General features: G+C 37.7%; 4 protein-coding genes and 1 pseudogene across 5 annotated transcripts in view; 1 reads left to right on the top strand and 4 right to left on the bottom strand.

Annotated features, from left to right (window-relative positions):
* Window positions 1-10,568, bottom strand: part of LOC143616266 (alpha-aminoadipic semialdehyde synthase-like) — a 10,818-nt gene extending 250 nt beyond the window's left edge. Inside the window, exons 1-23 of the mRNA XM_077089143.1 lie at window positions 10,253-10,568; window positions 9,511-9,597; window positions 9,297-9,426; window positions 8,618-8,791; window positions 8,212-8,294; window positions 8,008-8,103; window positions 7,794-7,869; window positions 7,500-7,671; window positions 6,932-7,028; window positions 6,655-6,815; window positions 5,928-5,985; window positions 5,697-5,837; window positions 4,660-5,001; window positions 4,406-4,486; window positions 3,892-3,957; window positions 2,106-2,223; window positions 1,742-1,871; window positions 1,583-1,662; window positions 935-1,093; window positions 585-819; window positions 398-506; window positions 155-304; window positions 15-84 (exon numbers count right to left, since the gene is read on the bottom strand). Coding sequence (XP_076945258.1) covers window positions 15-84; window positions 155-304; window positions 398-506; window positions 585-819; window positions 935-1,093; window positions 1,583-1,662; window positions 1,742-1,871; window positions 2,106-2,223; window positions 3,892-3,957; window positions 4,406-4,486; window positions 4,660-5,001; window positions 5,697-5,837; window positions 5,928-5,985; window positions 6,655-6,815; window positions 6,932-7,028; window positions 7,500-7,671; window positions 7,794-7,869; window positions 8,008-8,103; window positions 8,212-8,294; window positions 8,618-8,791; window positions 9,297-9,426; window positions 9,511-9,597; window positions 10,253-10,504 — 3,067 coding nt within the window. The 5' untranslated portion in view covers window positions 10,505-10,568. The remainder of the gene's footprint in view (window positions 1-14; window positions 85-154; window positions 305-397; window positions 507-584; window positions 820-934; window positions 1,094-1,582; window positions 1,663-1,741; window positions 1,872-2,105; window positions 2,224-3,891; window positions 3,958-4,405; window positions 4,487-4,659; window positions 5,002-5,696; window positions 5,838-5,927; window positions 5,986-6,654; window positions 6,816-6,931; window positions 7,029-7,499; window positions 7,672-7,793; window positions 7,870-8,007; window positions 8,104-8,211; window positions 8,295-8,617; window positions 8,792-9,296; window positions 9,427-9,510; window positions 9,598-10,252) is intronic.
* Window positions 10,569-13,493: 2,925 nt separating this feature from the next.
* Window positions 13,494-18,585, bottom strand: LOC143616270 (DNA replication licensing factor MCM4-like; annotated as a pseudogene). Its single transcript, XR_013150635.1, has 15 exons — window positions 18,464-18,585; window positions 17,821-18,384; window positions 17,619-17,747; window positions 16,779-16,860; window positions 16,565-16,697; window positions 16,370-16,441; window positions 15,971-16,282; window positions 15,681-15,893; window positions 15,112-15,210; window positions 14,774-15,031; window positions 14,533-14,694; window positions 14,290-14,449; window positions 14,041-14,177; window positions 13,897-13,950; window positions 13,494-13,825 (listed from the first exon to the last, which is right to left on the bottom strand). The product of XR_013150635.1 is annotated as a DNA replication licensing factor MCM4-like (transcript).
* A 28,779-nt stretch (window positions 18,586-47,364) lies between these two features.
* LOC143616275 (nuclear transcription factor Y subunit A-3-like) lies at window positions 47,365-49,543 on the top strand. Its single transcript, XM_077089149.1, has 4 exons — window positions 47,365-47,535; window positions 47,773-47,936; window positions 48,065-48,232; window positions 49,131-49,543. Exons 1-4 carry the CDS (start codon window positions 47,391-47,393, stop codon window positions 49,353-49,355), a joined length of 702 nt encoding a protein of 233 aa, XP_076945264.1. The 5' UTR covers window positions 47,365-47,390; the 3' UTR covers window positions 49,356-49,543.
* A 53-nt stretch (window positions 49,544-49,596) lies between these two features.
* On the bottom strand, window positions 49,597-54,055 carry LOC143616274 (protein PLASTID MOVEMENT IMPAIRED 1-RELATED 1-like). The gene is made up of 3 exons (XM_077089148.1): window positions 53,953-54,055; window positions 51,018-53,017; window positions 49,597-50,838 (listed from the first exon to the last, which is right to left on the bottom strand). Exons 2-3 carry the CDS (start codon window positions 53,003-53,005, stop codon window positions 49,743-49,745), a joined length of 3,084 nt encoding a protein of 1,027 aa, XP_076945263.1. The 5' UTR covers window positions 53,006-53,017; window positions 53,953-54,055; the 3' UTR covers window positions 49,597-49,742.
* A 1,768-nt stretch (window positions 54,056-55,823) lies between these two features.
* On the bottom strand, window positions 55,824-67,576 carry LOC143616272 (myosin-17-like). The gene is made up of 38 exons (XM_077089146.1): window positions 67,388-67,576; window positions 65,876-66,004; window positions 65,219-65,362; window positions 64,992-65,137; window positions 64,766-64,922; window positions 64,619-64,677; window positions 64,362-64,521; window positions 64,099-64,248; window positions 63,886-64,022; window positions 63,655-63,801; window positions 63,464-63,565; window positions 63,328-63,385; window positions 63,154-63,255; window positions 63,028-63,065; window positions 62,796-62,922; window positions 62,545-62,715; window positions 62,324-62,455; window positions 62,126-62,235; window positions 61,973-62,033; window positions 61,434-61,611; window positions 60,501-60,706; window positions 60,294-60,413; window positions 59,636-59,734; window positions 59,325-59,546; window positions 59,071-59,210; window positions 58,805-58,916; window positions 58,651-58,707; window positions 58,501-58,572; window positions 58,237-58,407; window positions 58,003-58,158; window positions 57,705-57,914; window positions 57,431-57,568; window positions 57,265-57,335; window positions 57,030-57,129; window positions 56,840-56,953; window positions 56,668-56,748; window positions 56,426-56,508; window positions 55,824-56,340 (listed from the first exon to the last, which is right to left on the bottom strand). Exons 1-38 carry the CDS (start codon window positions 67,388-67,390, stop codon window positions 56,217-56,219), a joined length of 4,587 nt encoding a protein of 1,528 aa, XP_076945261.1. The 5' UTR covers window positions 67,391-67,576; the 3' UTR covers window positions 55,824-56,216.
* Window positions 67,577-71,901: the final 4,325 nt, after the last annotated feature.

Here is a 71,901-nt window from a genome sequence, read left to right as displayed (position 1 = left end):
TAAACTAACAATACCTGGCTCATAAACTTCTGGTACGATAGGCCTTAAGATACCAGTACTTGTAATTTTCTTGGCAAGTAAAAGCTGTACATTCAAAGCACCACAGTGAGTCTTTCTTGATAAAAATGAGAATACAAGAAAATTAATTGCATACCAGAGTTCCAATGGCTACAGGAATCCCGACGGTGGATGCCATGGCACTTGTCTCACCCTTTCCAAATTCCAATAAGGTAGCCTGTTGGCGCTCCGTAGGGCGCCCATTTGAGAACTCTACCACTATTTCATGATGCAAAAGAACCATGTCCTGACAATTTTTTTATTATTAACTTTCTTCACATACCATTTTACCTGATAACATCTCAAATCTTATTTATATGATAAGTTACTAGTCAACTACCTGTTCCATGCTGGTATAGGCTAATCTTTCTTCCATGCGGAGGCATGTCACATCAAATGCAGTTTGGCATGACGAGGGTATCTCTGTTTGCTCGTAAAATCCCAAAAATCTAATGCAAGAGCAACCACTTGTCAGTAGTCGTTATGAATATACAAATACACTCTGCAACAAAACCATTTGTGCTTACATAATTGCTTTAGCTGTCCTGACTGCAGCTTCATCCTCTTTGCAGATTCCACGTGCTAGCAGCCTTTCTGTTATTACCTTCTCTGCCTTGACTGATTCATCGGAGTTGTTGACCTCCAAAAGCTCAAATAGGAATGTTCTATATGTAGCAGGTCTATCTTTATTTGTAAGAATCGGATGAACTTCACTGTTGAAGAAACCAATTCTTGCCAGTGAACCCATTATTTCACCGAACCCTGTGCATAAGAACCAACAAGACAAACTAACTTATATATGTTTCCAACATAAGAGGAAAGGGACACCCAAAACAGGTTTAAGCAATGTGGCTAAACCAGAAACACATAGTAGTACCTTCATATCGCAGCGTCCCACGAAAGATTGTCAATGCTTCTTTTGCTACACCATACAAATCTCCATAAATCAAAGAGTCTCGATTGGGTAGGACCTCCAGTGCAAAAGCTGGAATATCATGTAGCCGGAATTTTGTGGCTGACTTGTAGATATCACCCCCTAAATGTTCATTCCAAAAATAAAAAAAAATTTATAACATCACAAGTGTCGAAAATGCACAATGTAGTCCTCAGACCATGCCGAACAAATGTTCGTATTTCATAACCACTAAGATGATCAACTTGCTGTTAGTAAACATATCTAAAAACAGTTGCACTGATATCAAGTTCATGCATCTTATACACACACGGCCTATACCATATATATTTGGAAAAAATATATATATATAACCTTCAAACTTACTGTTAGTATGCATATCAAAAGACAAATATCAAGTTAATGCACCCAACAGGTTGCAGCAAACAATGAATAACATACAAGTTAATCATCATAAGTAGTAACAGTTTTAAAACCATCAGGTGATGCATACACGCTATAACTACCCATACAACAATGTAGAAGTCACAAGTATACAAAAAAATATGCACTTTATATACTGTACCGGATGGTGAAAATATGAGCCTAATATGAAGTTGTTCAGTGGCATACCATCAACATGCACAGTTTGTCCATCAAGTCTGTAGGTGGCAGGATTGCGCCCAGCTCGTATAGCCCCCGCTGGATTCCAGCTGAAAGAGTTTTGTAACAATAAATAACATTTAGCATCTACTTTCCATGCGGTAAACAATACAACTTGTTAAAAAGTACCTGAACTTGTAAGCTAGTGGGTTATTTGCTGCTGCCGGAGATGGAATACCCCCACAGTTGGATACAAAAGACTTGATTTTCCCACCTTGAGCATGTGCTTGGTTGATCATCTTCATTGCCATCATATGATCTGAACCATAAAAACTTATGTATTCATAAAACACGCCTACACAATTCCTTACAAACTAGTGCTCCAAACAATGAGTTCCAACTATGAGAGGAAGGTGAAACCAGCTTGAAGAGTAGAAAAGAAAATCAAATGAACGCATTTTACAAAGGCTGGTGAAACTTTTTCAAAAATCAATGCATCCGTTTTTCGCAATGCTAGCTGAACTAAAGAACATATGCTCGAAAGAATAACTACCTATTCCTGGATCCAAGCCCATTTCACCAAGAATTGTAATGCCACAATCTTTGGCTGCATCATGTAGCTTGAACATTGAATCATTAATGTAGCTAGCAGTGACAAGATGTTTTTTAAGCTGCATTAAGAACATAAAAACTTTAATAAAACAAGCGACCAGTGAAGCACACCAACTCAAATTGTTATTGGTCTTGAACTACTGATGTCTTTTTTCGAGAAATAAACTAGCATATGAACCACTGGAGTACCCACTGAACTTTAAGTTGTGTACTGATACTTGTTATAGCGACAACTGATGACTTGCAATTAACATTTACTCTTTCAGCTCAGAGAATAACATCATAATGAAAATACATTGTTTACATCTGTTGGCTATAATGAGTTTGGTTTTAAGCAGCGTGAGGCGCACCGAGGTGGAACGCGCAAAAGTACACCACTTTTCGTACTCGAGACGCATTTTATTTATATAATATTTTATATATTTTTCATAGATTTTCACCATCACCTACCAAAAATTTAGCTATAAATGTAGTTTTGTATCAATAAAAAGATATAATTTACTATAAAACGATTACAATAAAGTGGCAGGCAAACGGGCAACAAGCTACGCCGCAACCCCCTTTTGAACAGCAAAGCCAATCCTGCTAAAAACGAAGCTTTGGGACCTAGAAGCTGAAGAGGTTCCGTGTACGACGCGCTGAACCCTACTCAAAAATTTCACAGCCTCTGGAGCCAGAAAACCAAATGTATCAAAGGCAAATGGTAGAAAGACATGTTGATTATCTAAACAAGCTTTCTCGTGTTTAACAACTTTGCCCGATTCAGCCTTCAACGCAGCCTGACCCACAACAAACCCACGGTCCCTGAGCCCAACAAGAGGAGACACTCCTGTAAGATCCACACAGGCGTGTTTCCCCCCTGCCCACCCGAACACAAGAATATCAGCTGGTCGTAAAGTAGACCTCCCTTCAATAGGATCCGTGAGAAAGTTAACAGGGGCCTCCTTTTTAGCAGAAATCCCTGCCCGTTTAAGAACATCACACAGAACATCCCTAACCAGATCATGTCTGTATTTAAAGCCAGACAATTCTTTGCAATGCACCGCATGGTCACCAAAAGAATCCAAACAGACCTTGCGACAAATTGGGCAAGGCTCATCCGTCGGGAACATAGGGATCATTAACCGATACTTAAGGATAGCCCGATACTCCAAACCCGACATACGTTGGCCTAATCCTTCAATGGGGATAGCCGTTAGAAAATCCTGAGCCCGAGGAGCCCGAAGGCATTCAAACACCGCCTTTTGGCGAGGGGATAGATCAAACTTCACTTCTAAACTCTTGACGATTCCACTAAATAAGGCACTCGCCACAACATGTTGGGCTTTAGGGGGGGCGGTGTCCTTATTAGAGAACCCGCTAAGATCAAAATCTGGAAGTGCAGTACGTAAATGATCCATCGCACACCCATAATCAGAGTCCAACCCATAAATATCACAACCCCGAAGCTATAAATAAGCTTTATATAAGACTTCATAGATAAATAACATAGATTTGCCACCTAAAAAGCTATATGTACAACACATTCCTGTACGAATAGCGTGCCTCATGCCGCTTTTCCGTTAACTTTTTGCGCCTCCATTGCGCTTTTTGTACAACATGTGCCTTACCTAGTCAAAAAGCGAGAGAGCCTGCACCTGAGGTCTCCTCGCGCTTAGGCGCGCTTTTTAAAATCAAGGTAAGGAGTATACTAGAAAACTTGCCATATTTAAGAAAGAGTACAATACCTCAATGCAAACATTAGCTATGGTACAATGAAAAGTTGGAGGCAATAGGCTAACAACAACATCAACCTGCGTGCATAAAAGTGCATTCACAATTAACAAGAGTCCAATAGAAAAAACAAAGCAAATAGCATCACAACTTTACAAGATATAATCACATATGAATTTACACTTCATTAACTTAAAGCACAAGTATATCAAGTGGGGTATGAGAAAAAAATTGTCCATCTTTATGGTTTAATTTGTTTGGATAAATTATTTATTAAGTTTAAGATCTTTTCGTCTGAGAAAAATATATTAGTCGAAATATAATAGTCTAGTTGTTTCTTGATGGGTGAGTTGCGTAACGTTAATTATAGTTATTAGTATGTTATTAGTATATTATTATTCGACATTAGTTGTATACATGCATATAGATGTATGTGTATGTGTATATACGCAAATACGCATGCGTATATGTATATACACATATGTGGTGGGTTATTCTAAAATGGGTTCATGTCCTGAAAGTACCAACCTGACTGGTGTACTTATAGAGACTATCATGATCCATCACGTCCAATTCAACTGCAATTGCATCTGGAATGCCTTCGATTGTCTGCATCCAATAAACGAGAATGATAACATCATAATAACAAAACTAGTGGATATAAAACAGTTAATCACTGCTCAGCGAGCACATCAACAGTTTATGGTCAAGTACAAGATCTTAATTATGCAAGCAAAGTCGTATTTCAATCACAAAAGCTAAGTAGACATAGTTGAGTGTACCTCCTCTGCATCCTTGAGAAAAAGGGACGCAACTACAACTTGAACGTAGTTGTGCTCCTCGAATTCTGCTGCTATCTTACATGATTTTTTCCACTCTGATGGTGAATTGCTTCCGATTGAAGCCAAGAATTCAACAGCAGGTTGGCAAACCCGGCCCGCACCTAAAATAAGAACCGTGTTCCTTTTTTTTGAACCATAACCCATGCTGACAGAAGTATCCTTGACTTCGCCAACCTTGAGAGCAAACAAATTTGTTTTTCCCTTGTCATCTTCTTTTGGATTTGCTACAGATGTTAAGGTATCAACTATCTTATCAAGGACCGCACTATCATACGCACCAACCTAGCAGCATACAGACTAAAATAAGTGCACAGTGGTAGAAAGAAACTGCATATCTTCTAGTACCATAGGAAGCACAATGTGCTTCTAATATTGCAATTCTATCAGTTTGTGATCAGTCTCAAACATGCAAACAGTAGCCTACATAGCAATTTTGTTATTTACTGTCCTTAACTATGGAGTCTGTATAAGTATGGTTAGGTTGGTAATCAGAGAAATAACTGAAATTTTTATATACTTCATTGAAAAGAACAAAGAAGCAATCACCACTTATACACCTAGTAACCCTATCTTAATCACGACACGATATATGATATGACTATTATACCCCTAGCCCTAAACTAGGAAAACAATAATAATAAAGAACAAAAAATGTAAGCATTATGAAGAAAGGACTGGTAGTGTATCTCTTCTACTTTGGTATTCCACATATAGAAAATCCCCAACGGGATAAATAATAATCTGAGGGAATATCAAAACTACTACTGTTTACATTATAACTATGCAGCGCTCACAATGAGAGAAAGATCTGAAGGCTTATATTTGGATTGTCCTCTGTTTACATTTTAATCTTTTTAAGTGACAAGAGATGTTACTATAGTTTTTGCATGGATGTATGGTTGTTTATGGTATAATTAAACACCATCCATGACACTGATATGGAGAACTAGATAAGGATGTTAACTGAAAAAACTTACTTCTAGTTCTGAGTAAGACAATGAGTCTGTGCATTGGCCCACTTGACATTTGACAAGATGAAAGGAGCCGCCAGCAGCTTCAATAATATCCAAGGCCTCATTGATCAGAAATTGGTCAAAAAGATGACCACTAATAGAAACCTGTAAAATTCAAGACTATCAATACATACATAAAAGGCATGCATTATGTTAGGATAAAGTGATAATGAAGTATGAAAGTTAGAAGCAAACCGATATAGTGTATCTCTTCTTGTTAGAGAGGCCATTGGTAACGTTCTCTGGTACTTCCCTGAAAATGAGTAGTTGGTAAACTTCCATTAGTTGATATAATCAAAATTATAAAGCAGAATTATAGGCAAAGAAACCCTTGGGAAGCCTACAGCGGGCCAGGGCTGGAAAATCGTGTCTTATCGTGTTTAATAGGTTAGAGGCGAAAAGATTAACACAAGTATCAAACATGAAAATGACTCGTGAAAATGGCTCGTTTAACGCTTGGCTTTAATGGTTTGAGCATAGTGTACTTTTTCTTGCTAAATGGGGGTCTTATCATGTCGAAAAATGTACCCAATTTGCCAGCCCTTCAGCGGCCAATGGACCATAAACTAATAAAGTAATAACTAATACATATAAAACTCCTAAAGTTGGAGCATAGATGTTAATTATGCCCAACTTGTTACAAATCAAATTTATCTTGTTTCCGGGGAGGTTTAGTGAGGATATGCAAGTTGAAAGTCTGTCTTAGCGTGAATTGGTTTAGGAAGGATATATGCAATGTTTGTAACAAGTACGACATGAATAACATCGTGTTCCAACTTGATGATGGGTGTTAAATATAAGTGTGTGTGTGTGCGCGCGTGTGTGTGCTGTGTGCATTTGTATGTGTATATATACATATATATTTATCATGTAAAGAAGAAGAACAAGATACGATATTATCAAGTTACATGAGAATACGTACTGTGAATTGCGCATTCGGGGAATATATTCATATAAGTGGGTAAGAGCCCCTCCATGTGCTATACAAGCTCTCCTTAAGTGAAGAGGTAAGTCTTCAATATCCTTAGTAGAAGCCAAGTTCCCAATAAAATTGGAAAGAACATCACCAAAATGTTGTGAAGCCTTTACCATCAATGCTAGCGTGTTAGACACCGTAAATATGATACAAGAGCAATGATAGGTGATAAAAATAACTTATGGAGAGAACTCCTAATTAGAGATACTGATATTTACCGCACCTCTTTGGCAAATTCAGTTGGCAGAATGTCAACAGCTAAACATATAATACCATCACCCTCGATGTCTTCATGATACGAGTCACCAAATGGGTCATATCTACCAAATTATTTGTCAAGATCGACAAAAATGTAGTAAGTATTTGAACATCGTAATAAGATGACATGTGCTAGGTAAGGTACTTTCTAAAAGGAAAGCGAAGAGAACTTGAGATGTAAAACCAACCTATCAATAGTGTACCTACTTCTATATGCTTAAGCACTTCTATTTGAACAAGAAAATCAATAAGTATAACTATATCAATAAGAAAGGCACACATGCATGGAAATCATCAAGCATGCCTATGTGATAATTAAATTTATCTATGTCATGTCACCAAAATTAAAGTACAATGTATATGTTGAATCACCTATGTGCTATCATTGTGTATTAGTAAAGAATACAAGAAATGGGCTTATGACGAAGAACAAAGAACAACTACTAAGACTTGAAAACTAACTATAAAAAATACAATATCATAATATGTAATAGTGTGGAGCTTCAAAATATAAGTTGAAGAGCTAGATATACCTGAAAAAAGGCGAGTCAATTAATGTTGTTCGATTCACAAATTCTATAGATCCTCCTATATCACAAGTTATATCACAAATTCCAACAAGTGGGCAGCCTCCATGCACTAGATCCTGTAGCTGCCGGTAACTCAACAAACGAGGATATCTTCTCTCCCAGTACATGCAATTAACTGCATACCATTTGATTAGTAAACAGGTCAAGAACCAAAGTACAATTGTAACTATAGCCAACACCCAAATCATATATGGGGGGTGAGAGAAAACAACTGGACATGAAATAAATTTTATAGACCTATAACGGATGCATAGGGAGCAACCTTCTTGTGAAAAATTGGCTTGTATCGTTCAGGATGTGCGTAGTAATCAACCTGGAATTAAACATCAACATAAAATGTTAGTTTAGTTTTCAATTCTATTATTTAAGTTCTCCTGTCATATTTCTGTAAACGATATATAAGAAACCACAAAGTTACTTGGCAAAGAAATGGGAACTTATTCTTTCATACTTTATTAAAGACTTCAACAGGATCACTATGTTCAACCATGTCTTCATAACTCACAACACAGCCATACACTTGGAAAGCCCTTTTGGATTGAGAAGCCTAAAAGCAACACTACCACAATAAGTGTAACGTGGTACAAAAGGAAATGCAGCAACGAAGTTGTATTCTTTCTCATGCTGAAATATATAGGAGAGCTAATAAAGGTACCGTGTCAAATAATTCTGGAAGTCTACTTGAATCCACAAACGTATGAGGAAGAAGCTTGAATATTTCTTGTGCTCCAAGAGAAACTAAGATGTAGTCCCAAAACAGATCAACAAAGCATACAATATTTCAATAACACAAGGAAGCTACAGCAGTGTAGATAACATATCAAAATAAAAACATAAAACGGTAACGACAAAAGTATTTATTTCTTTACCAAATACTGATTTTAACAAACACATTGCCGATTCATTCCCTCAGTGTTTTTGTTAGGACATGGATATATGCATATGTATGTACATGTTTGACATGAAATATTCATAGTAAAACTACAAAGACAAACCATACCGAACGCAGACTACTTATCACGTAATTTTTTCAGACATGGAATTATTTGAAGTACACATACCATTTCCAGAACCAGTGAACACAAAAACTAGAGGACATATGCTTGAGGGCAATCCCGTAGTAGCTATCTCTTCACCCACGGAAACAACTGCAGCCTTGGCAGCAGCCAGTGATGGATACATATAAGATGAGCCTAGTGACAGGAACGGAGTGGAATATCCAAGACTCAGATATCCTGAAAACAATAAATCATTATATTCAGTCCAATATGACAAAATAAAGGCTATATAGCAACATTAAGCCTGTTCACTAATTAAGTTGGTAACATCCCCATCTCTGTTTTTAGGCATCCTAAAATGGAGTGGCTTAAAATCTACATTAGAAAGTATATCCATGATGTGTGGAAAAGTAGTGATGGGGCAATCGGAGTAAAGGCTAGGCATTGATCTTATTATTTGGCTTCTTGGAATAGCATAACACTTCCTCTACGTGGGATTGAACATACAAGCGCTACGTGAGGCAGATTTTCTTTTTAAAACTAATAACTACAGACAAGAAGGACAAGGTAGAGAAACAGAGCTTTTAGTCTAAAGTGATATGAGAGAGGAAGTAAAAGAGGAATGTTTTAAGAAAAAAGCGGCCCTTTTAGTTTTTAAACAGGAGGATCTTTGTTGGTCATGAAACAAGAAGTAGATTCAAATCCAGTAAAATAGAAAAAGATATAGGAAAAAAGGATTTACTTCTTCCCAATCCACTTAAGAAGTCGACAAGTCCCGCCCTGCCAGCAAATTTACCAAATGCGAGTAACCTTTTGCCTTCATCTCCAACTATGAGCTCATAATCATACAAAGATGCCCTTTCAGCCAAGATCTAATTAAAGAATTGTATTAATATCAATCAATCAGTATAATATGTTACTGTTGAAGGAGAAAAAAATCATGCACATATACATACTTTATCTAGCAAGGGCATATTCTCTTTCTGTGCCTTGTTTGTATGAGAGAAAAATGCATATGCTCTGTCAGGAAGAATCATCTCCAACTGCACCAAACACCAAACAATAAGGGGTAGGCAATAAACCGAACCAAAAACCGACGAAACCGAATTAACCGAAAATGGTTATTGGTTATATGTTGTACTCGGAGTTAATCAAAATTCAGCGAACCAAAGACCAATGAAACCGAACCAAAATTAACCGAAAACGGTTATTGATTACTTTTTGTACTATGTGTTAACCGGACCGAAATAAAAGTAACCAAAAATTGGTTATTGGTTATTTTTTGTACTCTCGGTTAACCGAAGTTAACCAAACCGAACCATTCATACTTTTATACATTTCTAGCTTTTATATCTCTCCATTTCATGTATTTATAAGCAAAAACTTTAGCCCGAGTTTGGTTTTGGCTATTATCCGAAATTAACCAGACTGAACTGAAAACCGACAAGCTAACCAACCGAAATTATCCCTTCATTTCATTTATTTATATCTCCATTTCATGTATTTATGCATCCATCCATTTGATGTATTTCAAAGTAAAAAAATTAGTCAGAATTCAACTTTGGTTAATAACCGAACTGAAAACCAAAAAATGAACCCAATAAACTGAACAGACTGAAATGTGAATTAACATTATTATTGAGTAATGTGAATAATAATAATAATAATAATAACAATAATAATAATAATAGTAACTACCTTAGGTTGCTTGATCCCCAATATAAGACCACAGTCCGACAAATCCTGAGAAACCTCACATCCAACATCCTCATAGAGATCATCATGATGAATTCGCTTCGTGGACGGCTGCACAATAATGCGCCTAACTTCCTCCTTACCGAGCTTGCCGCTGTGCAGGAGGCGAGCACAGTGAGCTGGAGTCAATGGCGCCCTTCGTTCCCACTTGTTTGTAGTCTCCGATAGAATGCCAATAACTCCATTGCCAAGCATGATGATGATATTGATACCTGTAAGTAGTAACTAGTACCGAATTATTATTTAATATCAAACCCTAACAGAAAACCAAATCGGCTGACTGAAAACGAAGGCTAACCTGTTTAATTGAGAGAATAGACTAAATTATTAATAATAATCATGATGCCTGCTACGGTAACTCACTGCCAACTGTCCCACCCGTTTTCTTTTCTTGTTTGACCGGGAAGAAAACTCATATTTGAAATGAAATACTCACTCGAATCTAAATGTGCCCAAACAACCTAAACCTGTTTTTATACCCGAAATAGGACCTGATTAATACCCGTTAATACCCAAAAACCGAAAATGATTCCATACCTAGAACAAGGTTTTTCCGATACGCGAAACCGGGTTTTACAAATACCCGATCTATGTCTGAAATTACTCGTAAAATATTTGATAAATATCTAAAAATACCCCAGCAAAGTGCAACCACTTGAAAAACCCAATCTGTACCCAAAAAACAACCCCGAGAAAATCCGAAAATAGGTTTTTTTTCAATACCCGAAATTGGGTAATCAAATACTCGAGTACCCAGTTTTATAACCAAACCGAACTCGGTGCATATGTATGGTTTTTAGAGACAATACTCGTATATGTACCTAAACCCAACCCGAATATGATCAATACCCAATTTTCTAATACCCAGTTATACATGAACCTGGTTTCATATCTGAAACCGGGCATTAAAAAAACTAGATTTATACACCACTACATGACCATACGACGAGAATTATGGGTTTTGGTACATCCCATCTATCTTAAATGGAAAATGACACGTAACTTAATCTTAAAATAGGCCAGACAAGATGCACATCATCTCATCTTTGCAACCAACAATGATTATCTATCAATCAATCAAAGGATAAACTAAGAAATGTTATTATAACCATGTTATATGTCTATTGGTTGATTAAATAAAGAAGTTATATTAACTTGGTTTGTTTTTTTTACAATAATAAAATAAAATATATTTTTAATCTCATTGGTCTTGATGGTAATCATCATTTTATATTTTTGATCTCATTGGTCTTGATGGTATATATATATATATATATATATATATATATTGGTTTCCATAAATCCATCTTTTCTGTTTAAAACCAACATTAAAAAAACACGTCTCCGTCAGATAAATCAAGTTTCAGTTCGAAATGATAGAGTTCAGTTTATACCTTACTTAAAAAAATGAAGATATATGTCCGCCCGAAAAAACCTTCAGACTGTATGGCCCTAACGATAGAAGTGGAGATACCAAAACGGAAATGTTTGGTGGATTCGGCGTCGAAACAGTAGCCAAAGTGAAGACGGCAACTCGAGACAGCAAAGGTGGTGGTGATGTTTAACAAGAAAGAGAAAGAAATAAAAGGAGCAACATAATCAACCAAATAATAAACACTTGTAGTGGTTATGATAAGAATATCCGTCAACGAGAATACGAGTGTATATATAGGCATATAGCAATTACAGATATGTTTTGATATTTCACATTAATTTAAACGCTTTTTTGAGCTTTAAAATGAGATTCGTATTTATTATAATTTATACTATGCAAATCAATTTTAATTACTACAAATTTATTAGTATCCTCACTTTCCACAAAATTTTATTATTACATTTGATGCCATATCAACTTAGGTCCATCTTTAAATGCATCAATTAAAGTTTTTCTTTTTTTGTTTTTTTTTAAATGCACCAATTAAAGTTTTTTCTTTTTTGTATTTTTCTTTTATAGCAATAAACATTATGCACTTTTAGGTGCTGTTTGTTTTTTAAGACAAAAATTGTTTGCAATCTGATTTCATCTTATTTAATGTCTGCAATTAAAGATGTGGTCTTAAGGTCTGCAATTTGAAAATATAATACTGTTTTGTTTTATAAACTAGATATCGTCTGCATAAGCTGAAAATTAGTTACCTATCATATATATTACAGTAGATAAAAGTCATTTAACGTTTGTAGACTGCTAAAATAATTGGTAGTGGTGTACAAACTATGGAAGTGGGTGGTGGTAGACGATTGTGGTAGGCGGTGAACGGTGGGTGGTGGTGATGGACGGTTGTGGTGGTGGGTGGTGGACGGTGATGGTGCCCGACAATGGGTGGTGGTGGTGGTGATGAACGGTGGAAGTGGGTGGTGGACTATGGTGGTGGTGGTGGATGGTTGTGACGGGTGGTGGCGGTGGCGGGTGGTGGTGGATGGTGGTGGCGGAAGACGGTGGGTGGTGGTGGTGCTAGTGGACGGTGGTTGTGGCCGACGAGGGTGGTGGTGTTGATGGACGGTGGTGGTAGTGGACGGTGGTTGTGGCCGACGAGGGTGGTGGTGTTGATGGACGGCAGTGGTGGTGGGTGGTTGACGGTGGTGGCGGTGAGTGGTTGATGGTGGTGGTGGTGGACGGTGGTAGTGGGTGGCGGCGGCGGCGGTGGATGGTGGCGGCAGCGGTGGATGGTGGTGGCGGACGGTGGGTGGTGGTGGTGTTAGACATTGGGTGTTGGTATGATGTTAAGAAGTGTAAAGATGGTGATATTAGCTTATTTTTTAAAACCATAAAAGCATTTTCAAATACTTTTTTTTTAAAACAAACTGTTTTCAAGAGTTTATGTCTGCACGCCCACAGACCTAGGCTCCTTACAGACCTTATAAGCAAAAATAAACACATCCTTAGTTATTCTATAATGCATAACCCCATCAAACAATATATTTGTCTACAATGGCATATTTTTAATATCGCCAATTAAACCATTTAAATTATAACTATTATAAAACACAAGCTAAAAAACTACATTATAACATTACATCTATACATTACATCTATATAATTCGTTTCAAATTGGTATTTTTTATATATAATTTACAAATTATTTTAACTCAATATAAATTTTATAGTTACATATTTTTTAAAATTCGGGGTGTTACAATACTACACCTTTCAAAAAAAATGTCCCGGTAAACATACTGAGGTTAAACCATGCAGCAAATCCGAACACCTTTCATCTCATACACAATCATTTCTAACTAACATCACACATTAATAATATCTCTAACAAGAATTGCAGATGGTGCAAAAAAATTCACTAACATCACGCATATAACGTCAAAGCGTTCCACATATATATAACCCAAAAGTACACAAAATGTCGCAATACTTAGTCTTGATGTTAATAAGCATACAATATCTAAAACTTTCTACCTCGCTCGTATGAAGCGATTTTTAGCCTTTGCTCATACTCTCGTTACACTGTCACCGCGGACATCCACTAACAACTCACTTGCAAGAGTACCAAGTGCATTTCGCAACTGACAAATTAAAAAAAAATCTTAAAAAATATTTTAAATAGTCCCAGTAAAAAAAAGGGAGGGAAACTTACGTCGTTAAGATGTAACTCAGCAATCCCGCTACGCTGCTTCAACTCTTCGAGCAACTGTAGAAAAATTATGGTTTTCATATTAATACTTAATAACAAGAAATAAGCCAACTAAAATATATATATATATATATAAAAACTGCGCACCTCAACCATACGAATAGATGGACCTCCTTGTTGCAGCCTTTCCATAATAATGTTGCGAGCCAACGCAACCAAATTGTCCCTTTTCATTCTTTCGCTTGAAGAGACACCAGTAGCTATCAGGTCCATGTCAATGGTTCCTGTTAAGAAAACATATTATTATTATTATTATTATTATTATTATTATTATTATTATTATTATTATTATTATTATTATTATTCTTTTTTTGTTTATCTTGTTTGAATGCTTACCAGTGGCAGGATCGGTTGCAGACTGCTGCAATGCAACTTCCAGAAGCCTAAAAGCCTCGACAACATCTTTCTTTTCAACCTCTTCTGAGAAGCGGATTCGGGCCAGGGCCTCACTGAGGCGTATAACACTCTCAAGTTGTCTAGGAGTAGCCGTTATCACCTGTTGATTCAAAGTTTAGCAAAATTTAACGACTTTTTATGATTTGGCCCGTTTGAAAGTAAATTGTAATAAAGTGTAACAACCTTTTTACTACTTCCGGGAAAATTTCCTCTTCGTCTCATATTAACATAGCCGTTTTTCAACTCCTCAGCAGCTTCGTTAGACAGCCGAGGATGTATGTTTTTTCTTGCGTAACTTAAATAAGCAATCAAAGTTGGAAGGTCGATGACAGTCTGCTCGGAACTCTGCAACCAAAAGTGCAAATTTCAGCACTCAATGATATTTACTTCACCATAATAATAATAATAATAATAATAAAGAGACCTCTGGATCTTCAAAATGTAATGCAACGATATGTTTTGCAAGGCGCCTATCAGTCTGCTCATCGGCTTTGTCAAGAATCAAATATATCAAATCGAACCTAGAGAGCAACGTAGGAGGAAGATGTATGTTGTCGATCACAGACAGACGAGGATTATAACGAGAACCACTTGGATTTGCACACGCCAAAACTGAAGTTCTTGCATTTAAAGAAGCAATAATCCCTGCTTTAGCTATTGACACAGTTTGTTGTTCCATAACCTACAAACGCCATTATACATAAAAAAATTAACATACAATAAAAGAACAAACTTGTTTCTAGCGAGTGGATATAAAAATACCTCGTGTAGCATACTCCTTGCATTTTCGGACATTTTATCAAATTCATCGATACAACAGATGCCTCTGTCACTAAGAACCAAGGCCCCACTCTCCAAAACCTAACATAACAATCAGCAATATAGTTAACCAAAATTTGAAATTGTTCCAATAAGGTCACTCGTAAAATCTTTTGTTCCAATCATGTCACTAAAGTTTCCAATCATGTCACTAAAGTTTCCAATCATGTCACTATAATTATTGTCTCGTAAAATTGAAAAAAAAAAATGAAAATCTGGAAAATTGCCAAAAAGGATAATAAATTAACAATCTGAAAAATTGCAAAAAAAATCTTAAATTTTTTTGTTGCAATTTTTTAGTTTTTTTTTTTTTTGCAATTATCCATATTTTTTTTCAATTTTTCACAATTTAAAATTTATTTTTCTCAATTTTTAAAAAATATTTTGCAATGTCAAACTATTTAAAAAAAAAAACTTACATAACCTGCTATTCAGGTAAAATATCTAGGATTAGAAAAAAAAATAAACTTTAGTGACCTGATTGTAAAATATCTTATTTATAAAATACTTACGGTTTCACCGGTTTCGGGATCTTTGGCGACATAAGCAGTCAATCCTACAGCCGAGCTGCCTCTTCCACTGGTGTAGATACCACGGGGTGCTAACTTGTGTATGTACTGAAGAAGCTGAGATTTACTTGTACCGGGATCACCAACTAGAAGAATATTAATGTCTCCCCTGAAAGTAGCCCCGGATTCCAGTGTCAACGCACTCCCACCAAAAAGCTACATTACACGTCATTCAGTCAGTCAGTCGGTCACTGTTTTGTTAATACCGCCTAACATATTTTCAAACTAGTTACCTGACAAAGCAGTCCTCTCTTCACATCATCCAACTCCCATATGTTTGGTGCCAACGACCTCGTAAGTATGCCGTAAATATCAGGCTCTTCTGATAGTTTTTTCAATTTTTCCACCTGCAGTTGCATATAATGATATAAACATATGAGCAGTATGCAAATCATGAATCAGCAGCAGCTAATAATGACATAATAAATAATTGCCTGCTCTTCATAGTCCATTGGTGTTTCTTGAGTATTTTCGGCGTCCATTGGATCTTCTACATTCATTCTTGACTTGTCCGTCTTCTTTATATGGAGACAATCGATGTAAGTCTGAAAAAAAAAATAATAAACAAATAAGTTATTAAAAAATAATATCGATTACATCAGGCTAAAATTCATAAAACAAAATTTTTTTACCTTGAATAAAGATTTCACAGTCCTTTGAGTTTGACCAACTCTCACAGACATAGCTCTATAAATCCCAGTAATCTTTTCAACAAAAACAATAAATAAATCAGTAATGACTAAACTACCCTTATAAACTTTAACAACTAACTCCAACAGTCACGATAGTAAAAAATTAAAATATTAGGTCTTAATGCAAAAGCCTACCTCAACTCTGTCACCAGGTTTTGATGCATCGACCAATTTGTCATGCATCAGCAAGCTCACAGTATGAGGCGTACCGCCTTCCGGGATTTCATCAGGTGTCTCCTGGACTCTTACAATTTGTTTGTCTACAAACCTGCATTATTAAAGTCTTGGCATAAATAAATAATATATATGCTTAAGAAGTAACAGATGGTTGCAACATAAATAGATGTACCTGCATCTGTTGTGAACTAATGTCATTGAGTTCTTTGTTTTACATTCTTCTTTCAAACACATAGTCGGTTCATTGATTCGCCCTGGTAACACCAATTTAGTTCAGATAACGCAGGTCATGAATAGTAATGTTAAGACCTCTAAATCTATGAATGTAAATTTTAAATTTTTAAAAACTTAATATTGCTACCCAACAAAAGTTAACGCGCTCTTTCGAGAAAAACACTGCTATTTTAATTTCAAGTAAAGTTTATTAAATGATTAATAAAATTATTAAAAAAAACATTACACCCAAAACCGCACTCATTTACATGTGTAAATGAGTGCGGTTTTGCATTTTCGAGTGTTATTTGCGTTTTTGAGCGTTGTGAATAACGAAAACAACCAATATATGTATATACAAAGTACTAACATACGGGGTTAAAATGGTCCAAACCGGTTCCTACACAAAAACTCCAAATCTACAATTCCAGACCGGTTCAATTTTCGGGTCGGTCGTTTAACCGGTTTTTTTTCCGTCTTTGCACACAACTATACTAATTTATCAAACTTGGTACTACTGTCCAAAAAAGGTTAATAAAATTATTAAAAACATTACACCAAAAACATACGTAAAGTCGTAAATGAGTGCGGTTTTGCATTTTTAAGAAACAACCAATACCTATTTATACTAACATCTAGGGTTAAAATGGTACTATAAATTACCAAAACTAAGTTCAAACGGTCAAAAATCAATTCCAACACGATTTGATTTTCGGGTCGGGTCGGGTCGTTTAACCGGATTTTTACCATCTTTACACAAAACTAAACTAATATATCAAACAGAGAGTATCAACATTACCTCTGTCAACATCAATTGGATCCGAGAAATGCCCGCACACATGGCATCTAAATATCGCTTCCCTAATTTCCGGAATAAGCGAACTGCATCTAATAACCATCCCCTTCAACGACACCATCTTCTCAATATCTAACAATGCACAAAAATAATATTAAAAATGAATACATTTTAACAACTATCAAATAAACTATAAGCTACCCACCAGACGGGTTTAAGTTCCTCATCGAAGTCGAGTTCTTGAGATTAAAAATCCGAACTTGAACATGCTTATCGAACAACGGAGCGATTTTACCAACGACTTCCATAAGCACAATATCAAAGATAGCTAAAACCTCTAAAGGGTACCTAACCATCTTGGCATACAAATCATTATCATACTCAAACACATCATTCGCATCGACATCCAACGACTCTCCATCCATCTCAATCACAAGATTAATCGCTTTCATGTACTTCCCATCGTCGTGATGAGACGGGTGGTCTCGAAAGTTTCGTAAGAACATTACGATTGCGGCGTTGACGTCTTGCACGCTGATGCTTGTCCCCCACACGAATGTCGATGGGCCGTCGGGTTCTCCGCCTTCGGATGAGGATGGTGGAGGCGAGGAAGGCGGAGGCGGGCTGGTGGGGGCGCCTCCGGGTGTTGAGGCGAAGCGGGAATGGGACTGAGGCGTGTCGACACGGCGACCGCGCTTCGGGACATTGTTTGGGGAAGAGAATGTGTTTCCGATTGGGGATGAAATTAAATCATCAGGTGATGATGGATCTGTAAAATTAATTCAAACAAGAACAATATTATTATTATTATTAAGGTAAAAGCCTAGTTAAAGAGATGGAAATTATACCTGCAGAAACAGGGGTAGTGGGAGTATTGCGAGTGCTGCGGCGAGGAGTATTAGCGGCGGCGGTGGGAGTATTCCGGGCGGAGGTGGGTGTATTAGCCATCTTGATGCTGAGAGTGTATGTGTGTGTGGTGAACAGCAGATAGATTATGAGACACAGAGAAGAAGAAGAAGAAGAAGAAGAAGAAGAGAACGTCTTTTGGCGGGTAAGTGCGTCTCCTTTTGGCGGGAAAGAGGGGTTGTATTTGGCGCCAAAGACACACACATACACACATAGTGAGCTTGGCCCAACTTAATGTATTGTTGTTAATAGGTAAATTGTCATGGGTTGGCCCAACTTAATCAGGAATGACCGGCCGTATATGTGCACAAATCGGGTTTTTCAAATACCCGGGTTCGGGTATGAAACTGGGTTCGGGTATGACCGGGTATTGGTAATACCTGGGTCGGGTTCGGGTCCGGGTATTTTCTCTAAAAATCGTACCTTATGCATCGGGTATAGAACCTGTCCGGGTTTTCCGGTATTACCGGGTACAAATCGGGTCCGGTTTAGGTACGGGTTGGTACTAAAATGCATACCCTATCCATACCCTACGGATAGGTCGGATACGGGTTCGGGTATTAAAAACCTGTCACACCCCCACTCTAGGCCTAGGAGCATGATCAATAGTTGGTACCATGTTTGTAAATAAATCAGAGTTGCAGTTATTAGCGGAAGACTTTATAAAACATAAGGATCGATATTATAAATATTTACATTACAAAAGAACGAGACGAAAGTCTCGTTTAGTATTTACTTGTTTATATGTTTTACAAAAAGATTATATTTTAATATTTAAACAAAATTATCCGAGCCATCGGATTCTTGAGCTTCTTCGTTCTTCAAACTCTAATCTTGATTACCTACGAAATGTTATAAAATACGTCACCAACGAATGCTAGTGAATATGCTTACGCTAAAAATATTTTCTTTAATAATTACCCCTCGAGACCACGTAAGCCTCGGCCCATCTTGGCTTAGGAATAATCAAGTTAAACAATCATTATAAACTCGAGTCTCTACACTAGGTCACCTCAGCAAAACACCGCAACGTTTCGACGTACTTAGGTACCATAAATATACACAAGGTCATTTTCACTCAAACATACTTTGGTTCGGCCCATCGTGACTGGAGTTCGTGACCAGGCGTGGTGCAATGTGCCCACCGCATACCACATATGTAAGGATCCAGACAAACGTATACCACAGCCTAAGGGCTATGTTTATACTCTCATTGTATTACAATGTTTTAGAGACACGTAGTCTCATCTAAAGTTTTACACATAACACGTTTGTTTGTTTGAAAACAAGTTTATAAAAGTGGGGTGTATTCACCTTTTCAATGGGATCGGCTGTAACACCCCGACCAAAGGCGGATTATACATCGGGGCGCCACATATTGTTTCATTACTCGTGACACTATTGGGTGTCAATATTTAATAAATACATTCATTCGCGCACGCGCAAGGTAAACACAAGATAACATAAATCAATATAAATCAATATATTATAAATCAAAATATTCGAACAGCAAAAACTTGTCTTGATACATTTTAATCTAGGTCCAAAATAAAGAAAACTTCCTATGTGTCCACAAGCTCCAAAACAGCTACTGCAAACCTGAACATGTGTTAAAATAAACGTCAAACACTTGCGTGTTGGTGAGAAATCAAGTTTAATACAATACATAGGTAACAATAAATCTGCGCGCAACACGTGTATGTCTGGTGTTTAACAAGGGTGCAATCAGATTGTGATCAAGCCTAGATAGATCATAGCTCATAGTTCAATCCGTGCTCCCAGTTGAGCACAAAAACGAGAAAACATCTGTGCAAGTGTAAACAAAGAAAACCGTAAACGATAGGTCTCCCGTGTTCATCTAATGGATCCATGAAAACTTCGGAATATGCCGAACAAAGCGGTTAATGATACACACATACAAATAAACAGCCAAGTAAACGTCCTCAACACATGGGATACTGCGCGACTAAAGTTCATAAACAAGTTTAAGACTCTAAGTTTGTATGAACACATGAACATCCCAAAACATTAAAAGCAAAAAGGGATTAGGTACGAGATTACTCACATGATAAACGATGCGGTGTAAGATAAAGCAAGAACCAACTTTAAACAAGCACAAGTTAACCTATAAACAAGATTATTGTTTTAATGATTTGTTTTAAGTCTTGATTATAAGTTAGCATAATTAATAAGTAAATTATTATATATAATATATATTACCGGAAAAGCAGGGTAGAACAGGGAGGAAGACGGAGGCAGAGAGGAAGACGGCAGAGAGAGCAAGGAGGAAGAGAGAATAGGAGAGATTAAGGGTTTGTGTGTGATGTGTTAGGAAAATAACATTATTATTTATAGAGAAACCCTAGGGAACACAATCCCTAGAAAAGGGGAAAAGATCTCCAAAAAGTAAAAGATTCCAAAAGCAAAAGATATCAAAAGATATGGCAGCAGGGAAAAAGAGAAAAAGGCTGACAGGGAACAGTAAAAAGCATGGGCGGATCAGAAAAAGGTACTGGTCAAGCATGGAAAAAGCAGATCTCAAAAGATAATGTCAGTCACTTTTTCTGCCAACCAATGGGGTTGGTGCGCATGCTGCGCCAAAAGTGGCTTTTCAGACATAAAGCAGATTAGGTCAACAGCACAAAAGATAAGACAACACAAAAGCAACGGCTAGATTAAACAGAAGAAAACTCAAAGGGTTTAGCGCGAGAAGGCTCGAGTGCGAAGGCAGACACAGAAGGTCAAGAGAGCGCGAGCGCGAAGGCAGACAGAACCAACCTTAACGCGTCGCGGAAAGAACTACATTTCTAAGCTCGCCGCGGGAAGAATCACATTTCTTAGCGCGCCGCGGGAGGAACTAAAATTCCTAGCGCGCCGCGGGAAGAACTATAATTCTTCGCGCGTCGAGGGATGAACTACGATTCTTAGCGCGCTGCGAGAAGAACTACAAATCCTTAGCGCGTCGCGGGAAGAACTACCGTTCTTAGCGCGCTGCGAGAAGAATTACAATTCTTAGCGCGCTGCGAGAAGAGTTCGCCTCGCGTATCGCTGAAACAGGTGGTCTTCACGCAGGATTCCTTGTAAGGGGTCTGGCGCGTGGAGCTGCGCAGACAACCTTAGGCGGGAAGGAACAAAGGACAAGCAAAGAGTTAGAAGAAAAAGAGGGAAACAAGGCGGAAAGAGAGGAGGGACGGGACGGCGGAAAGAAAGAGAGAGAAAGAGGCGGGAAGGAAAATATATTATTATTAAAAGTAAAATATAAGTATAAATAAATATTAAATCATAAAAGAAAGAGATCGGGTCAGAGAAACGGGTACCTGGGTCGGGTCGGATCGGGGCAGATGTCACAGTCTCCCCTACTTTAAGAAATTTCGTCCCGAAATTTATCTCGAAGTAGGTTGCGCAGAGAACAGGTGCGGGTACTTGATCTTCATTTGATCTTCCCTTTCCCATGTAAACTCGGCTCCGCGCTTGGACTCCCAGCGAACTTTCACGATAGGGATACAACTGCGCTTGGTTTGCTTTACCTCGCGATCCATAATCTCAACAGGCTTCTCAACGAAATGCATAGTTTCATCAACTTGAACTTCATCAAGTGGAATGTGAAGGTTCTCGTCAGCTAAACACTTCTTGAGATTGGATACATGGAACGTTGGATGCACAAAACTGAGCGCGGGCGGCAGGTCAAGTCTGTAGGCAACTTTTCCTACACGCGCGAGAATCTTGAATGGACCAACATAACGAGGAGCAAGCTTACCTTTCTTCCCAAAGCGGACAACACCCTTCCAGGGCGACACTTTGAGGAGAACAAGATCACCAACTTGAAATTCGAAAGGCTTCCGCCTACGATCTGCGTAACTCTTCTGTCGGCTTCTGGCAGTCAGCAGATGATCACGGATCTTGGCGATTTTATCGGTTGTCTCTTGAACAAGTTCGGGTCCTGTGATTTGAGTTTCACCCACTTCGCTCCAACAAATCGGGGAGCGGCACTTACGACCGTAAAGTGCTTCAAATGGGGCCATACCAATACTGGAATGATAGCTGTTATTATAAGAGAACTCGATCAAAGGCAGGTGCGAATCCCAATTACCTCCAAAATCAAGAACACAAGATCGGAGCATATCCTCAAGAGTTTGAATAGTTCGCTCAGACTGACCGTCAGTCTGGGGATGATATGCCGTACTCATGTCCAAGCGAGTTCCTAGCGCAGATTGGAGAGATTTCCAAAAGCGAGATATAAAACGGCCATCGTGATCGGATATGATGCTCAAAGGAGTACCATGGCGGCAGACAATTTCCTTGACATAAAGCTGCGCGAGATGCTCAACACGGTAGTTTTCACGAATGGGCAGAAAGTGAGCAGACTTAGTCAAACGATCCACTATTACCCAAATGCTATCATGTTTGCTTGCTGTCAAAGGTAACTTGGTAATAAAGTCCATCGCTACACATTCCCATTTCCACGTAGGAATTTCTGGTTGTTCGAGCAAACCAGATGGGCGTTGGTGTTCAGCTTTCACTTTAGAACAAGTCAGACATTTAGCTACGAACACAGCAATATCCTTTTTCATACCGGGCCACCAATAAGTAATGCGCAAATCCTTGTACATCTTATCAGCGCCAGGATGAATAGAATACCGAGATTTGTGCGCTTCACTCAGGATATCAGCGCGAAGATTCTCATCACAGGGAATCCAGATGCGATTAAGATAGCAGAGAATTCCACTCAGATTGGGCACAAAATGCGCTTCCGCGCCACACGCTAACTCGGCGCGAAGGTTACCATTACTGATGGATGCGCGCTGCGCGTCACGAATACGCGATTCAAGGTTGCTTTGAATCGGCGCGAAGTGAAGCTGGGTGCGCGGCAAGATACAGTTAAGTTGGCAGGGTTTTCGGCTGAGCGCATCGGCTACCACATTAGCCTTACCAGGATGATACCGGATCTCACAATCGTAATCGCTGATGAGTTCGTTCCATCGGCGTTGTCTCATGTTGAGTTCCTTTTGATCAAAAATGTGCTGAAGGCTTTTATGGTCAGTGTAGAGGATACACTTAGTACCATAAAGGTAGTGTCTCCAGATCTTCAAGGCAAAAACAACTGCGCCTAGTTCGAGGTCGTGAGTTGTATAATTCTTTTCATGAACCTTGAGTTGCCTTGATGCGTAAGCGATAACCTTGCCTCGTTGCATAAGAACACAACCGAGACCTTGGTTGGATGCATCGCAATACACGACAAAATCTTCATTACCCTCAGGTAGCGCAAGAACAGGAGCTTCACACAACAAACGCTTGAGCGTTAGAAAGGCTTCTTCTTGCTTCGAGCCCCAAATATACGGTTTACCTTTGTGCGTTAGAGCTGTTAAAGGCAATGCGATCTTTGAGAAGTTCGAAATGAAGCGCCGGTAATAACCAGCTAAGCCCAGAAAGGAACGGATTTCGGTAGGAGTGGACGGTGTAATCCAGTTCTTGATTGCTTCAATTTTGGATGGGTCGACATGGATACCCATCTTGTTAACAACATGGCCAAGAAACTGTACTTCATCCGACCAGAATTCACACTTGAAGAGCTTAGCATAGAGCTGCTCGGTTCGAAGCTTTTGCAACACCAACCGAAGATGTTGCTCATGCTCGGCCTTGGTCTTAGAATACGCCAGAACATCATCGATAAACACAATCACGAATTTATCCAAGAAAGGCCTACACACCCGATTCATTAGATCCATGAAAACGGCGGGTGCGTTGGTTAGACCGAATGACATGACCAAGAATTCAAAATGGCCATAACGAGTTCGAAAAGCAGTCTTCGGAACATCTTCATCGCGGATGCGCAACTGGTGATAGCCAGAGCGGAGATCAATCTTAGAAAAACAAGAGGCACCTTGGAGTTGATCAAAGAGGTCGTCAATACGCGGTAAGGGATACCGGTTCTTAATAGTGAGTTTGTTCAACTCGCGGTAATCAATACACATGCGAAACGATCCATCTTTCTTTTTAACGAACAACACCGGAGCACCCCAGGGCGAAGAGCTAAGGCGAATGAATCCTTTAGCGGTCAACTCTTGAAGTTGACTTGCCAATTCTTGCATCTCAGCGGGCGCAAGACGGTAAGGAGATTTGGCTACGGGGGAAGCACCAGGGACAAGATCAATACGGAACTCGACTTCACGAGCGGGAGGGATACCAGGAAGATCATCAGGAAAAACTTCAGGGAAATCACGCACAACAGGGATATCGCGAAGCTTCTTCTTTCCTTCATCGGGTTTAACCACATGGGCTAAAAATGCAATACACTTCTTCCGCATGAGTCTTTGGGCTTCGGCACAAGACATAAGCTTAAGACCACTGGAGGGTTTTTCGCCGTAGATATGAAGATCACCATTTTCTCGAGGAATGCGAATCAACTTCTTGGCGCAAATAACTTCGGCGCGATTATTCGAGAGCCAGTCCATACCAATGATAACATCGAAACTTCCAAGAGGCATGGGGATGAGGTCGATTAGAAAATCGTTTTCGTTAAGGTTAAGCGTGCAATTTTTAATCACTGAGTTAATTAAAACAGTTCCGCCATTAGCCAATTCAACTGAAAAATTTTCTTTTAAGTTATCGCGCGGTCGCGCAAGCTTCTGCTCGAAGGCGCGAGAAATAAAACTTCGATCGGCGCCAGTATCAAAAAGTACAGAAGCATAAAATCCGTTAAGCAAAAATGTACCATTAACTACGTCATTATTCGCTTGCGCTTGGTGCGCGGTTATGTTAAAAGCTCGTCCACGCGTCACTTGGTTTGAAATCTGGTTCACCGGATTCGCTTGCGTAATCTGAACTTGTAGCCTTGGGCACGCGTTCCGGAAATGACTGGGATCACCGCAGTTATAGCACGACCTGGGTCGTGGGTTTTGGTAGGTTGGTTGTGGGTTCTGCGGGTAGACTGGTGGTGCTAGCGCAATTGGGTTGGCGGGAGGGACTCTACAGTATTCGGCAGAGTGACCAACGCGGCCACATCGGTTGCATTGTCGACACGGGGTTTGGGTTGGGTGGTGAAGTCTACAGGTTGGGCAAAAGGGTTGATTTCCTGTGTAAGGTTTCTTAGGTGGCGGGGTAGGGAGTGCGGGATTGGTTAAGGCATAGTTATGGACTACAGGGGTTGGGTAGGTCGACAGTGGGTTAGGCGCGTAAACTGGAGGTTGGTAGGTGGGTTGCTGGACTATGGGCGGGCTGGTAAGCGCGTAAGCTTTGCGCCTGCGCTTGAGGTTGTTACGGTTCGAGGGTTCTGGTTTGGTTTCTGTTGGTTCAGGGACAGTTTTGGTGGGTTTGGTCTTCTCAGTTCCCCGCAGGAACAGGGTTCCTGCTCTGACATGGTTGTCGCTGAGCACAGCGGCCAATTCGATGGCGTCAGAGAGGGTTACTGGGTTTCTGGCCCATACAGAATCTTGAATTTCCATGGGGAGACCCCCAAGGAATTTCTCTATGGCTCGGCGGGAAGGGGTAACAAGGTGAGGGACCAGCAAACTTAGTTCATGGAAACGCGTCGCGTACTCGCGCGCTTCACCGCTGTATTGCTTAAGATTCCAAAATTCTTCTTCCAGGCGCTTAACTTCGTTGGGAGGGCAGAATTCTCGCGTCAGAATTTCTTTGAATTCCTCCCAGGGCATGCTAGAAGCAGCTTCTGCGCCACGCGCATGAGCTACTCCATTCCACCATGTAAGCGCTCTAGATTCCAGGACACTGGAAGCATATAGGGTTCGTCTGTCTGAGGGGCATTGGGTGTGGAGAAAAGTGTTTTCAATCTTCTCGAGCCATTGGAGCATCACGGTGGCTCCTTCAAGACCTGTGAACTTCGGAGGGTTACCCGCATTAAAGGACTTAATGTTATAACTGGAGGTATTGTTTTGGCTCAAAGCTTGGGCTATTGCGGCGGCCATTTCCTGGGAACGTTGCTGTCTACGCCTGCGCGAGGCTTCTCTTCTCTGAAATCGGCGAGATAGCGGAGGCATTCTATAAAAATTTTAATTTTTGTTAATATCTTAGCGCAAAGTTTAATCTCGAAAAGCTTGGTTTCACGGAGTCAGTTACTGTCAAAAGTTAAAGTAAATTAAATGACCCTAAATGCAGACTTAATAAAGGTAACAAATTCGAATCAAGAATCGACAATTCATGTATCACCATGACTTTCCGAATTCCCAATTTAAAATATACGAGCAAACGAGTATTGGAGATTGACGATTCATGTATCACCATGACTTTTCAATCTTCAATATAAAACATACAAGAAAATGAGTATTGGAGGTTGACAATTCATGTATCACCATGACTTTTCAAGTCTCCAACCTCAGAACATAATCGTAAATGGAAATTGAAAATCAACTATTCATGTATCACCATGACTTTTCGGATTTTCAAATCCAACAAACGAACATGTAAGTAAAATCAATAAAAATCGAAATTCAACAAAAATCGAAATATCGCGAAATAAAACATAAAATCATATACTGCGTCTGCGCAAGCATATTTATAAATAACGAGTAATTAACAATAAGCGCGCAAACATGAGATTTCTCTCATGCGCGAGAAGGGACTCTTAGGTATTCTAGGCCGTTACGTCTAACCACCTATCCTAAAGTCACGTAGCTCTGATACCAATCTGTAACACCCCGACCAAAGGCGGATTATACATCGGGGCGCCACATATTGTTTCATTACTCGTGACACTATTGGGTGTCAATATTTAATAAATACATTCATTCGCGCACGCGCAAGGTAAACACAAGATAACATAAATCAATATAAATCAATATATTATAAATCAAAATATTCGAACAGCAAAAACTTGTCTTGATACATTTTAATCTAGGTCCAAAATAAAGAAAACTTCCTATATGTCCACAAGCTCCAAAACAGCTACTGCAAACCTGAACATGTGTTAAAATAAACGTCAAACACTTGTGTGTTGGTGAGAAATCAAGTTTAATACAATACATAGGTAACAATAAATCTGCGCGCAACACGTGTATGTCTGGTGTTTAACAAGGGTGCAATCAGATTGTGATCAAGCCTAGATAGATCATAGCTTATAGTTCAATCCGTGCTCCCAGTTGAGCACAAAAACGAGAAAACATCTGTGCAAGTGTAAACAAAGAAAACCGTAAACGATAGGTCTCCCGTGTTCATCTAATGGATCCATGAAAACTTCGGAATAGGCCGAACAAAGCGGTTAATGATACACACATACAAATAAACAGCCAAGTAAACGTCCTCAACACATGGGATACTGCGCGACTAAAGTTCATAAACAAGTTTAAGACTCTAAGTTTGTATGAACACATGAACATCCCAAAACATTAAAAGCAAAAAGGGATTAGGTACGAGATTACTCACATGATAAACGATGCGGTGTAAGATAAAGCAAGAACCAACTTTAAACAAGCACAAGTTAACCTATAAACAAGATTATTGTTTTAATGATTTGTTTTAAGTCTTGATTATAAGTTAGCATAATTAATAAGTAAATTATTATATATAATATATATTACCGGAAAAGCAGGGTAGAACAGGGAGGAAGACGGAGGCAGAGAGGAAGACGGCAGAGAGAGCAAGGAGGAAGAGAGAATAGGAGAGATTAAGGGTTTGTGTGTGATGTGTTAGGAAAATAACATTATTATTTATAGAGAAACCCTAGGGAACACAATCCCTAGAAAAGGGGAAAAGATCTCCAAAAAGTAAAAGATTCCAAAAGCAAAAGATATCAAAAGATATGGCAGCAGGGAAAAAGAGAAAAAGGCTGACAGGGAACAGTAAAAAGCATGGGCGGATCAGAAAAAGGTACTGGTCAAGCATGGAAAAAGCAGATCTCAAAAGATAATGTCAGTCACTTTTTCTGCCAACCAATGGGGTTGGTGCGCATGCTGCGCCAAAAGTGGCTTTTCAGACATAAAGCAGATTAGGTCAACAGCACAAAAGATAAGACAACACAAAAGCAACGGCTAGATTAAACAGAAGAAAACTCAAAGGGTTTAGCGCGAGAAGGCTCGAGTGCGAAGGCAGACACAGAAGGTCAAGAGAGCGCGAGCGCGAAGGCAGACAGAACCAACCTTAACGCGTCGCGGAAAGAACTACATTTCTAAGCTCGCCGCGGGAAGAATCACATTTCTTAGCGCGCCGCGGGAGGAACTAAAATTCCTAGCGCGCCGCGGGAAGAACTATAATTCTTCGCGCGTCGAGGGATGAACTACGATTCTTAGCGCGCTGCGAGAAGAACTACAAATCCTTAGCGCGTCGCGGGAAGAACTACCGTTCTTAGCGCGCTGCGAGAAGAGTTCGCCTCGCGTATCGCTGAAACAGGTGGTCTTCACGCAGGATTCCTTGTAAGGGGTCTGGCGCGTGGAGCTGCGCAGACAACCTTAGGCGGGAAGGAACAAAGGACAAGCAAAGAGTTAGAAGAAAAAGAGGGAAACAAGGCGGAAAGAGAGGAGGGACGGGACGGCGGAAAGAAAGAGAGAGAAAGAGGCGGGAAGGAAAATATATTATTATTAAAAGTAAAATATAAGTATAAATAAATATTAAATCATAAAAGAAAGAGATCGGGTCAGAGAAACGGGTACCTGGGTCGGGTCGGATCGGGGCAGATGTCACATCGGCTTCCAACACCGTCCGTGAATCTTTCTCTTGCTATCTCGCACCTATAGTACGAGTATAACTTTTGTTAGTCGGAAACAAGATCCGGCTTAAGACCTTTATTCTTATTTATCTCGATGAACCTTTAGTTCATAATCTCTTTTTACTTTAAAACCTTTAGTTGAAAAGTAATATTAATAAACTTTTAGTTTATTTATAAAACCCGACGTTTTCTTCTTTATTAAGAAACATATTTTTATTTCTTTATTATGTAAGTATACTCATTACACTTAAATAATATATTTCATAACAAAGAATAATCTTATGTACTTATATATATTCATATATATATATATATATATATATATATATATTATCTTTATTTCTTTATTTTCTTTGTTATATCTTTCTTTGTTTATCGAGAATAATATCGACTTGGGGTATTAAGCCCTTATAATATTTTATTATTATTTTATTATGACATTATGCCTACCTTGTTTGGCTTAGAAATACCCTAGACACTTGGGCAGTACTTCGACGCCGCTTGCTTTTCAACGCTCACTTTAATCAACACTTTCGCTTCAACACGCTTATCGAACACCAACTCTTTTTAGCACGTACTTCGAGGTAAACGTCGGAACGTCGGAGAAACACCTTCTTCTTGTTTGGAACGTCGTCGGGGAGTGGTACGTATATCGGGATAATGGACACGGAAAACGAGGTAACGGGGCACAATTTTCGAGGTGGATTAATGGCACGTTTTACGAGGTAGTGAGAGAAGTTAGAGAGAGAGTAGTATATGATTTGTGGATGTGAAATGGTGAAGACTCGAGGCTGCTATTTATAGGGCTGAAATTGGGTCCCATCGCGGTACGCGATGGATCTCCTGGCTGGCCCATCGCGGTACGCGACGTAGGCCTGGCCAGTCACACCCTAGACCTGCCACGTGTCAACACGCGGCAGGCGCCGTTCCACGTGGCGAACGTGTTGCCACGTGGTGACACGTGGCGACAGACGTTGCCACCGTGTGCCACGTGTCACTGCATGTCAGATACCCCATCGCGGTGCGCGATGGGGCTCTCTTCTGCGCGATGGGTCAGGAATTTCAGAATTTAAATTTTAGTCCCTGGAGTTTGGATTTTGGCAAATCTGGTCCCTTGACTTTGGAAACTTGACATTTTTTTGGCCCGATATTTACGTGATGTTACATCCTCCTCACCTTGAAATAAATCTTGTTCTCGAGATTGCTTACGAGAACAAATAGGGGTATTTCTTTTTCATTTCGGACTCGAGTTCCCATGTGTACTCGGGTCCTCTTCGGGAATCCCATTTCACTTTCACAATTTTCAAGGTTCGCCTTTTAAGTTTCTTAGTTTTCGAATCTTCTATTTGTATTAGTCTTTCAATGAATTTTAAGTTCTCGTTAATTTCTACATCTTTTAGTGGCATCGAAAGAGATTCATCGGTTAAACACTTACGTAGATTCGAAACATGGAATACATCGTGTATCCCTTGCATTTCGTCGGGTAGTCGCAAACGGTATGCGTGTAACATCCCCAAAATTTTGATCCAAGTTTGACAACCTAGAAAGTTGAGGGATCAAAAATAATATTAAAGACAAGTCATGGGAAAATATTAAATAAGGAAATATAAGAAAAATAAGGAAATAAAAATATTTCCTAAGTTAAGTTTACTTACATAAAAGAAAATCCATCCCACATTGGAAGATGTAAGAAAGCGGAAGCATTCCACTAAGGTATAAATAAGGAAAAATGAAATTCATCCCACATGGAAAGTGGTAAAGAAATGGAAGCTCTTTATAAGGAAGATATTTTCCATAGTAATATTCTTTTATGAATATCATGCACCAAGTGGTCCTAGCGGAGGGTGCGTAGCACCCGACGCGCACAGCGCTCGGGCGATGGCGATGGCGATGGCGAAGGGCGTTGGGCGCAATGTGGCGCTTTGATGGCGCACTTCGCACGCTCGCATCGCCGCGAGCCGCCTTAGTATTTTTGGACAACGAGAATTAGACTAGAAATGACAAGCTATCAAAGACAAGGGACTACAAACGAAAAATAATCTCCAAGGACCCATCGCGGTACGCGATGAGTCCAAGAAGAGGGCCATCGCGGTACGCGATGGACCGTGATGACTCACGGACACGTGTCACTTCCGGGTGACACGTGGCGACAGACGTCACACTTGTGTCGGTCGTGGTACGCGACAGAGTCAGGAAAGGAGCCCATCGCGTACCGCGATGGGACTCATTTTCGGCTATAAATAGGGAGGCATGACACATTCATTTGACACACCCACAGCCCCTCTCTCTCTAAAATTACACTATCTCTACCTCGGTTTGTGTGTCGAACACCGTTTTGCGTGCCACAGACCCGATAATATCACCTCGTAATCCGTGCCAAAATTCGGTGTTTCCTCGAAGTGCGTGCCACTCAAGAAACCCGACATTTCATCTCGAAGTATGTGCACGACCCGGCGACACCCGAACGTTGTCTCGATTTGCGTGCCAAGAAGGGTTGATCAAGAAACGCCTCGATAAACGTGCATATAGAGTAGAAGTGCTGCTCATATAAACTTAGGAATATCTAAACTCTGAATCCCCGTGCGAGGTAAGGGGTTCTGTCTAAGTTATTATATTATTATTATAAATGGCTTAGACCATAGTCGAAGTTATAGCCAAACCTTGATTTACGATTAAGAATCATATAACTTTTCTTAAGTGAGGGTTATAGTTAAAATAGTATTTCTTTATTATTAAGAAATATGATATTCAAATAATAAAGTTTGATTAATGTTTCTTCTTGAAGAAGGAACTCAATATAGACGTTTCTTCTTGAAGAAGAGACGTAGCATATGATTGATAAATAAATAAAGGGACTAAAGGTCCAAATGTTTTGAATAAACATATGTTTTTATCAATGTTAACGCTATACAAAAAACGGACTAAAGGTCTGAAGCTAGATCGCTGATCTAGTTATTTATACAAATGTTATTCTCGTAGTATAGGTCCGAGGTAACCAATCAAGAGACAGAATCAGAAAACAGGAATCAGTATCAGAAACTGATTATAAACAGAAAAGGTGAATACGCCCCAAACCTTTTATAATGAGTCTGAATGTTTAAAAACTTTGTGTAAAATAATAAGAAACGGACACTCTGATTAAGAGTATACATGTGTCTGGATCCAAACATACATGGTGACTCGGCATTTCCCCGAGGCCATGCATATCATCAACATGCCTCTGAAGGTCTACGGGACTGTTCAGAGAAATGATATTGTGTATATAATTAATTGTACATGGTACTTAGGGTAATTTGATCCCAATTGAGTTGGGTGCCTAATGAGTAGTCACAAAGGTATTATTGTTGGTTTCACAAAGGTATTGAAAAGAGATTTTAGAGTCAGTGTTATTCGTCAGCTTTGTGCTGACGTATTTTTCCCCCATGTTACAGGGAAACAAGAAAGGTTAAGATATACAAAGCAAGGAGAAATAGAAGATTGGAGTTATAGTCATTAGATGCTATCTGGTGGCTCAGATATTTTATTTGAAAATATTACAAAGAGTTATGTTTTCAAAGAAATGTATTTGAAACATTGAACGGGTATTATAACCCGAGAGTTTAATAAGTTTTCAATATAATAATATTTTATTAAAGACTTCCGCTGAAATAAAATCCGCAACTCTGATTTATTTACAAAACAGGTACCAACTATTGGTCACACGCCTAGGCCCTAAGTTGGGGTGTGACAATGCGACAGTACCAATTCGTTCGAGTACCTCGAAGGGTCCAACGAATCGAGGACTTAGTTTGCCTTTCTTGCCGAAACGGACTACGCCATTCCATGGCGAGACTTTCAAAAGAACTTTATCACCGACATTAAACTCTAACGGCTTACGACGGACATCGGCGTAACTCTTTTGGCGATCACGTGCCGTCTTAAGTTGTTCGCGGATTTGCAGAACTTTGTCGGTGGTTTCTTGGTCTATCTCGGGTCCAGACAATTGATTATCTCCGATTTCAGACCAGCACACGGGCGTTCTACACTTTCGACCATATAACGCCTCGAATGGTGCGGCTTGAATACTCGTGTGATAGCTATTGTTATACGAAAATTCCATTAGGGGTAAGTGGTCGTCCCAACTTCCACCTAAGTCTATTACACAAGCGCGGAGCATATCTTCCAACGTTTGAATTGTCCTTTCGCTTTGCCCATCAGTTTATGGATGATAGGCGGTGCTAAGGTTTAACTTTGTACCGAGTGCTTGTTGGAAGCTTTTCCAAAAGTGAGACGTGAAACGACTGTCTCGATCAGAAATTATAGATAGCGGTACTTCATGCAAAGCAAAGATGTTGTTCACATAAATACGCGCTAATCTATTCATTGAGTACGACTCATTTATTGGAATGAAGTGTGCAGATTTTGTTAAACGATCCACAATCACCCATATAGCGTTATGTTGTCGAGTCGTCTTCGGGAGTTTGGTTATGAAATCCATAGTGATAAACTCCCACTTCCATACGGGAAGTTCAGGTTGCTGAAGCAGTCCCGAAGGCTTTTGGTGTTCATCCTTAAATTTAAACAAGTTAGACATTTCGCAACGTGCGAAGCGATGTCCTTTTTCATCTCATTCCACCAATAGTTCGACTTAAGGTTTTGATACATCTTGTCACTACCGGGATGCATCATGAACTTTGTTTTATGGGTTTCATTCATGATTTTCTCACGCAAATCTCCAATGATTGGTACCCAAATTCGGTTTCCAATTCTAAGGATACCATCATCACCTTTGACTAACGAGTCAATGGTGTCGTTACGCTTTTCATCGGAGATCTTGTTTTCGTGGATAGCTTGAGCTTGAGCAGATTTGATTTGGTCGATAAGATCGATTTGAAGTTCTAGCCTTAATGCTCGGACTCTTTTTGGCTTTTCATGCTCTTTACGACTCAAGGCGTCGGTCACAACGTTGGCTTTACCTTCGTGATAAACGATCTTACAGTGATAGTCGTTAAGAGTTTCCATCCAGCGTCATTGGCGCATATTAAGCTCTTTTTGCTCAAAGATGTGTTTCAAGCTTTTATGATCGGTGTACATGATAAATCTTATTTCATAGAGATAGTGCCTCCATATCTTAAGTGCAAAGATTATGGTGCCTAACTATAGATCGTGAGTTGTGTAATTCTTTTCGTGCACCTTTAGTTGACGAGAGGCATAAGCGATTACTTTCTTTCATTGCATTAGCACACATCCCAAACCGGAATGAGATACGTCACTAAATACAGCAAAGTCTTCGGTACCTTCTGACAAAGCCAGTATAGGAGCTTGAGTAAGCTTTTTTTTAAGTATGTCGAATGCCTCTTGTTGCTTCGTTCCCCATTCATACTTGATGTTTTTGCGAGTTAAAGAAGTTAGGGGAACAACGATTCGGGAGAAGTTTTCGATGAACCTACGGTAGTAGCCGGCCAATCCCAAGAAACTTCGAATCTCGGTTGGCGACTTTGGGATCTCCCACTTAATGATAGCTTCAATCTTAGCGGGGTCCACTTGAATACTGTTAACGTTGATAATGTGACCAAGAAATTGCACCTCATGTAACCAGAATTCGCATTTCGAGAACTCGGCGTACAACTTCTCGGTCCTAAGGATTTCAAGTAAGGTTCGAATATGATGTTCATGATCGTCCTTAGACTTAGAATAAATAAGTATGTCGTCGATGAAGACGATAACAAATTTATCCAAGTAAGACTTACAGATTTGGTTCATCATATCCATGAATGCAGCTGGCGCATTAGTAAGTCCGAATGGCATAACGGTGAAATCATAATGGCCATACCTTGTTCGAAAGGCGGTTTTCGGGATATCTTCGAATTGAACTTTAAGTTGGTGATAGCCGGAACGAATATCGATTTTTGAAAAGAAGCTAGCACCTTGAAGTTGATCAAAAAGGTCATCGATTCGAGGAAATGGATATCGATTCTTGATTGTAACTTTGTTGAGAGCTCGGTAGTCAATGCACATGCACATGGATCCGTCCTTCTTCTTAACGAAAAGTATCGACGCTCCCCATGATGATGAACTTGGTCGTATGAATCCCTTCTCAAGAAGCTCGTTAAGTTGTTTCTTTAATTCCTTCATCTCGGTTGGCGTAAGACGATATGGATCTTTAGCGATCGGAGCAGTACCAGGAATAAGATCGATTCTAAACTCTACTTCACGATCGGGAGGAATGCCGGGAAGTTTCATCGGGAAATACATTGGCATAGTCAGAAACAACAGGAACATCTTTGATTTCCTTGGGTTTTGATTCTTCGGTGACGTAGGCCATGAATGCTAAGCATCCTTGATTTAAACATTTGTTAGCCCTTACCATGGAGATTAGGGTAACTCGGCCAGCGTCTTTATCCCCTTCAATTCGAATAGTTCGTTTATCCAGGGCTTGAAGTTCAACGGTCTTGCTATTGCAAAGGATATGAGCATGGTTGTCGGATAACCAATCCATACCCAATTCAACATCAAAACCAGCAAGAGTCATGGGTAACAATTGAATAGGCAAAACATAACCAGCTAATAAGATTTTTCCGTTTTCTAAAGCTTCGGAGATTTTAATGTTTCGCTACTAGCGGTCTCGACGCTTAGAGTTTTATTGAGTTTGATTAAAGGTTCGTTTAATAGACAACAAAAGTTATAATATATAAAACTTAAGTTGGCTCCTGAATCAAACAAGACTCTAGCATAAGCGTTGTTAACAAGGAATGTACCGGTGATAGTTTCCGGCGTGTCGGCCGCTTTCTTCGTATCAAGGACGAAGACTCTTGCATTGCCCTTATTGGGCTCGTTCTTCTGACCGCTACCACCCGCACCACCAGTTGCGGGTTTATTTTTGGGGCATTCAAAGCTAAGATGCCCCATCTCTTTACAATTGTAGCAGGTCATCTTCTTTTTCCAACAATCGGCCACAGCGTGGCCCGGTTTGTGACATGATTCACAAAGTCGTGTAGTTAGATGGCATCTACCCCTATGATACTTCTTACAGATATTGCATTGTGGGATGCCGAGGTTGAGGCCAGACCTTCGTTGGTCAACTCCCTTACCCTTGAAACGGGTATTCCCTTCCTTCTTCGGGTCTTGTGTCGTTACAACCTTCTTATCCTCCTCCTTATTGCGGATCATTCCGCCCATCAGATATCCAGCCAACTCCATCGCGGAGTCAGCGGTTTATGGCAAGTGTGACCTCACCATGTCACGAACGTGGCAGTCCCCAAATGTAACGTGTCACTTTGTTGGACTCCGGGGTAACCAGCTGGGGAATTAAACGACAGTATTCATGAAATTTCGTGTTATACTCACGAAGGTTCGTTCCAACCACCTTGTGAGTTAAAAACTTGGTTTGAATTTGATCTGTCTCGTGCATCGGACAAAACTTTGACATCAACAACTCTTTAAACTCGTTCCAGGTCAAACTATACATCACCTCCCTTCCTCTACTCATTATCAACGTGTTCCACCATTCGAGTGCTTCGCCTTTGAACATCAGGGTGGAGTATTGTATCTTCTCCTCATCCGAACACTTGCTGGTAATAACTATCATCTCCATCTCCTCGATCCACCTCACAGTTGTGATGGCTCCCTTGTCGCCATGAAATTCTTTTGGCCCATAATACTTAAAGTCTTTGAACGAGCATCCACCAATCTTAAGTTTCTTAAATTCTTTTCTAACACCCCCATCGGCATTTGAATCATGCTCACTTTCTTCCTTACGTGAAGGTCGAGTACGGGGTTTAGAAACAGATTTGCGGGAAGGATTTCCAGAGTGAGTATGTTTTGTTTGTCTAGATTGGGATCTATTTTCAGATTCTTCCCGAACAGCCTTTCTGATCATTTGTTGGATTTGATTCATATATTTGTCGGGAATTGGTTCCTCTTTCTCGGGACCTTTCCCTTTTTCTTCTCGTCTCCCGGCTTCCTTTCGGGAAACCTCTCGGTTATCATTTTGTCGAGACATTCTTTTTATTCTTCAATCTCTTTACTTTTTATCTGAAATTTAACATATTTCTTTTCTTAATATACAAATTTATTTATTTCACATTTATATACATATCATAAATGATATGTATATTATTTTACAACACACTTATATATCGTTCAAGCGATATATAAGGTCCTATCTTTATTACATATGATACATATATCACACATAACATACAACTATATTATACACATAAACTTCATTCTTTGAACACACCATCATCACCATCCACTTAGTCTTTCATAAATTTCTTCACCACCTTCGTTAGTTTGTTGCATTTACAAAGAAGCTTGTCTCCCATCTTCTTCTTTTTCTTTTCATCCACAACAATCTTCTTCATAAGATCATCAGTTTCGTGCAAGGCTCGGTCCAAATGCTCCTCCTGGGACTGAGGCATGTCAGTCGGATACCTGTATCTTGGAGGTGGGTCGCGGTAACCCATCAACACAATGTCATAGTGGTTCTTGGGATCAGGGTATGGAGTTGCAGTCTCTTCAGAGGAATAATTGAAGAATGCATCGGCTGCTTCATTTTGCTCACGGATTTCATTGGCCTGTTCTTCAATGGATAGAATCTCACCTTGGTATGGTGGGAAACTTGATGACGCCTTACCCTTGAGTTCATGGAGAAATTGCATATACGGTTCAACCGAACCATAGCTTGGAGTTGAGTGCTGTTCTTCCATTGACGTGGTCACCTCATTCGGATTGTCCGGATATTCCTCCTCAGGGTCGGTTTCCTCTTCCGGTTCCCCTTCTGGTTCCTCTTCGTTCTTTGCCAGCATGTGAATCTTCTAGTATGGCATCGTCACTCTCATCTTGGGCTTGTGAGATTGCCCTTCCTTGTTGATGCAGGAATCAGCAGAATCCAAAGTTGAAGTGCCGGTATGCCACCTTCGTTGATCAGAGTGGCATTGCATCCAGTCGGATGAAGGAGACTTGGGTTCCTCCTTGATTGGTATATTGGAGAGGAAAGCATACGAAGGATGGGGATTTGGTGGTAAATGTGTTGGACCTCCGGATGGGTAATATGGTGGAATTTCGGTTGGTTGATATGTCGGGATTTCGGTAGGATATATGTTGGGATCTCGGATTGTTGATACATCGGTAAATTAGTTGGGTGATAACTTGAGTGTCTTGGTGCTTGGTACACTTGATGTGGAGTGTTGTCTAGATGGTAAATTGGACTTGGATTGTGGTTTTGGTTATGTTCTTTGTTAGAATTGAAGAATGATTCAAAATAATCCTTGCTCATGATGCCTTGTGTGAATTTGTAATACTTCCTTGCTCTTCTTGCTTCATTATCATAATATTCCATTAACTTCTCGTAAGACATCTTGATAGGTGGTTTTGATTGAGGAGAGAGAAAGAAAAGGTTACCAACAAATCTTATCCCTATTCAAATAAACAAGTAGTTATTTCCTATGCTTGAATCGAAGTTTGGGTATTGTTTTATGATACCCAATTCGTTAAGATCGATGGCTCTGATACCAACCTGTCACACCCCCACTCTAGGCCTAGGAGTATGATCAATAGTTGGTACCATATTTATAAATAAATCAGAGTTGCAGTTATCAGCGGAAGACTTTATAAAACATAAGGATCGATATTATAAATATTTACATTACAAAAGAACGAGACGAAAGTCTCGTTTAGTATTTACTTGTTTATATGGTTTACAAAAAGATTATATTTTAATATTTAAACTGTAAGGCCCCGTTACCGGTGCCCTACTTTGGACGTTGGATTTACTCATAAACACAATTCTAAATATCAGAGTTAATTAAAACTTTACGCGGAATATAAAACTTTCATAAAACATTACATAATTCATAACTTGTCTCAAAAAATCCTTTGTCTTTCAACATTAAAGTATTAAAATTAAAACATCATGAGTCTTCAGATGCCAGACTCTTATCCTTCTGCCATGTGTCCATCTCAAACCAGCTGCCTCAATATGTTAACCTGCGTGCATACTAAAAGTCAGCTACGCTGAGTGAGTTCTAGTTAATCAAACATAATACAATACATACATAACTACATACTTTCATACTTTCTTTTATAATATACTTACTTACCTTCGCACTTTCTTTCTTTCATATACTTACCTTACGTTTTAAAGAGCATTACGCCCTATAACCTTCGCATATACTATTAGGGTATGCAACCCTTTATCCTTCGCATATATTATTAGGGTATCCAACCCTTTAACCTTCGCATATATTATTAGGGTATGCAACCCTTTAACCTTCGCATATATTATTAGGGTATGCAACCCTTTAACCTTACCTTACCTTTCATTATCATATCCATACGTTTAATACTATACACAACATAATTGTACATACATCCGTATTCATATACACATATCATACATACTACACTATACCTGCCTTAACGGTACATGCAATACCCGAAGGTCGTTCACGTACTGTCAGGCATATATACATATATATCAAGACATATACTTACCATTTAAGGTAAGTGTATTAACATCCACATCGAGTATGCACACAGCCCCGAAAACATAACAAAGAAATGGGGCTAGAAACTCACCTGAAGTCGGTTACGTTCACCGTTGATGGTAATCCCTTTCTTCAGTTGTGCACGGCTGACTGTATAATAATTACACGTATCAATTAACTATCACTACTCATATCATCTTTCTAGACTTAGCTATTACCCACAACGAACGGGGGTCCGGGGGCAGCGCCCCTGGTAGCGGGGTCTAGGGGCGGCAGCCCCTAGCAGGGTCCAAGGGGCAGAGCCCCTAGCTGGGGTCGAGCTGACAGGTCAGCTTGGAAAAATTTTATTTACATTAACTGTCTTAACGCATTTTCCATTAGGATTTTAATTCATTTCTCAGCGAACTTAACTTTTGGCGAGCTTAATATCAAGCGAATTTAACATTAGCAAACTTGTATTAGGCGAAGTTCAAAGTGGCGAACTTGTATACAAGCGAACTTAATCTTGGCCAAATTAAGCATCCAGCGAACTTAGCTCAGGCGAAGTTATAGCTTGACGAACTTATAACTAGCGAAGTTCTCATCTAGGCGAACTTACAACTTAGCGAAGTTCACATCTAGGCGAACTTACAGCTTAGCGAAGTTCACATCTAGGCAAACTTACAACTTAGCGAAGTTCTCATTGAGGCGAACTTATGCAGGGATTAGCTGCAGGCGAAGTTGCCAGTAGCAGCCCCTGTTTGACCTTAATCTCCATAACCACCCCCGTTTCAGCCGGTAACCCTCCGATATGGTGTTAACCCTCCCCGCGAACAGTCCCATGGTCATTTTCAGGTAAAACTTGGCTCGGAAAGACAATAAGTTTGGACCTTTAGGCTTTAAAACGTTTAATAACATAACTACGGTTCATCCTAAACGAGCCGTTTATGTTTACGGGTTCATTAGGTTTGTTTTATCATCAAGTTTACATCTTTACGTTTCGTTCATACCGATCCATTCTCGTTCTAAGTTTCGAGACTAAACGCTTATAAAAACGTATACTTTAAAGGTAAACGACATACCTCTACGAGCTCGGGCTATCGATCTTGTATTTATCTCGTGTAATAAAGATCTTCTTGAACTAGCGTATAATCTATCCCTAACTTCGCTCAATCTCACGGCCGCGTATATGTGTGTAGGTGTGTGTGTTAGAGAATAAGATGGAAGGAATGAGGGTTTAGGGTTTAAGGGTGGTTTAAGGGGTATTTATTTCCCTTAAAGCTCATGGACTTAAGGCCTATTACCCTTGATCCATCTTAATTAGTCTAAGTCCATGATCTATAATTAATACTAATTAATTATTTAAGCCCAATAACTAAACGCGACTTTCTTTATTAAATACGAAATTTTAGGATGTTACATAAACAAAATTATCCGAGCCATCGGATTCTTGAGCTTCTTCGTTCTTCAAGCTCTAATCTTGATTACCTGCAAAATGTTATAAAATACGTCAGCAACGAATGCTGGTGAATATGCTGACGCTAAAAATATTTTCTTTACTTAATTACCCCTCGAGACCACGTAAGCCTCGGCCCATCTTGGCTTAGGAATAATCAAGTTAAACAAATCATTATAAACTCGAGTCTCTACACTAGGTCACCTCAGCAAAACACCGCAACGTTTCGACGTACTTAGGTACCATAAATATACACAAGGTCATTTTCACTCAAACATACTTTGGTTCGGCCCATCGTGGCTGGAGGTCGTGACCAGGCGTGGTGCAATGTGCCCACCGCATACCACATATGTAAGAAACGTATACCACAGCCTGAGGGCTAGGTTTATACTCTCATTGTATTACAATGTTTTTAGAGACACGTAGCCTCATGTAAAGTTTTACACATAACACGTTTGTTTGTTTGAAAACAAGTTTATAAAAGTGGGGCGTATTCACCTTTTCAATGGGATCGGCTTCCAACACCGTCCGTGAGTCTTTCTCTTGCTATCTCGCACCTATAGTACGAGTATAACTTTTGTTAGTCGGATACACGATCCGGCTTAAGACCTTTAGTCTTATTTATCTCGATGAACTTTTAGTTCATAATCTCTTTTTACTTTAAAACCTTTAGTTGAAAAATAATATTAATAAACCTTTAGTTTATTTATAAAACCCGACGTTTTCTTATTTATTAAGAAACGTATTTTTATTTCTTTATTATTTAAGTATACTCATTACACTTAAATAATATATTTCATAACAAAGAATAATCTTTGTACTTATATATATTCATATATATATATATATATATATTATCTTTCTTTTCTTTATTTTCTTTGTTGTATCTTTCTTTGTTTATCGAGAATAATATCGACTTGGGGTATTAAGCCCTTATAATATTTTATTATTATTTTATTCGGGCATTATGCCTACCTTGTTTGCTTAGAAATACCCTAGACACTTGGGCAGCACTTCGACGCCGCTTGCTTTTCAACGCCCACTTTAATCAACACTTTCGCTTCAACACGCTTATCGAACACCAACTCTTTTTAGCACGTACTTCGAGGTAAACGTCGGAACGTCAGAGCAGCACCTTCTTCTTGTTTGGAACGTCGTCGGGGAGTGGTACGTATATCGGGATAATGGAGCACGGTTTTCAAGGTGGATTAATGGCACGTTTTATGAGGTAGTGAGAGAAGTTAGAGAGAGAGTAGTATGTGATTTTTGGATGTGAAATGGTGAAGACCCGAGGCTGCTATTTATAGGGCTGAAATTGGGTCCCATCGCGGTACGCGATGGGTCTCCTGGCTTGCTCGTCGCGGTACGCGACGTAGGCCTGGCCAGTCACACCCTAAACCTACCACGTGTCGACACGTGGTAGGCGCCGTTCCACGTGGCGAATGTGTTGCCACATGGTGACACGTGGCGGCAGACGTTGCCACCGTGTGCCACGTGGCACACGTGTCACTGCGTGTCAGATACCCCATCGCGGTACGCGATGGGAATCTCTTCTGATCCATCGCGTAGCGCGATGGGTTGTATTTGGCGCCAAAGACACATACACACATAGTGAGCTTGGCCTCACTTAATGTATTGTTGTTAATAGGTAAATTGTCATGGGTTGGCCCAACTTAATCAGGAATGGCCGCCCGTATAGGTGCACAAATCGGGTTTTTCAAATACCCGGGTTCGGGTATGAAACTGGGTTCGGGTATAACCGGGTATTGGTAATACCTGGGTCGGGTTCGGGTCCGGGTATTGTCTCTAAAAACCATACCTTATGCATCGGGTATGGAACCTGTCCGGTTTTTCCGGTATTACCGGGTACAAATCGGGTCTGGTTCGGGTACGGGTTTGTACTAAAATGCATACCCTATTCGTACCTTACGGATAGGTCGGATACGGGTTCGGGTATTAAAAACCCGGGCATAAAAAAACAAGTTCCGGGTTTTTTTTTGGGTCCGTTTCCGGGTTCAGGTGTTTTATGCACCTCTACCACCGGCCGTTCATGGGATTGGGGCAATATGGGGGTGGACGGACTGTAGTTGTGTAGACATGCATGAACATGTTATTGATCAACGGTCAATTAATCAGTTAATCGGGTTGGGTACTATCGGGTTTTCAACCACAAAAACCTTAACCAGTATAACCTGTTTCGGATATAACTGAACCGGTTAATCGGAAATTAACCGAGAAAAAATTTAAAAACCGGCAGTTGGTAACCGTTTTTTCGTTTGGAGCGAGAACCGGTTAATAATTGGTTAACCGAAAACAATTTTAGGTTTTTATGTGATACATAAATATAATACATGAATTTAGTTGGAAAAAGTTTAATAGAATACTCAACAAACACCGATTGGCACCGCTAGTGACCCATGTGGTCACACTGTTCGTATGATAGGGAGAAAAGAGGTCAATCGACTCGTTTTGATAGTCTTACAAGTTCAATGACATTGCAAACAAATGTTATACTTATCGTATGAGGGTCATATCATACAACTTATGTGATTTTTGTCTGACAAGCATGCGTGACCACTAACAAAGTGATACAAATCGTATCATCTTTTTTTACGCTATCATACAGTTCTTATAATATCATGTTATTATATCATTGTCTATAGGATAAGAATGAAAAATTAGTTAGACAAAGACACTTTAAAACAAGAAAAGAAAGATTAAAGGATAAACACAATTTACGACCTCCACTATGCCGCATTTGTATTTTATTTATCTTACAATAAAAAATGATTTGGAACATTTGGAGCATTAAAATAATGGAGCGAATTAATATTATTTAGGATTTCCCAAATTAATTTTATAAATTATTTTTTCTATTTCTGTTTTAAATTACTCACGTTTTTTTTTCAAAGAAATGCAAAATTTAATATAAAGTTTAGTTACCCAATACTTCAACATTAATTAAGTTGGGCACTATAATCATTTTCATGAGTTTTTCTTTAGTAGTGAATAGAAAAATAAACTGCCTTTAAATAAAATAATATATAACCATATAAAAAAATGTGTTGGCATATAAATTATTAACTTATAAAGTGAAGAGAGCAATGAATCGAATATGAGTAGGAAATACGTTTCTTAACTACTATTTTTTTGGAAAATTAACTGTATTCATGTTCCTCCAAAAATGGAAACATTACATGATGTCAAACACACAATTATAGTTACATATATATGTTCCTTCAAAAGCACACACCATTGTAAGTCAAGGCACTACACCCTTGAGTGGGCCGTATTTGAGAATCCCTTAAAATTTTGGGACATGGGACGAGTAAAAAGGCGGGTCTTAAAAATCATGTTCTCAGTTATGTAATAGGTAATTTGATTACCAGTAAGGTTACTTTTGAAAACCCAAAACAAACAAAAAATAATAAACATGTTACTACAATGAAAGTTTTTTTTTGTATATAATAAAAAGAAGACTAATTCTAGGATTAAACTCGTGACATTTGTTTTCATAGTCTGTAACACTTTTTATTCAACCAAAGAATCATTTTGTAGGCTTTTGGGTCCATCGCCCTCCCTTGGGCCGGGCTTGCCCTTGAGGCCTCGAACTCCCGCTACGCTCACGTCATCAGCGCTCCACAAACCAACAAGATGATATGATTGGATAACGACAAAAGTTCATTCAATATCGGAAACATCAAAAGTATACTTAGTTATTACAACTTTGTAAACCGAACACCTCCTATGATCACTTTTCACGTCCCAAATTGAAAATACAAAACTAAGAAATTATTTGCCTCTTTAAAAATGAGGTGGTAAAATTAAAATTTTTGTAACTATGCGGTTAGAGATTTTAGATGAAAAAAATGTTATTAAAAGAAAACTAAAATAAATGATAGTTATATTAATGTTCGGAGTACATTCTTGAAAAGGAAAAAAGAAAAAGAAAAGAAAAGGAAAAACATTGGGTTTTTCATTTTTGGAGTTTATTTTGTTTTCTCCAACCACTCATATGAATTCTTTCTTCTTTTTTAAAAAGCAAAAGTAAGTTTCAAGGATGTTGAAACCTGAACCACCAACTTAACTATAAAGTTGTGGTAGATAACACATTAAAAATTCTAATTCCACATATTTTTTTAAAACTATTTTAATATTCACAACCTGGTTAGGCTGACTTTAACAAGAAATTATGGATCCAACTATTAACTATGGTGTTCCTATAAAGTAAACTAAACTAAACCGGCAGAGTTTGTTGGGGGCTTTCGGACCGGCCAAAACCTCTTTTTTCTTAACCTTGAAGTGTACCGTTTCCGTTGTTTTTAAGATAATTGAAGTTAAACTTAAAAAAACACCGAAAAAAAAACTTGTATAAAAAATGTTGTTGAGATTAATAATATATACACATTTTAATTAAAATTACTTATAACATATCATAATTGTTAGATTCATATATGTGAAAATTTTAAGGTTGTGGGTTCTAGTCTTACTTGAGACAATTTTAAGTTTATTTTTATAAATTTTTTTTTACAAAACTCAAATCATAATCAAGTAAGCCAATTTAAAATTAAATTGTTTAAACTTAACAAAATGTTTCTTTTACTTAGGCTCAAAAAAATTTCGTCTTTGACCCAATTTTTCCGCTTTCTCGGAACCGGCCCTGATATGTACTATTTCAAACCGTAAACCTTAAACCTAGTTATAAAACCCATTTTCACAAACAGTAAACTAAACTTTGTTACTGCTATCTCCAAGATTTAACTCTAGTTGAACATGCATTTTTCTTTTTTAAGATACTGCTTGTCATTATTATTACACAAAAGAGTTATGGTGGGACCACCCACAAAAATGAGAATAGAAGCAAATTACAAAATGAACAGGGTCAAGCGAAGGTGTTGTTGGTGTCTGTCTTTTTTATTATTATTATTATTATTATTATTATTGTTGTTGTTGTTGTTATTGTTATTGTTATTGTTATTGTTATTGTTATTGTTATAAACATGGTGTAAGTTTTTATTAAGCCTCATTTTCATCTTTTGGTCGTTATCAGCCCTAACTAATAAATTGATTGATAACGATCACATCTTTTATCATAAACACATTATTATTATTATTATTATTATTATTATTATTATTATTATTAGTTTTTATTAATTTCATCTATCATCGTTTGATTGTTGTCGATAATAACTATAAAATTGGCTAATAACGATCGCACATTTTATCATATTTGTTTCTAACGGTCCGTGACTAACAGAATTCTAACGCCAGTAGTTGCACGTCGCCAGAAGAACCTTTTTGGCTAGAAAACTCAACATTTTCGTCCCAAACATATTTGTAACCTTGGATGAACCTTTAGGAACATTTTTCCAGTAAAAGACCTAATTATTGAGCTCGCCGGAACCATAGAACTATCGTCGGAATCGGTTGGTGGTGCTCAAGTGGTGCTGGTTAGTTGGTAGTGAGTCAGTTGGTGGCGATGTTCAAGTGGTGTTTTCCGGAAGAAAAAAAAGGTGACTTTTTCGGTCAAAAGCGTTATTCCAGCGACCTGCAAGTAATGACGTTAGCATTCCGTTACTCATGAACTGTTGTGAACAAATATGATAAAAGATGTGATCGTTATAAACCATTTCATTAGTTGAAAATCTGAAACCGACAACGACCAAAAGATTATAGTTAGGATTAATAAAACCAATATAACTTATTATTATTATTATTATTATTATTATTAAAAAAGTATCCAAAATGTGTTTTGGTAAAGTGAAAATAATAATATGATTTGAGAGTGAGTTTCAAGGGGAGAGACATACCCAATTTAACCCAACACCAATCATTATGTTTCTTACTCCTTCCTTCTTCAACACCACAACAAAGGTTCTGTTCTTTTACTTTAATCTTTATTATCTGGCTTTGGTTTGGTTTGGCTTCTTCTATATTATTTATGTTATTTTAATCTTGTTTCTTGATGCATTTTGGGTTGTTTATGTTTCTTGCATCAAATCAATGCATGTTGCATTGAGTTGATCACTCTAAATTATTTATTTTTAAGTTTTTGCACTTCTTTCTTGGGATTATTATTTCATGATTTGATCTGAATCTTGATATGTTTTGGGGTCATGTTCATGGGTAGATTCACTAAACTAAACCAAACCAAACTTGATTCTAGATAAAGATTCCATGAATACATTTGTTGTTAAAATGTTTGGTTTTGATGCATGTTTATGTTTCATTGCTTAATAATATTGATTGATTTCTATACAAATTTAGGAATAATAAAGATATTATTTTTTCCAAAATTTTATAGCTTGAAGATGGTTCATGCACTTTATGTCTCCGAGGACGCTACCGAGTTGACTCGACAAGTTCGTAATCAAGATTCATCTATCTGTCTTTATAATGATGATGATGATGGTATTGCTTCACAAGCAGTTGACTCACAAACTCAGTGCATCTCAGGTAGTTGACTTTTCATCAAGATTTGACTTTTTGAACCAGTCATATAAATTAACTGTTTTTTAAAACTTACAAGACTTGGTGATATTAGACAACTTGTGAATATGTAAATACAAAAATAGGAACTGTTTCCATATGGCGAATTCACCTGTCTTTGGTAACTCTGATGTGGTCTTTATGAATATTTCCATAAAGAAAAAGTCAATGACATGATGTTATTGTATTCATGATATCTTGAAGATGAAAACTACAAGCTTGAAGAAGCGGTTCAAGCGAAGCCGATCTTATTCATGGGAAATCCAAGTTTTGGCGTTGATAATCATCATCAAGTCGAAAAGAACAGGTCGATGGTTGCTGATCATTACTTAAATGGACTTTATGCTGCATATGGATCACTCCCTATGGTAAGTTCCTCTCACCAATCAGATACTGCCACGTGTCAATCATGCTTATATGATGAATTTGTTATATTTTTTAATTATTTTTTATTTATTTTTATTTTTTTTATATGATGAAATTGTTATTTGATCAGATACAACCTCATTTGGTACAAATAGCTCCGCCCCGAGTTCCCCTACCGCTTGATCTATCAGAAGACGGTCCTATTTACGTGAATGCAAAACAGTATCATGGTATTCTCAGAAGAAGACAAATCCGTGCTAAGCTTGAAGCTCAAAACAAACTGGTCAAAAACCGAAAGGTAGCTACTGCAATCTAACAAACAAGTAGGCCTATAAACGAACCGAACGAACACGAACAAGGGTATGTTCGTGTTCGTTCATTTAACTTTAAACAAACACGAACACAAACACTTAAACGAACATATATTTGGTGTTTGTGTTCGTTTGTTTAAAAATAACATGTTTGTGTTCGTTGATGTTCGTTTATTTAAAATCTAAATGAACAGTTCACGAACATAAATTAACATAATTGAACAAAGATAAACAAGCATTATTGAACATACATAAATGAACACAAACAAACACAAATGAACATATATGTACAAACATAAACGAACATGAATAAACGAAGTTCACGAACATAAATGAACGAACGAAACATGTGTTCATGTTCGTATGTTTATTAAATAAACGAACACAAACGAACTTCCCGCCGAACGGTTCGTGGAGCGTTCGGTTCGTTTACAGGCCTACAAACAGGCGTACTTGCTACCCGGTATAATCTCACTCATAGCAGAGCTATTAATAGCGTCTGGAGTCTCAATTTTTTTTTCTTTTTTTCCTTTAGTTTTTGTTATCTTTTTGTGTAAAGTATAGTACTGTATAGTTTAGTATGTTATAAAATATAGTTTTGATAAATGAAATGTAGTAGTGATGTTTGCATGTGTGAATTTGCAGCCTTACCTTCATGAATCTCGACATAAGCATTCGTGTGAATTTTTTTTTTTATTTTTTCGTAATAGTTACACTAGCTGAGTGGGTCTTGGCCCACACTAAGATCCGCCAATGCCACTCATAGCAGAGCTATTGGTAGCGTCTGGAGTCCCAATTTTTTTTTTTTTTTTGTTTTACATTTTTTGTCGTTTTCTTTTTGTTAAATGAAATGTGGTGGTGATGTTTGTATGTGTGAATTTGCAGCCTTACCTTCATGAATCTCGACATAAGCATGCGTTGAACCGAGTTAGAGGGTCTGGCGGGCGATTTATTCCAACCAAAAAAACACAGCAATCAAAAGCTAATAGTCGCTTCTTGAACTCACATTGTTGTTCAGATTCTCATTCATCTGGAAATGAGCATATGATGATTAATCATGCATTCCCGTGGGGGATAAGAGGGTTCGGGGATCATAATCATGGCCAGTGAGAAATGTGTTCTTATTCGGCGGGCAACTCATCCTTGGCTTTGTTACTTGTTAAGTTTCGGTGTTCGGTTCATGTTCATCGAGCTTACATTTACCGTTTCTGTTTTCGAAATAATGTATGTTGCTTTACTTTGACTTGCATAAATTGTTGGTATACTTCTGGTTTTAAAATTTTAAACTTATTATGAAATACTCTGCAAGTGTTTTATATTTATCAATTTCTAAAAAAAAAGTATATTTAAAAAAACATAAGAATATCTTTAAAATATATAAATTAGTTTCTTGGAAAAAAAAAATTACATCACACACATTAACAATTGCCTTTAAAACCTTTTCAACATCATATTATAATTTCTGCACATTCATGGTATTCAATCTTCATCATCACTTTATATGAAACCCGCCCCGCTTAACAACTTAACCGTTTCGTTCGGGATAATAACATTCGGGTTCCTTACAGGCGGATCCACTTTCCCCTTATTACCCTTTGATGAAATACTCCACAAACTACCAGAAGACTTATCACCACCAGGTTTTGACTTCATAAGTGGATGTTTTGCATTCTTCTTTCCTATTCCGTTCGCAACCAACCACCGCGACCCCGACTGCTGCTGTTTACTGTTTGAACCCCAAAACCCCTTCTTGTTTGACCCCGGTTCAGGTTCGGTTTTCACACCTGCAACATGAACCTCTGTGATCTTGAACTGAGGGACCAAAACGCTTTCTTCAACCGCTTTTTCTTCAATAACAGTTTCATTCTTTTCATCCGGTTTTTCTTCATGCACCTCTTCTTTTTCTTCTTTATTCCATAATGAATAAACCGAGCTGTAAACTTTCGGTTTTGGCGGGACGAAAACCCGTTCGACTTGCACAAGAGCAAGCATTGGAGTACCAACGGGTTCAAAGTTTCTTAACGGGTCACGAAGCTGAACCATTAACGCCACAGTGAAGTTATTCCCTAAAAGCCCACCTTTTCTTGACCCCTTTTTACCGATTCTCGAACGCATTAAATCACTTGCGTGATGCGCAGCAAGAATTTTCGAAGTTCTTTCACTGATCTCATCTCCATCGTCGATTTCACCAGAATCCAATCTCATCCATTCGTCAAGAGTAACAGATAAACCCATTATTCCATCAACATCATCATCATCGCTGTTCTTAACATTCAACAACTGCAATCCTCCGGTTCCTTCCAAACCCAAAGACCCGTCAAAATTTACTCTTTTACCCTCAAGAGCCGAGATTTCACCAATGGACTGCGGGCTTATATTTGAAGGTGCTTCCTTGTCTGACATGCCAGACTGTATTCTTAACCCCTCAATCGATAAAGCTTCAATCTTGTTCATTGCCAATGGAGCAAGATCCTCCAATGATACATATTCTTGGTCCACCTCACCCAAATCATATTTTTTTGACCTGCGACCCGTTTTTCGTTCATTCGAGTGATCCACTCCAAGAATCGGTTTTTGCTGTACCGAATCTTGCCTGCACAATAGAAATTTAATGAATAATAACATGTGCTAGAGGTGGATAAAGGGTCAAAATGTTTTTTTTGTTGATTTTACCTAAATATACATTTTTTTCCTTCAAATTTTAATACTTTTTTGTAAATTAAGAATAAAAAAACAGAGTTTTATATGAAATTTAAGAAATTTGTGGAATACCTGTATGGTGCCTCCAAAGATGGCGTAGACTCCCAAGCTATTTGTTGAATGGTTTTTCCAGAAATATCTTCTAAAGGCATGAGTTTATTTGCTTGCATCGAAAGCTTTTCAATACCAACCGAAGCCAAACACTGTAACACATCCATTATTCCAGAGCCCATTTCTGCAGGTACAACAACTGGACTAGAAACCTGCATAATCAAGTTCCCGCCACTTTTAGCATTGTTAAAAATTTCAGGGTTCATGGACCGCAAGAACCCTCCATTACTCGTCTGGACAAATGGGCCTAACCCTTCGCCAAGTGGAGGAAGCTCAACCGGTCCTTCAGGAGACGGGTCAACCGGACCACCCGGCCCACTTGGTGGCGAACCCCGAAAAACGTTCTCGTTTAGACCCCACTCACTCATTAAAGATTTTGTCTCCATTTCTTCCAAGATTGATGCTTTTGATATGTTACGTGGTGGTTCTTCAGGTGTGTATCCTAACATATCAACATCGTCATCATCAAGATTGAAGTTAAACAACGAAGAACCATTAGCCATGGAATCCTTCTCGAATTGTCTTAGTAACCGCACACGTGGCGAGTTGGACTCGCTTTCAGAAGTCAAACTAAAGGGACTGTGTTCTATCCCAAGCATGTTTAAAAAATCATCAGCGACAACCTCGGTAGCATAATCTAATTTGATTGATTTTCCTTTCTCTTTATAACCACTTTCAACCTCAAAGCTTTCGGTTTCTTTTAAACTTTCACTTTCTTCTTGAGAATCAGATTCTTCTTTCAAGTCAACCACATTATTCAAGGCTAACTCCAACTCTTGCAAGAGTAACTCTTTGTCGTCAAATTCTTGTTCTTTGGTATTGCTTTCGGTTACAACACATTCTTCTGTTTGACTTTCAGATTCTTTGACCACAAAATATTCAAAATCTGAACCATCAAAGCCTTTTAAAACAATTTCTTTATCCCGTTCTTCAATTTCTTTTGCGGGAACTTCAATTCCCTTCTCCATGACAGAAAACTCACTGATAATATTATCATAATCTTGCATTGGGGCTTCGGGAGGTGTAGTTTGAACATCTCGTTTAGTTTCATAGTCAACGGAAATAATTGACTTTTCTTCTTCGAATTTCTTATACAACATACTAACTGATTTAGAGAGTTCTGACTTCGACACTGGTAAAACCTCATGAAGGTCCTTTACGTCATCCACAGAATGAGAATTAACAGGAAGGCTTTCACCTCGTTTGAGCTGACTTTGACCGGACGAACTGACCGAAGATCTGGCCGTCTCGGCACCATTGCCAACTACTGAATAACCAAAACTGACATTCATAGTTGCGCCTTTTGCCTTTCCCGACAACCTATAAGCAGTAGTCCATTTTCCCGAGCTTTTTTCGTCCTCTAGCTCCTCCAACGTAAGCGGGAGCAATCTAGTGAGGTCAACCCTGTGTTTACCCAAGTCAACCTCGGGGTCACCAAACAGAGATGCATACAACAAAAAGTGTTTCGCCTCGTACTTAGCTGAGTGATGGGGCCCACTTCTACTACCATAAACCAAGCAAGTGTTGGTCAAAAGCTCCTCAAATTCAGCCACGCCTTGCAGAACCGGTGCGGGTCGAGTGGTCAACTCACCGTCCCGTCTTTTCCACTTCACACAGAGCGTAAGATTATCGAAACTCGGAGGCAACCCTTCAATTGAATGGACTTGAAGGGAAAAACAACAGTTGAATCTTTTGTTTCGAACATGCGTAAATGATTTCAAAGTGTTCCAACTCCAAATCGACTTGTTGTCCTTTAGGAACCGGTCTTCGTTACTGTTGAGTTTGGATTTTGACTTTGTGTCGGGAAACGGTGGCTTTATGACTGCTTTTGATCGACTACTAGCCGTAGAATTGACGATTCTCGGCTGCGTTTTATCTTCATATAAAGCTTTAGTCAAGGCATCTATATCATTCAAAAACACCCCCTTTCCGCCTGCCTTCTTAGACATCCTCTTCACAGTCTATAAACAATTTAAGAAATGTCAAAATCAGGCAAGTATAACACTAGGGCTGTAAATCTTTGACACAGACCTATTAACACGACACGAAATGACAAGTTTTGTATGTGTGTGTAGTGTACAATTTCTTACACGGACCTGTTAACATACTTGATTAGGCCACCCGTAGTGGGCGAAATCAGGCGATAGCCGGCGAACCCCCCCCCCCCCCCCCCCGGGGGGGGGGCAACTTTTTACCACCTTCTTCCCTTTTCTTTTTAATATTATTATATTCTTGTGTGTGTGGTGTATATATATATATATATATATGTATGTGTATATATATGTTGGGCTACAACACCACTACACCCCAAAAACAAAAACCCACCATTTGCTGACTGGGCGCCACACGGCGCAAAACGCCCCAATTTGTAGCCCCTCCACTACACATAGCCTTAGAACACAAAATGACACGGAGTTAAACAAATTTGGGTTAACAGGCTTCGTGTCTTAAACAAGTTGATTTTTGTTTCAAATATGTTAATAATTATTATACATAAATATATTAACTTTTAACAACTTTTGTTTCAGTACATACGTCGTGTCCCTAAACAGGTCATGGCGTGTAACCGGCCTGTTTGTATTTGTGTGTCGGAAAAAAACGACACAATTAGTTAGTTAATCGTGTCGAGTATACCTAGCTGACACACTCTATTTAAACTATCAAGGTCACAAAAGGTTCCTAAGTCGATGCAAATTGATTAACTAGACAGACAGACAGAATCGAAATCCAATTCGGTTAAATCTGAAACACAAGCGATTCGAAAACATTGATTGTAGAATGAATGAATGAATGAATTGTGAAGCAGTAGTTAACTAACAGCAACTAGTATTAATTAGTTGAAGAATTATTAAGTAAGTAGTAAAATTATATAAAATGATAAGTAGAGTTAAGTTACCTCGGTTAATCCGTCAAAACGAACAAGAACATAACACAAACCCTAACTATAGATTCAGATGCTGAAACTTGAAGAAGATTGCTTTCTTGTAATAATTATTATTATTATTAGTTTGTTACCGATTTCTGAAACGCAAACCCAATCTATTCTATAATGAGTTGACTCAGCTGCTTTTTATATATTCATTTCAAAATTCAAAACATGATGAAAGAGAGAGAACATGTCTGAAACGCATTTGTCTTCTTCTCTGTCACTTGGTATATTTTTATTTATTACATACCCTACAATTTGCTCCTTCTACTTTCAACCTTTTAACAACACATTATTTTTATTTTAATAAACGAGCTGACTTGTTCACAAACTACTCTAGCTCAAACTCATTTCATCCCCACTAACCACAAATATTATAGTTTTGTGTAACCCGATCAGATTTTGTTACCGTATAATCTAAGTAATACTCTATAAAAGGTTCGTTATCAGTGAAACTAGCAAATGTTTTGTCAACTATAATCCAAATAATAAAGCCCACGGAAAATACACTCTGTGACAACATCATCACTTTTGTTGGATATATTTATAAACTATAAGAACCAGGTTATTTGTCTATAAATATCTGAACAATAGTTTAAACCTTACAACAATGCTTAGGATGATTATGAACTATCTGATTGTTTCTCTTAGTCTTACATATAACTTATTGTACACACATACGTCCAAATACACGAGATGAGATCTATTGGTTCATGTATGTTCAGTAAGCCTTAAACCCTTTTTGTGTCACTTTTTAGAAAATTTAACAAAGAAGCCAGATACGGTTAATGGGTTGTAGCTAATTGAGACGAATTGTAATCATGGTAACAGATAAAAAAAATCAAATTATAACTTTTAAACTATAAAAGTTATTATTAAAATTCATAGGGACTGAAACTGTACTTATTCGATTAAAATTTTATCACGCCAATTGGGACATCAAAATTAAACCATAAGCCCAAATATGGCCCACTTTGTAAAATATTTAAATTTAGAGCGCACAATAATTTTGCTAGGTTGTCTGTTCGATAAAAATAATACTTTTATATTATTTTATTATTCACGTGACATGTAAAAAGTTTAATAGGATAAATATGTCAACATATTTCATTATCTTCTTTTCAAAAGATAGAAATAGTCACAAAAGATAGTGATATACTAGTTTGCACATTTGCATTCTTTTCGCATGTGAATAATGCTTCAATGTTATAATGTATAGTAGGGATGATATTAATACTATATAATAAATAAAAAGTATGGTGTCACAAGTGCTCTATTGGTTCACTTGACGTCACCGAACTGGTCCATAAATTTTGTTTTTGTTTCTTAGTTCAGTCATCGTCACAAATGTAGCGGAAACCGACTGAACGCATTTTTCCTAGTTTCATTATCATAATAAACATGACAAAAACCGACCAAACTCCCGTAGACTCACCGCCTCAACGCCCAGAATTAACAACAGTTGGGGTTTACCAGCTCTTGAGTTTTACCAACTAACGCAACCACATTGGTCCACCTCATTTTTATAATTTTTGTTTTAATTCCGGTACAATAACGCACGTCACCGAAACCGACCGAATTCGCGTCGACTTACTAGCTCAATGCTTGGGTTTTACCAACGTCTGAGTTTTACGGACTTCACGCCGGGTAAAAAACTGGTTAGATGCAAAATTGAAATTGATATCGTTAGTACCAACTCTACATCAGCTCTTTTGAGGTTTCAGGATCGGAAATTTGAGATCCATACAAACCCATTCTTAATGTATAGCAGTCTAGATATATTTCTTCAAACATGTTAAATTTCACATGAATTACTAGTAGTAAAAAATAAGAAATAAGAATATGACAATGTAAATTTAACACAAAAGTAGACATTTAGGGGAAGGTGTCATAATCATATACAGTATACAAAATGCAGCTATACAGTTTTCTTGACACTACCACAAATTGTAACCTAACAATTTGCAACTAAACATATAACCCTTAAATCCACCCTCCCTAATATTACTTTTACCATAATTCTTTTCAACAACATCACACTTTTGGCAATATATTATCATTTGCCAATTGACAGACATCTAATGAATAAAATCACCCCTTTTAAACCTACCCGAAGGCTCAAAACAGGGCACAAAATAAATTGCACACCGACATAAATTAAACAAAACAAAAAAATTGTATTCACAGGTATGCATACAGCCGTAATGGCATCAAAAGGAGCTTCTTTTCTTCTATCATTCTGTCCGTTGATGTAAAAACACGAAACCTGAGTTTTCACGGATCAGCGGTGGAGGTTCGATGTCACTTATTTCCACTTGTGGCATAGATTTCGATATATCGTCCACAGAGAACGGTATGCTGCATTAATAATTCAAATAGATTTTAAATAACACTTTAATGTGAATATTGATATTGTAAAAAAAAAACTGATCTCAAAATTTACCTGGAGTCGTCATCCAACAAAAACGAACTGCTAACAGCGTTATTCGAGTCCTCTGTCATCATAACTCTCATACTTGAAATAACCTAATTACAAAAATAACCCTTAGAGAAGGATGCTATAATAATAATAATAATAATAACAACAACAACAACAACAACAACAACAACAACAATAATAATTAGCTTAACAAAAAAGAAAATAAAAGACCAATAAAATAAAGATTCTCGAGTAAAGCAACTTACTTCTGAAGAAACACTGTGTGTACCGTATTTGTCATCCCAATACATGGTGCTAATTCTGTATAACTGTTGTATGCTAAGCACCTACACAAACCAAACACGAGGTTTTAAAAATAACAGAAGAAAGAAAAATTAACTATTTACTTGAAATATAGAAATTTAAATATTTTCTTACGGGACAAAGCTCATTGGTTATTTCATTCAAAGTCTTCTTGGGCTTTTGATGAATAACTAAAAATCCGACAGCTTGTCGTATATGCTTCAATTCGTCCCAAGCAGTGCCCGCATACTAAATCAAAATATATTTTAATAAAAATAAAATAACTCAATATGATATTAAATTTCCACTCGGGATAATTGCTTACTTCCTCAGTTGCATAGCAACACCATTGTTCAAGCTCAGCCAACCCTGATTTTACATATTCACCGTTACTGAATGAGCAGCATTCACGTCTCAACAGAAGACTTTCATCAAAATATTAAAAAAAATGTTAGCAAGAATAATCTTAAAATGAGGTTGAGTACTAAAGTAAGTAATAAACTCTGCATCTGTATGTTGGTTTCTATTTTACACGATGATTTAATGTTCACTTAATTTACCTGTTAAATAACTGAACATTGATAAAGGAGAAAATCTGTGTGAATACTTTGCGCACCAAAAATGGAGGCACCTGTAAAATAAGTATACACAAGACATAAATATGTTTCCAAGAATAAACAAGTGTAAGGATACGATTGTTTTTTATTTTTAGGGTTTAAAGCTTACATAATTTGCTTTCATCGTCTTCAAGTAATTATCAAGGCTTTTAACAATACTCTGCCAATGAGCAATCAATGCTTGTTGAGCAACAGCATTAGCTTGTGAACGGCCTTTAACTAAACTTGCACGAGATGTCCTTGGAGCCTGCATTAAGTAGACTTGCATACATTAGGCCCAAAAACATAACTGATAGTCTGATACTATTATTATTATTATTATTATTATTATTATATTTTGGATGAACAATTAAATACAAATCACATAAAAATGAAGAATTTACCTGAATACATAATCCAAGCAGTGGAGATATTTCCTTCTTCAAATTGTCACGTATCATTCCGTATATCTTCTCAAGAAACGCGGTAAGTTGTTGTTTAAACAACAAAGCTGGATATTTGGCCTCCACCTGGCGTAAGTCATCAAGTTTACCAAGAACTCGGCCATTAAGAAATGAAAGCCCGCCCGCACTTTGAGGAGATGCCCGTAACCCCTGAAATTTATAAGAGTTTTAAACTTTATTATAAAAGAAATATTATCAACCATATTAAAATAAGTATTATATATTTTAGTCGTCATACTTGGGACATCCTTCCAAAAAGAGAAGCTGACGATGACCGTCGCCTTTGCGGTGTCATATGAGCGGCTCCACTTGCTTTAAGTGTGTGTTGAAGTAATGTCAGTAATGTGGATGTGTTACATAACCAGTAGCCTAACACATCATTACCATCTTGGACCTTTATCACACAAAATTCAGAATCAGTTTTTTTATGTAAACCAAACCACAATTTGGTAAAAATATAAAAAATATTCACCTCTATAGCTGAAGCAATGGTTTGGATTATACGATCGAAAACGGTAGTCCTTTCAACTTCAAATGACCTCCAATGAAGAAGACTTTTGTATATCAAAACAGCTGCAACTGGTTTGCCACTTGAAAACCCTAGATCTTGAGTGATGCACTTGATAAGTACATCCTGGTTTTCCTGAAGACAACAATTAAGATATCAAGTTGTTAGAAAATATAATAATATTAAAAGAGTATAAATGTTGCATAATTCATGATCATAGTCACTTACTTGTTGCTTTTCATTAAGGGACTTTTGAGGTTTCTCCTCAGACTCTGGCTCTCTTGAAACATGATTTGTCTCCTGAAAAACGTGACAAAACATAAACGAATATTCGATTTTTTGCATTTTAATATTTTCAAGCAGATTAAATACCCTTACAGGTGTAGCCATCACCCTTGTTTCTCCATTTTGAATGTTTCCATTTTCTGGAGTTCTCTGTAGATTCATCAAAAAAAAATTAATAATGCCCATAAATCGAACAAATTGAAAAGGTAAACTTGAAATTTGTATTCAAATTTGTTACGTGTGTTACCTGAATAATCACTGTTCTTGACCTTGCAGATTTTCCAGTAGGTGACATGGTCAATGCTTGCTGGCGAAGTACTTGATTTTCAGACTCGATATTCGAAAGCTTCTCTTCAAGCCTATAGAAACAAAAATATTTTCTCATTACCAACAATCAAGTGTATCAATGGCACAAAATTCAAACGCACATTAAAAAATCAAACCTTTATTCTTTTTCATGAAAGTGTAAACTTAAAATCCACTTTAAATATCAATACTATTATGATCACAAACCTTTGATTAGATTCTTGAAGCTGATATGCTCGTTTCTCCGCATCTTCAAGCTTTTTCATTAAATCATCGTTCTTAGAATTAGCTTCTACCAAAGACTTTCTAGCCTCTTCAATCTCCTGTTTTTGATTTAGCATCAAGGCCTGCACAAATTTACGAATCAAGTTAGCCACCAGCAACCACCGAATTGATTATTATCATTATTTTATTCATGTTTTACTACAATATAAAAATCATGATTTATTTTATGTATCTACCTTCAAACTTTCCACCTCAGCAGTCAAGGTGTCAATCTTTTTGGTGTCTTGAATTATGACAGGTGTCTCCTTAACAACTGGAGGAGCTTCTTCAATGGCTTTCCGTGCTGCCTCGCGCTCTTTAATTACTTTAGCATTTGCTTCGTCTATTTGGATTTGCATCAAACGTAAAGCCTCCTGCAACTTTGCAGTTTCTTGAGCTTTTGTCTCTTCTAATTCAGTCTGTTTGTTAAGTCAGGGATTTAATTAGAAAAATACTAAATTATGAAAGCAAGGGCAAGAAGACCGACTAAGTAAAATTATTAAATTACCCTTAGACGTTTCTCCAGCTGCAAACGCCATGTAAGTTCTTCGACACGCTTTTCAAGTTTGTCCTTCGCCTCTTTAAGAGCACCTGTTTCCCTTGCAGCCTGAAAAGTGTACCAATTAGTCACCAACTGTAAATATATATTTTGAGCAAAATTGCATAAAACAGAAAAAAAAAAACTAAATGTTTTTCCCAATTTTAGCAACCAACTTTAGAGTAGGCCCGTAAAATCGAATTACATTTTATCACCAAATTAGGAACCAACCTCATTTTAACTGACTATGTGGCCCTGGTTGATGCCATGCAGTCGCCAAATCATATGGCACATGCGCAAACAATGCTTATTTAAAAGCTAGTTAAAAATAAATGAATTTACATGCTTGAGAAAATGATCTTTTAAAATGAATACATAAAAATAAATATTAAATGTGACATTTGATGCCGTATAGCATAATAGATTAATGAAAACAGGATGCCACGTTAGCAACTTTCGGAAAATCAAAAATAAAATAAAATGATGCTACTATATGTTGAACATGTCATTCATTTGCTACAGTCAATAGTAATTTATAAGTTGGCAGCTAAAATCCGTAATAAATTGTAAGTTGGTTTCTATTTTGCGCTACCAGAAAACGTAAGCTTTTCATTAAGAATTTAAATACCAATTTGAGTTCCCGAAGCTCTTTCCTAGCAACTCTTCGCCTCCAACCACACTGAGTATACAAAGCAGCCTTTTTAAGACTCTTGTAGTAAGAATGTGCTTTGTAGCAACGATAGTGAGCCTGCAAATTCCATCATAAATAAGCTTCAAATCCATAAATTCATAGGAAATATTTTTTTTAAATCATGCTGATTGCTGATAATGAAACCTGTATATATGTTGCAGCCTTGGTTTGCTTGCGGTATCTAAATTCATCTCTAGCAGTCATTGCTCTTAATCCTGTTTGTAGTATAACTGCAGATGCCCTAAGTGTTTGATATGAGTTTTTAGCAACAAAACACCTGAAATCCTTTTGAATCTTTACTGCTGCAGCTTCTCTTCTCAATTGTTCAAATTGCTTACAAGCTGATAAAGCTGAAGAGATTAAAGAAAAGATCAATCAAACTCCAATACAACTTCAGGATAAAATATTAAAAAAATGAGAACAATTTCGTATATATCCCTCTAAATTATATAAGCACATAATATAATATCAGTTAACTAATGATACTTTGTTTCACTGACTAAATTAAGTAGCTGGTGTTATTTTATTTATCATGGAATTCAGGTAAATATGATACTTTAGGGCTTAGGGCTTCTATTTACCTTATTTTAGTCACACACCATAATAATATTTTCTCTACATAAATAGTATTAATATCATTATTATTGTTATTATTATTATTATTACTATTATTATTATTACTTTTGAACTCTGATTTCCTTTGTATTGCTTCATACATATGTACGTTAGAGCCGAGGGTCTCTCTGGAAGCCACCTCTTTATCCATGTGGATAGAGGTACGGTGTGCCTACATCCCACCCTCCCCAGACCCTACTTATAGCTATGCTATTGGTGGGACTTTACTGGGTATGATTGATTGATTGATTGATATATGATACTTTAGGGTTCTGTAAGGATATATATGATAATGATGAAATCTAGGAATATCTATATGTATAAAATATATGTGTGTACATGAAATTCTGAAGTTTTAAAATATATATACATACGTATATAGATATGTGTGTACAAACAAATATACATATATAAATGTGTGTGTGTGTGTGTCATACACATTTTGTTGTGAATAAGAGATACCTCGCCAGCAAGCCTGCAACTGAATAGCAGCTTTGCGCATTGATATATATTCCTTGCGTGCAATATAAGTACGCATTTGCCTTTGAATGATTCTAGCAGCATTCCCAAGAACCTCAGCCCTCCTGGCATCCAGCTCAGCCATTTGCCCAGCACGTAAAAACACCTTTGTTTTTCCGATCTGCAAAGGTAGTTACAATTAGAAAACTTGGTTTCTATAAGTTCATATTTCACAAAAACTATGTTTGTAGCACCTAGAATAATGGGTGCATAAAAACGTTACAAAGATTGGATTTTGCACAAAATATTGATGTACCAATTGTTGTCGCATATTAGTCATTATACTTCTTTTATGTGCATTTGAGTCAATAAAAATGGCATTTTGTCCTGTTTTTGTCCCATATATGGTCCCATGAAAATACCGTATAATAACCCTAATAGGATAAATATTCCATCTTCTAATGACTCAAAAGTACCAAACAAGTACAATGACTAAAACATGACACAAGTGAGAGTATGTTATAATATGGTGAAACTGTTACCTGGTAGCCCTTTAACCCCATTTTATCCAACAACATCTGGCATGCAACTTTCTCATCATAGCTACATGATAAAAAAATTGTTTAGAAAAAAATACTGGAAAATAAAATTAAACAGAAAAAAAAAACTGAAAATAAAAAACTATAAAGCCATACTTTCCATCCAGGACATCCGGATAAAGAACACCAAAACGAAGAAGAAACTCATCAAATGTTCGCCTCGTGGGATAACCAGCACAACTGATCCTAATCGCCTCAAGTACACCCTACATTAAAAAGCACAATTTAACCAATAACTAAAATCATATAAAAGTTTACTTGAAGATTAAGCACAAACAATCTTGAAAAACTTACACCACATCGTAGCTGTTGCATAATGTTTAAGTTCTCAAAAATAGCAGGCTTGAGAACACTGTTCGGTTTCACACATCTAATGTAGTGAGGTTCCATTGTACTCAAGGTTTCCATTAAAGACTGAAGTTGCAGCTGCAATTAGTAGACACACATTATCTTTCATCAGATGTTTATTATGCAAGTGTTAAATTCGCATACAAAGATCAAAACACAAATTATACCTTAAATCGAGAACCAATGGAGGAAAACTTGGATGATTTGGACGACTCTACAGGAAGTGGAGGAAATAAACCAACAACAAAACGGCATTTTGAAGCAGTTAATAAATCTTGATGTTCCGCCACCACATAATCCTTGTTTTTGTCTAAAAATTGGTCAGCTAAATAAGTCACCTACAAAGAGAACATGTGCATATTAGACGGCATTTGGTTTAGTTTGTTATCACTGAAAATTAAAAAATTAAGCAACATACCTCCCCTGCATAATGAGATATTGTAAAACTAGTGCGCGAAAGCTTAGGTTTGATGAAGCGTTTGTTTTTTGGAAATGTTTGGTACAGCTTCTGAGCAAATGTTTCATGAGTAGACTTTGGAAACATGCTGCATTATTGTAAGAACACATTTTTTATCTCTTTATTAACCTTTGTTTTAATTTCTAACTATATAAAAACAGTAGAAAAATTATATAAAAATATAAGGTCATACCAGGCTTCATCCAGAAGTGAGATAATTCCTCCGGGTTTCTGCAATAAATTTTCTTAGTTTTTATTTTCTTTACAAGTATTTATGTATAAATGACAAGTATATATGAACAAGGACGATGTACAACACCTTCTCAATAAGATCCAACACATCTTGGTTGTCAACAAACTCTATATAACTCCAGTTTATCGCTTCCTTGGTGTACTCTTCTTGTTCCATTTTGAACACATGCTGCAACATAAATCAACAAAAAATAAGTGTTAATTTTTATGTAATTCACTAGTTTGATCTATAATATCTAACCTGGTTGAAATGTTGTTGCAGTTTTTCATTTGTGAAGTTGATGCAGAACTGCTCAAAACTATATCAAGCAAACCTATCATCAGCATTAAAACATTCAAAATTTCAAGCCTTAGGTTTAACTAAATCCAATACCTACCTGTTATGCTTAAAACTCTCAAACCCATATATATCAAGAACGCCAATTAGTGATTTTGAGTTCGGATCTTGACCAATTGAATTGTTTATTTTCTCCACAATCCTACAAGATTTAGATTACAGAGCTAAATATTATATTCTTAGAAAGTAAATAAAAAATCCATGTAATAACATATAATGATCCATTTTTACCAGTCAAACAAACGACAGTATATTGTTTTAGCTAAAGCATCCCTACTACCAAGTGCAGCTTCAGGATCAAGAGTTCTTGTAATTACTTCTTCCGGTGTCACCATTACACGTTTAATCAAGGCATCCTCTAAACTTTTAGCATCACACCTTTTCACAGAGGATGGTAAATTCAAATTCAAATTGAAGAAATTATGAGCTAATATATCATTAGAAAATAAAAATTAAACCTACATAAGCAATTCAGCTGTCACATTCAGATGAAACCTAGATTTCTCATCTTTAAGCACCGAAGAGTCAATTTCCTTTCCTTTTGCAAACTCAATATTACCAAGATGAAGAATTGCAGCCACAACCCTAAAAATTGCATCCTGAAAGATTCTTGAAATGTAAGAAACCCAAAACATAATAATAACAAATCAATATTTTCTTAGAAAAAGCATTAACTTGTTCTTCTTCGCCGATTCCAACAATGTCCATCGCCCTTCTTGTAGCAAGATACTCATGAGCATCACTAACACCTTCAAGCTCATTTGATTTTGACTGATTCAAGTAATGATATGACTGTGGGCTTTCTAATTTAAACTTCTCTCTATCCTGCAAATGGAATAAAAATGCTCTAGTTATAGATTAACTGTAGAAACCATTTTCGTACTTTCGCCAAACCACAACTCCACATGGACCATCTTTGTAATTTATTCATAAAATACCTCAGGTGGTGCTGCACAAAGAAGATAAAAACAATGGTAGTTTCTTTCAGGATCTGATATCTGGCAAACACGGGATCTCTCGAGCAGGTATGTTCTAATAGCTGCCCCTGATATCCTCCCACTTTTATCAAACTGTATCTCCACAAATTTACCAAAACGACTATTTTGCGCATGCCAAAGTCAACACAGTCAAAGTTAGTTTCATAAAAAAATATTTGAATGTTACAACATTTGGAAGTTGAAGAGCAATCATGCACCTCGAATTGTTGTTCCTGACAGTTTTTGCATTGCCAAATGCTTCTAGTACCGGATTCGACTGCAAAGTAATACATTGATATTTGTTCATAGCGTTTCAAGAATTAGACTCAAGATGTCAAGGGTAAAAAGGTAAACTCAAATCTTACTTCCAAGACTTGCTGTTCAACCGTGCGTCCTTCCACGCCAGATCGACCACCTAAATGTGCAAGATATCTCATGAGCATTTTTGTTGTTTCAGTTTTACCGGCACCACTTTCTCCACTCACCAAGATTGAATTACTTTTTCCTTCATTAATCATGGCCCTATTTATTAAATAAAAAAATATATTAGCTCATGCAGGAAAATAGTATATAGATAATATATTAACACACCTATATGCGACATCTGCTACAGCAAAAACATGGGGACTAAGTTCACCAAATCCTGCTCCTTTATATTGCTCCATCATGTGCGTATCATACAAGTGAGGCAATCTTTGAAACGGATTTATAGCAATTAAAATGTTTCCAGTATACGTCTACAAAAGGTAAAGTACTATTAGCAATCCAACAATTCTTCTTTTTCAAGATGAATTCTAATTTTAAGTGTGAAATCTCACATAGATCTCGTTAAGCTCATATCTGGTTGCCAAATTTTGTAAAACTCCTGGTTCGTGTAAATATGAAAGACGTGTCATGTCATCTACACCTCCGGGGGGAGCTTCAGTATCTTTTGGGAACACTTTTGAGACATTTGTAACAATCTGCAATCATATTAAGTCAAGCCCAAGTCAATTAAGTCCAACCACTATAATTATGATTGATTACGTACATATAAAGGGAAATTAAGACAGAACAAAAACCAACTTAAACATCTTGAACGACCTTAGCAACAAAGTTGCATTTGATGTGACATAGCATATCACTTTAATGTATACGTATATGCCATGTGGTATCTGATTTGGCATTTAGTATTTAGTTCCAGATATAAGTAATCAAAAGTACAAAAGTAACTTATAAAGACGTAAATACATAAATTTTCTAAATATGTTTCACACAAGCATTTGTTGCATATGTGGCAACGGATGTTGCAACAAGATCAATTAAAATAAGGTTGGTTGCTAAAACTGATACTAACGTGTAACTAAGTTCATATTTTGTGCCCAACTTAAAGTTGGTTAGTAAAATAAATAAAATTATGTAAAGTTCTTTTCTGCTTCGTGAAGTTTGTTCTGGCTATAATGTAGAATAAAGTTTTTAACACAAAAAATACTCACCGTCTTTCCCTTGGTTGTAAGTACATGAATCTCTTGGCCATTAATTCGGGTCACTTCCCCATCAATCCATGCTAAAACAGGGTCCTCAACCCATACATGTGACCCCACAATAATATTAACCGGTGCCGCCTGCAAGTATTTTATTTCATTTTGTTACACATGAAAAAGAATATTATAATAATTGAAGTACAACACTTATAGTTAACCATTGTTAAAAAACATTCATGTAATATAAACAATCCCTACAAATTTTGAGTCAAATTCAGCTTAAATGACTCTCAAAGTCAAAATACTAGAATATGATGGAATGTATGAAATATGAATAGTACTCTTCCAATTAAGCAAGTAGTTGTAGTAATGTAATATATTATTTAGTAAAGGTAAGTATGTAACCTTAGTCCCTAAACAAAATTTGTGGTATATTCAATTTCATAAGAAAATGTGCAGACAATGTTAATTTTTTCTCATCGGTGATTTGCCAATTATTTATTTCACCAATAAAAGAGAAATAATAATAAGTCGCGAGGCAGATAACTATTATGCCCAAATTAAGGTTCCTAAACATAGGCATGACCAATTAACTATGGTTAAAATGTAAGCTATATAACTAAGGTAATACCTAGGGTTTATATCAAATAATAATTATGTTCAATTGTTAAAGTTAACCTACAAAACTTTGCAAGTAACCTAAGCTCTAAACAAACATCAAATTCTAAAATCAACAGCAAATAATAATAATAATAATAATAAATTATTATTATTATTAAAAGTTAAATAAATGGAGAAGCTAATTTAATTTAACCTAATAATAATAGAATAAACAGCGAAGAAACCAAAGACACATGTTGAAACTTGGTTGAACAGATTTGACTTCAAAATCAAACAATGTTAAGTTATAAGAAAATGTTAAGGCATGACCAATTAACTATGGTATCAATTAGTAAAGGTATATATTCAAATTTATAAGAAAATGTGCAGACAATGTTAAGTTCATATCATCGGTGATTATTTATTTCACCAATAACAGAATAATAATTGTTATGCCCAAACTAAGCTTCCTAAACATAGGCATGACCAACTTACTAGATGAAATAAGTATGTTCCACGGTTAAAATGAACCTACATAACTAAGGTAGGTAATATACTAATACCTAGGGTTTGTATAAAATAACGATGCTCCATGGTTAAACTAACCTATATAACTTTGCAATATATCCAATGAGGTAGAATAGAAAACCCTAGATGTCAAATATTCATTCTACTTGTACTCCAATTTCAATTAGCTAGCCTCTCAGGTAACCTAAGCTCTAAACAAATATCAAAGTCTAAAATCAACAGCAAATTATTAATATTAAGTTAAATAAACGGAACAGCTAGTTTATAAATTTAACCTAATAATAATAATAATAATAATAGAATAAAGAGCGAAGAAAGCAAAGATACATGTTGAAACTTGGTTGAAGAGGTTTGACTTCAATAACAAACAGATAATAAACAAAATGAAGCAATTACCATTTAATAATAATAATAAGAAGAAAGCAACTGAATCGATCTCCTTCTCATCAATAACCAAACACCGGCCGGTAACTCAGATCGGAAATAATAATAACCAGAAGAAGATGACGATACTTGACAAATTAATTAAGAGTATGAATATGATGTTGCTGTATAGACGATGAGTAGTAGAAAGTAGGTTTTGGATGGAATATATTTCTTCTCTCTATCTGAGGTGAGGTGAGGTGAGGTGAGGTGAATAATTTTGTATCTATTTGTATATTAATATATTATTATTTTATAATTATAATTGTTGTATATATTGTACACACAGCAAAGTAAAGTAAAGTTAGTAAGTTATGGTATATATTTTCCTTCTCTAGAATTGTTATTATGTCTGGAGGTCCACACATATGAAGCGGCTCATGGCTCTAAATCAGACATTTTGTGTTTTCTTTAACATCTTTGGGTCTCTCTTTTGACTTTATTTACCAACTTGCCACCTGTGTTTTTTTACTTTTACCTAGGAATAGGAATTAGCATATAGATGAAATTTTCAAATCACTCTACCTTTCAACCTTTTTTCAAAACTAGTTTTTTTTTCATCTACAAGTTTTGTATTCACACAAGACTCCATCCTAAATTATTTGACACGACAGTAAGATTTTATTAAAAGTAATATATATATATATCGAACAGGTAAAGTTTTTTTTCCATAAATATCGATAGAACTCAATCGTTAACTAGCAAAACTATTGAGAGATGTCATTTTTTATGATAATGGTGATGGATTCTATAATAACATATCGGTGTTTTCAAACAACCAGGTCTATTTTTTAACTTACGTTTGTATTATCTAACACGAACATCGCTAGCATATTAATTTTGTTTCAATTGTTTGGGTCTCTCGACGAACTAAAGACATGGGCGCAAACTTTAGGTCGTGAGAACAGTGTTGTCATGGTCACACAACGGTCGAAGAAATGCGTCGCTAGTGAGGTGCTCAATGTATGCCTAAGGTGTGACCACGGTGGGGACTGCAAATGCACGACAAACTTCTTACATTATTGCACAAGTAAAGCCAGTTGTCGTTTTCAATTAGTACGAAAGTATCTCCAAACGTATAATTATTGGTCATCACTTGTGTCTCGCGATTCTCAACCATGAACTCCATGTATACATAGAGGGCCATCCATAAGCAAAAAGGTTATGGTGGCGGATATGTATCGAACTAGATCATCACCCACGTAACATTCTTAACGGTATAGAGGCGAAGAACAATGCAAATGCATCGTCACTAAGAACGATGTACAGCTTATTTGTTAGTTACAAGCTTGCCCACTCATGTTTTTTTTCTTTTTTACCTAGGGTGAAATTTTTCAAATCACTCTACTTCGACTTACTTACAAAAGTTTTTTTTTTTGACAACTTATTAGTTAACTGCAACCGATCAACATCCCACCGTGTACACACCGCAACACGCGATAGCTTTTTGAGCATGTAATGGCTATAGTAAAAAAACCAATTTCCCTTATGTGCAAGACACATGACCAGACTTAACGATAAAAACTAACTGGGGTAGATCCAAATGACAAACGGTGTAGCATTTGAAAACGTAAACTACAAATTATGTTAATTTAAAGATAAATGACAACCATTGAAATTGCATACAAACATAAAGGTCAGTCTCCGTAATTTTGTCTTAAAAGTTTTCTACAAGGGTTTAAATGAACAACCTACAAAAACATGGGTGGCATGAACGCAATATACTAGTACCATGAGGGTAAATTAGTAGCAAGTGAGTTTCTAATGGGGGTGTAAATTGCAAATTCTGCTGGCGTGATAGAAATATAGTAGTTCCGTACACAACACTCAGCACCACAGTCTTTTTGTTTTTGTTATATTTACCCCCTATAGTTTTTATTATTTCAAAAACAGGTGCAAGTTAGTTCCAACATGGACAGAAACCCCACAAAATTTAAAGCACAAAATAACACACCAACAACCAAACTTGTTTCATAAAATGAAAAAAAGATGATATTAATTTCATAATATAATCTAAATACTATGAAATAAATATTCAAAGTTTTTTTTCCATAATTTATTAATAGAATTACCAAACAACATATATGGCAAAATTACTTGGTCGAACCAATTAACTTTTGTGCTGGTTGATTCTATTGACTCATACAATTCTAAAATTATAAAAATCAAAATGAATATGCATTTTTCTCATGGTAGGTGTAGGGGTATGGTACTAAAACCTGGTTCTACGACCCTAAATCTATTATGTTTGGCTTATTCCATTACATGGACTAATAAAATGTTATTGGGCTGAGGGGGTTTTGTGGAGGTAACCCTAATTGGGCTAGGCCCATTAGGGTACCATGATGGTGGCCATGAGACTCTCTATATAAGGAGGTCTCCACATACTTATTAGAGGTCATGCTCAATAAGAGCCACCACCACCTTTTTGTGTCTGTGAACAAGAAATCCTCAGGATATCTTAGCAGTCACCTCCACACCCCCGAAACCATTGCAGGTCTCAACATTGCAGGTCACCGGCGCTGCCGCAGAAGAAAAAGATCAAGACGTGGTTCGTTCATCTCGAAAATCCGTGGAAACATCGTCATGGATCAGGTAAGATTCATTTCGTGCTTCGACATTGGCGCCATCCGTGGGACGGCAACGAACTGCCCTTCGATCTTCATCTCGGCTGTCAGATCTCTCCCAAGAAAAACACAGGTCTGGAAGTTTACAGAAAAAGGCTTCAAAGCTTGTTCTCTTAAAGTTCAAAAAGATCCATAGATCTAAAAAGAGGCTTCCAGATCTGGGCAAGAAGAAACGGCCCGATTCGAATGATCAGATCTCCGGATCTGTGATGGTTTTAAATCTGCTCCGGGCTTCAGATCTGTCCAGATCTGATTTACAGATCTAGGTCTAGATTACAGACCTGGATTTTAGGTCTAAAGTTGCAGATCTAACTCTAAAATTGCAGATCCAGAAATTACCAGACTTCCGCCGCCATGTACGCACGCCCGTGGATTCTCACTCCGCAGCCGTGCATGTGCCGCCGCGGAAACCACCATCTGGGTTTTGCGCAAGAGACCTCCGCCATGCACGCGCACTCACGAGTCACCACTCTATCGCCGTGCATGCGCGCGTCAGGCTACGCGCCAAACTTCAAGGTTGGGAATCCTCCTAATATCCCATATGGCTACGCGCCAAACTTCAAGGTTGGGAATCCTAATATCCCATATGGCTACGCGCCAAGGTTGGGAATCCTCCTAATATCGCATATGGCTACGCGCCAAGGTTGGGAATCCTCCTAATATCCCATATGGCTACGCGCCAAGGTTGGGAATCCTCCTAATATCCCATATGGCTACGCGCCAAGGTTGGGAATCCTCCTAATATCCCATATGGCTACGCGCCAAACTTCAAGGTTGGGAATCCTCATAATATCCCATAAGGCTACGCGCCAAACTTCAAGGTTGGGAATCCTCCTAATATCCCATATGGCTACGCGCCAAGGTTGGGAATCCTCCTAATATCCCATATGGCTACGCGCCAAGGTTGGGAATCCTCCTAATATCCCATATGGCTACGCGCCAAACTTCAAGGTTGGGAATCCTCATAATATCCCATATGGCTACGCGCCAAACTTCAAGGTTTGGAATCCTCATAATATCCCATATGGCTACGCGCCAAACTTAAGGGTTGGGAATCCTCATACCATATGCTCACGCATCACATATGCTCACGCCTATTACACATGCTTACGCATCACATGCTCACACATGTCACAGTCTACACGCACGCGCACGCAACATCTGCGCGTGGCGCATAACACAAAACCAAAGTCTACGCGCACGCGCATGCAACATCTGCACGTGGCGCGGGACATAAAGTAGCTCGTAAGTCGCCTCACGCGCAGGCTTTTATATTCACACAGCTCATAAGACGCCTCGCGCGCAAGCTGTTGTTATTCTTACAGCCCGTAAGTCGCCTCACGCGCAGGCTTTATTATTCACACAGCTCATAAGACGCCTCGCGCGCACGCTGTTATTATTCTTACAGCCCGTAAGTCGCCTCACGCGCAGGCTTTTTTATTCACCAGCTCATAAGACGCCTCGCGCGCAAGCTGTTATTATTCTTACAGCCCGTAAGTCGCCTCACGCGCAGGCTTTTATTATTCACACAGCTCACAAGACGCCTCGCGCGCAAGCTGTTATTATTCTTACAGCCCGTAAGTCGCCTCACGCGTAGGCTTTATTATTCACACAGCTCATAAGACGCCTCGCGCGCAAGCTGTTATTATTCTTACAGCCCGTAAGTCGCCTCACGCGCAGGCTTTTATTATTCACACAGCTCATAAGACGCCTCGCGCGCAAGCTGTTATTATTCTTACAGCCCGTAAGTCGCCTCACGCGCAGGCTTTTATTATTCACACAGCTCATAAGACGCCTCGCGCGCATGCTGTTATTATTCTTACAGCCCGTAAGTCGCCTCACGCGCAGGCTTTTTTATTC

Source organism: Bidens hawaiensis, unplaced genomic scaffold (assembly GCF_021521415.1).
Source record: "Bidens hawaiensis isolate Kalapana, Puna unplaced genomic scaffold, B.hawaiensis_p1.1 tig00046429_1, whole genome shotgun sequence".
NCBI classification, from domain to species: domain Eukaryota; kingdom Viridiplantae; phylum Streptophyta; class Magnoliopsida; order Asterales; family Asteraceae; genus Bidens; species Bidens hawaiensis.
Note: the sequence above shows the minus strand (reverse complement) of the source record. Positions and strands in the feature narration are given on the sequence as shown.

What these genes read in the sequence shown, in the direction of transcription:
- LOC143616275 (XM_077089149.1), top strand. Translation starts at nt 47,391, where the DNA reads ATGGTTCATGCACTTTATGTCTCCGAGGACGCTACCGAGTTGACTCGA. An exon ending in ACAAACTCAGTGCATCTCAG is followed by an intron (nt 47,536 to 47,772) that starts GTAGTTGACTTT and finishes GATATCTTGAAG; the next exon opens with ATGAAAACTACAAGCTTGAA. An exon ending in CATATGGATCACTCCCTATG is followed by an intron (nt 47,937 to 48,064) that starts GTAAGTTCCTCT and finishes TTATTTGATCAG; the next exon opens with ATACAACCTCATTTGGTACA.
- LOC143616274 (XM_077089148.1), bottom strand. Translation starts at nt 53,005, where the DNA reads ATGTCTAAGAAGGCAGGCGGAAAGGGGGTGTTTTTGAATGATATAGAT. An exon ending in TCTTTGGAGGCACCATACAG is followed by an intron (nt 50,839 to 51,017) that starts GTATTCCACAAA and finishes TCTATTGTGCAG; the next exon opens with GCAAGATTCGGTACAGCAAA.
- LOC143616272 (XM_077089146.1), bottom strand. An exon ending in AATGTTCAGTTATTTAACAG is followed by an intron (nt 57,130 to 57,264) that starts GTAAATTAAGTG and finishes TTTTGATGAAAG; the next exon opens with TCTTCTGTTGAGACGTGAAT. An exon ending in GTTGCTATGCAACTGAGGAA is followed by an intron (nt 56,954 to 57,029) that starts GTAAGCAATTAT and finishes ATTTTGATTTAG; the next exon opens with TATGCGGGCACTGCTTGGGA.